Source organism: Mesoplodon mirus (assembly GCF_964341445.2).
Source record: "Mesoplodon mirus genome assembly, contig: HAP1_SCAFFOLD_34, whole genome shotgun sequence".
In the NCBI taxonomy this organism is placed as follows: domain Eukaryota; kingdom Metazoa; phylum Chordata; class Mammalia; order Artiodactyla; family Ziphiidae; genus Mesoplodon; species Mesoplodon mirus.
In genome coordinates, this window is record NW_028295813.1 from 1737289 (window position 1) to 1809377 (window position 72089).

Consider the following 72089-nt stretch of genomic DNA (forward strand, 5'->3'; position numbering starts at 1 on the left):
GGAGAATTGAGATGATATTGGCCATGGAGCATTGTGATGAATAGGCCGTGGAGCATTGGGCTGAAAATATTCATGGATTATTGTGATGAAAGGGTTCATGGAGCATTGTGATGACAAGGAAATGGAGCATGGTGATGACAAGGTCCTGGAGCATTGTGATGAGAAGACCATGGATACTTATGATGACAAGTCTCATGGAGCATTCTGATTAAATGGGGCATAGAGCATTGTGTTTACAAAGGTCTTGGAACGTTGTGATGACAAGGCATGGAGCATTGTGATGAGAAGGCCATGGAACTTTCTGATGACATGCGTCATGGAGCTTTGTGATGACAAGGGCAAGGAGCATTGTGATTACAGGGGCCTTCAGCATTGTGATGACAAGTGTCATGGAACTTTGTGATGACTAGGCCGTGGAACATTGTGATGGCAGGGGTCATGGTGCATTGTTATGACAGAGATTATGGAGCATTGTGATGAGAAGGGCATGGAACATTGGTCTGAAATGTTTCATGGATTATTGTGATGAGAGTGGGCATGGAGCATTGTGATGACAAGGGTACGGAACACTATGATACATGGGTCATGCAGGAATGTAATGACAAGGGCATGGAGCATTGCAATGAGAAGGGCATCAAGCATTGTGATGACAAGTGTCATGGAGCTTTGTGATGACAAGGGCATTGAGCAATGTTATGAGAGGGTTCATGGAGCATTGTGATGACAATGACATGGAGCATTGTGATGCCAAGTGTCATGGAGGTTTGTGATGACAAGTCATGGAGCATTTTGATGACAAGGGCATGGTGCATTGTGATGAGAAGTGCAGGGAGCATTTTGATGACCGGGCAATGCAGCAATTTGATGAAAAGTGTAATGGAATATTTTGATGGCAGGTGTTATAGATCATTGTGATTTCAGGGGACTTGGAGCTTTGGGATGAAATGGATCATGGAGCATTTTGATGACAGGGTTTATGGACCATTGTGATGTCAGTGGTCATGGAACATTGTGATACTAAGGGGATGTAGCAGTGTGATGACAGGGTCATGGAACATTGTGATTACAGGGGTGAGGGAGTATTGTGATGACTAGTGATGGAACACTGTGATATCTCTGGTGAGAGAGCATTTTGATGAGAAGTGCATGGAGCATTGTGATTACAAGGTTTATGGAGCATTGCAATGACAAGGTTGTGGACCGATGTGATGAAATGCGTGTGGCACATTGTGAAGACAATGGTCATGGAGCATTGTTCTCACAAAGACATGGAGCTTTGTGATGACAAGGGTCACTGTGAATTGTGATGAAAATTTCATGGAACATTGTGGTTACAAAGGTCACATAACCCTGTGATGACACGGGCATGGATCACTGTGATGACAAATGTTATGAAGCATTGTGATGACTGGAGTCACGGAGCATTGTGATGACAGTGGTCATGGAGCATTGTGATGACATGTGTCATGGAGCATTGTGCTGACAAGCGCATGGAGCATTGTGATGACAAGGGTCATGGAGCATTGTGCTGAGAAAGGCATAGAGAATTGTGATGACAAGGTTCAAAGAGCATTGTGATGAAAAGTTCATGGATCATTTTGGTTAAAAAGCTCACAGAGAGTGATGATGACGAGGGCATGGACCACTGTGGTGACAAAGGTCATGAAGCATTGTGATGACTGGAGTCACAGAGAATTGTGATGGCAGGGTTCATGGAGCATTTTGATAACAAGGGCATGGAGCATTGTGATGACCAGGGGAAGGAGCATTTGTCTAATAAGTTTCATGGATTATTGCGATGACAGATGGAATGGCGCATTGTGATGACAAGGGCATGGAGCAATGTGATGGCCAGGTCATGCAATATTGTGAAGACAGGTGTCAGGGAGCATTGTGATGACATATGTAATGGCCCATTGTGATGACAATGGCATGGAGCATTGGGATGCCAAGTGTCATGGAGGATTCTGATGGCAAAGGTAATGCAGCATTGTGATGACAATGGCTTGGAGCATTGTGATGACAAGGGTCAGTGAGCACTGTGCTGACAAGTGCATGGAGATATGTGATGAAAAGGGTCATGGGGCATTCTGATGACAAGATTGTGGAGTATTTTGATGACAATGGCATGGAGCATTGTGATGAAAACGGCATGGTGCATTGTGATGCAAAAGGCATGGAGCCTTTTCGTGACAGGCTTCAAGGAGCATTCTGATGACAAGTGTCAGGGAGCATTGTGATGACAAGTGTATTGAAAATTGTGATGACAAAGGTCATGGAGCATTGTGATGAAAAGGGCATGGAGTATTGTGATGACAGACATCATGGTGCGTTGTGATGACAAGTGTTATGGAACATTGTGATCACAAGTGTTTGGAGCATTGTGATGACAGTGATCATGGATCATTTTGATTTCAAGGAGCAGGGAGCATTGTGATGACAAGCGCATGAAACAATGTGATCCCAAGTTTCATGGAGGACTGTGATGACAATGGAAATGGAGTATTGTGATGACAAGCGCATAGAGCATTGTAATGACAATGTCATGTAGCATTTTGCAGACAAAGGCATGCAGCATTGTGATGACATGTGTCATGGAGCACTGTGATGACAAGCGTCACGGAACATTGTGAATACAGGGGTCATGGCACATTGGGATGACAAGGGCATGGTTCATTGTGATGACAAGGGTCATGGAGCACTGGGCTGAATATTTTCATGGAGTGTTGTGATGACAGGCTCATGGAGCATAGTGATGACTAGGGAATGGAGCATTGTGATGACAAGTGTCCCGGATCATTGTGTTGTCAGGTGTCATGGAGTGTTGTGATGATATTGGCCATGGAGCATTGTGAAGAATAGGCCGTGGAGCATTGGGCTGAAAATATTCATGGATTACTGTGATGACAGTGTTCATGGAGCATTGTGATGACAAGGAAATGGAGCATGGTGATGACAGGGTCCTGGAGCATTGTGATGAGAAGACCATGGATACTTATGATGACAAGTCTCATGGAGCATTCTGATGAAAAGGAGCATGGAGCATTGTGATTACTGGGGTCTTAGAGCATTGTGATGACTAGGGCATGGAACACTGTGATACATGGGTCATGGGTCATGGAACTTTGTGATGACATGTCATGGAGCAGTGTGATTACAAGGGCATGGAGCATTGTGATGACAGGGGAATGGAGCATTGGTCTGACAAGATTAATAGATTATTGTGATGACAATTGACATGGTGCATTGTGATGACAAGGTCATGGATCATTGTGAAGAGAAGGTCATGGAGTATTGTGAAGACAGGTGTCAGGGAGCATTGTGATGACATATGTCATGGTCCATTGCGATGACAATGGCTGGGAGTATTGTGATGCCAAATGTAATGGAGGATTGTGATGAACAATATAATGGAGCATTGTGATGACTAGGTCTTGGAGCATTATGATGACAATGGCCATTGAGAATTTTGATGACAAGGTGGTGCAGCATTGTGATGAAAATGTCCTGGAGCATTGTGATAAGAAAAGCATGTAGCCTTGTGAGGACAAATCTCCTGGAGCATACTGATGAAAAGGGGCATAGAGCACTGTGATTAGAGGGGTTTTCGCACATTGTGATGACAAGGGCATGGAGCATTGTGAGGAGAAGGCCAAGGAGCATTCTGATGACATGGGTCATTGAGCTTCGTGATGACAAGGGCATGGAGCACTGTGATTACAGGGGTCTTGGAGCACTGTGATGAAAAGGGCATGGATTATTGTGATGAAAAATGCATGGAGCCTTGTCATGACAGGATTCAAGGAGAATGCAGACAACAAGTGTCAGGGAACATTTTGATGACAAGTGTATTGAGCATTGTGATGAAAAAAGTCTAGGAGCATTGTGATGAGAAGACCATGGATAACTGTGATGACGAGCGTCATGGGGCATTTTGATGACAAGTGTTATGCAATATGGTGATCACAAGGGTTTGGAGCATTGTTATGACAAAGGTCATTGATCATTTTGATTTAATTGTGATGACAATAGCATGAAGCATTATGATGATGGGCATGGTGCATTGTGATGACAGGGTTCATGGAGCACTGAGATGAAAAGGGGCATGTAGCATTGTGTTTACACGGGTCTTGGTGAATTGTGATGACATGGGCATGGAGCATTGTGATGAGAAAGCCATATAACATTCTAATGACATGCGTCATGGATCTTTGTGATGACAAGTGCATGGAGCATTGTGATTACAGGTGTCTTCAGCATTGTGATGACAAGTGTCATGGAACCTTGTGATGATTAGGCTGTGGAACATTGTGATGGCAGGGGTCATGGTGCATTGCTATGACAGAGGTAATGGAGCATTGTGATGAGAAGGGCATGGAACACTGGTCTGAAATATTTCATGGATTATTGTGATGAGAGTGGGCATGGAGCATTGTGATGACAAGGGTACGGAACATTATGATACATGTGTCATGCAGGATTGTAATGACAAGCGCAAGGAGCATTGTGTTGAGAAATGCATCGAGCAATGTGATGACAAGTGTCATGGAGCTTTGTGATGACAAGGGCATTGAGCAATGTGATGAGAGGGTTCATGGAGCATTGTGATGACAATGACATGGAGCATTGTGATGCCAAGGGTCATGGAGCTTTGTGATGACAAGTCATGGAGCATTTTGATGACAAGGGCATGGTGCATTGTGATGAGAAGGGCAGGGAACATTTTGATGGCCGGGTCATGCAGCAATTTGATGAAAAGTGTAATGGAACATTTTGATGGCAGTGGTCATAGAACATTGTGATGTCAGGGGTCTTGGAGCTTTGGGATGAAAACGGTCATGGAGCATTTTGATGACAGGTGTATGGAACATTGTGATGTCAGGGGTCAAGGAACATTGTGTTGATAAGGTGATGAATCAGTGTGATGACAGTGTCATGGATCATTTTGATTACATGGTTGAGGGAGTATTGTGATGACTAGTGATGTAACACTGTGATATCTCTGGTAAGAGAGCATTTTGATGAGAAGTGCATGGAGCGTTGTGATTACAATGTTTATGGATCATTGCAATGACAAGGTTGTGGACCGTTGTGATGAAATGCACGTGGCACATTGTGATGACAATGATCATGGAGCATTGTTCTGACAAAGAAATGGAGCATTGTGATGAAAAATGTCACAGAGAATTGTGATGAAAAGTTCATGGAGCATTGTGGTTACAAAGGTCACAGAGCCTTGTGATCACGCGGGCATGGACCATTGTGATGCCAAACGTTATGAAGCATTGTGATGAATGGAGTCAAGGAGCATTGTGATGACAGGGGTCATGGAGCATTGTGAGGACAAGGGCATGGAGCATTGTGATGACCGGGGCATGGTGAATTGGTCTGACAAATTTCATGGATTATTGTGATGACAGTGGACATGTTGCATTGTGATGACAAGGGCAAGGATTATTGTGAAGACAGGTGTCAGGGAGCATTGTGATGACATATGTCATGTTCCATTGTGATGACAATGGCATGGAGAATTGTGATGCCAAAAGTAATGGAGGATTCTGGTGACAAATATAATGGAGCATTGTGATGACTAGGGCTTGGAGCATTATGATGACAAGGGCCATTGACAATTTTCATGACAAGGTCGTGAAGCAATGTGATGACAAGGTCCTGGAGCACTGTGATGACAAAACCATGGATCCTTGTGATGACAAGTCTCATTGAGCATACTGATGAAAAGGGGCATGGATCATTGTGATTACAGGGGTCTTGGAACATTGTGATGACAAAGGCATGGAGCATTGTGAGGAGAAGACCAAGGAGCATTCTGATGGCATGCGTCATTGAGATTTGTGATGACAAGGGCATGGAGCATTGTGATTACATGGGTCTTGGAGCATTGTGATGAAAACGGCATGGATCATTGTGATGAAAAAGGCATGGAGCCTTGTCATGACAGAGTTCAAGGAGCATACAGACAACAATTGTCAGGGAGAATTTGGATGACAAGTGTATTGAGCATGGTGATGACAATGGTCATGGAGCATTGTGATGAGAAGATCATGGATAATTGTAATGACGAGCATCATGGGGCATTGTGATGACAAGTGTTTTGGAATATTGTGATCACAAGGTTTGGGAGCATTGTTATGACAGAGGTCATGGAGCATTTTGATTTCATTGTGATGACAATAGCATGAAGCATTATGATGATGGGCATGGTGCATTGTGATGACAGTGTTCATGGGTCATTGAGATGAAAAGGGGCATAGAACATTGCAATAACAGGGTTCTTGGAGCATTGTGATGAGGAGGGACATGGAACCTTGTGAAGTCAAGGCCATGGAACATCGTGACGGCAGGGGTCATGGAGCATTGTTATGACAATGGTAATGGAGCATTGTGATGGCAAGGGCATGGAGCAATGTGATGAGACCGTTCATGGAGCATTGTGATGACACTGACATGGAGCATTGTGATGCCAAGAGTCATGGATCTGTGTGATGACAAAGGTCATGGAGCATTTTGATGGCAAGGGCATTGTGCATTGTGATGAGAAGGGCAGGGAGCATTTTGATGACAGGGTCATGGAACAATTTGATGAAATGGGTCATGGAACATTTTGAAGACAGGTGTTATGGAACATTGTGATGTCAGGGGTCATGGAGCATTTTGATGAAAAGGATCATGGAGCAGTTTGATGACAAGTGTTATGGAACATTTTGATGTCAGGGGTCATCGAACATTGTGATGATAAGTGCATGTATCATTGTGATGACTGGTGTCATGAAACATTGTGATGACAGGGGTGAGTGAGTATTGTGACAAATCGTGATGTAGAATTGTGATATCAGTGGTGAGAGACCATTTTGATGAGAAGTGCATGGAGCATTGTGATGACAATTTTATGGAGCACTGTGATGAAAAGTTTGTGGAGCACTGTGACGACAAGTGCATGGTGTATTGTGATGACATGTGTCATGGAGCATTGTGCTGAGACAGGCAAACAGCATTTTGATGGCAAGGGTCAAAGAGCATTGTAATGAAAATTTCATGGAGCACTGTGGTTAAAAAGGTCACAGAGACTGTTGATGACGAGGACATGGAAAATTGTGATGACAAAGTTCATGAAACATTGTGATGAATGGAGTCACGGAGCATTGTGATGACAGGGGTCATGGAGCATTGTGACAACAAGGGCATGGAGCATTGTGATCACAAGGGCATGGAACACTGTGATACATGGGTCATGGAGGATTGTAATGACAAGGGCATGGGGCATTGTGATGAGAAGGGCATCGAGCATTTTGATTACATTTGTCATGGAGGTTTGTGATGACAAGGGCATGAAGCAATGTGATGAGAGTGTTCATGGAGAATTGTGATGACAATGACATGGAGCACTGTGATGCCAGGAGTCATGGAGCTTTGTGATGACAAAGGTCATGGAGCAATTTCATGACAAGTGCATGGTGCATTGTGATGAGAAGGGCAGGGACTATTTTGATGCCAGTGTCATGCAGCAATTTGATGAAAATTGTATTGGAACATTTTGATGACAGGGGTTATAGAACATTGTGATGTCAGGGGTCATGGAACATTGTGATGATAAGGGGATGTAGCATTGTGATGACAGGGGTCATGGGACATTGTGATTACAGGGGTGACTGAGTATTGTGACGACTAGTGATGAAACACTGTGATATCTCTGGTGAGAGAGCATTTTGATGAGAAGTGTATGGAGCATTGTGATTACATGGTTTATGGAGCATTGCAATGACAAGTATCTGGACCGTTGTGATGAAAAGCGAATGGCACATTGTGATGACAAGGGTCATGGAACATTTTTCAGACAACCGCATGGAGCATTGTGATGACAATGGTCATGGAGAATTGTGATGAAAACGGCATGGGGCATTGTGATGAAAATGGCATGGAGCCTATTCGTGACAGGGTTCAAGGAGCATTCTGATGACAAGTGTCAGGGAGCATTGTGATGACAAGTGTATTGAGCATTGTGATGACAATGATCATGGAGCATTGTGATGAAAAGGGCATGGAAATTTGTGATGACAATCATCATGGAGCATTGTGATGACAAGTGTTATGGAACATTGGGATCACAAGGGTTTGGAGCATTGTGAAGACAGAGGTCATGGATCATTTTGATTTCAAGGAGCATTGAGCATTGTGATGACAAGGGCATGAAGCAATGTGATCCCAAGGTTCATGGAGGATTGTGATGACAATGGAAATGGAGTATTTTGATGACAAGCACATAGAGCATTGTAATGACAAGGTCATGTAGCATTTTGCTGACAAAGTCAGGGAGCATTGTGAATACAGGTGTCATGGAGCAGTGGTATGACAAGTGCATGGATCATTGTGATGACAAGGGTCATGGAGCAGTGGGCTGAAAATGTTCATGGAGTATTGTGATGACAGGGGTCATGGAGCATTGTGATGACAGATGACAAGGAGAATTTTGATTTCATTGTGCTGACAATAGCCGGAAGCATTATGATGATGGGCATGATGCATTGTGATGACAGGGTTCATGGAGCATGGAGATGAAAAGGGGCATGGAGCATTGTGATTACAGGGGTCTTGGAGCACTGTGATGACAAGGGTATGGAGCATTTAATGCGAAGGCCATAAACATTCTGATGACATGTGTCATGGTGCTTTGTGATGACAAGGGCATGGAGCATTGTGATTAGAGGGGTCTTGGAGCCTTGTGATGACAAGGCCATGGAACACCGTGATGGATGGGGTCATGGAGCACTGTTATGACAGGTGTAATGGAGCATTTTGATGAGAAGGGCATGGAGCATTTTGATTACAAGTTTTATGGAGCATTGCAATGAGAAACTTGTGGACCGTTGTGATGAAAAGTGCGTGGCACATTGTGATGAAAAGGGTCATGGAGCATTTTTCTGACAAAGGCATAGAGCATTGTGATGACAAGTGTCACGGAGCATTGTGATGAAATGTTCAATGAGCATTGTGGTTACAAAGGTCACAGAGCCTTGTGATGATGCGGGCATGGTGCATTGTGATGATAAACGTTATGAAGCATTGTGATGACTGGAGTCACGGAGCATTGTGATGACAGGGGTCATGGAGCATTGTGATGACAAGGGCATGGAGCATTGTGATGACAGGGGCATGGAGCATTCGTCTGACAACTTTCATAGATTATTGTGACGACAGTGGACATGGTGTATTGTGATGACAAGGGCATGGATCATTGTGATGAGAATGTCATGGAGTATTGTGAAGACAGGTGTCAGAGAGCATTGTGATGACATATGTCATGGTCCAATGCGATGACAATAGCAGGGAGCCTTGTGATGCCAAATGTAATGGAGGATTGTGATGACAAATATAATGGAGCACTGTGATGACTAGGCTTGGAGAATTATGATGACAAGGGCCATTGAGAATTTTCAGGACAAGTCGTGAAGCATTGTGATGACAATGTCCTAGAGCATTGTGATGAGAAAACCATGGAGCCTTGTGATGACATATCTCATGGAGCATACTGATCAAAATTGACAAGGACCATTGTGATTACAGGCGTCTTGGAACATTGTGATGACAAGGGCATGGAGCATTGTGAGGAGAAGGCCAGGAGCATTCTGTAGACATGCGTCATTGAGCTTTGTGATGACAAGGGCATGGAGCATTGTGATTACATGGGTCTTGGAGCTTTGTGATGAAAAGGGCATGGATAATTGTGATGAAAACGTCATGGAGCCTTGTCATGACAGGGTTCAAGGAGCATACAGACAACAAGTGTCAGGGAGCATTTTTATGACAAGTGTATTGAGCATTGTGATGACAAAGGTCATGGAGCATTGTGATGAGACGACCATGGATAACTGTGATGACGAGCGTCATGGATCATTGTGATGACAAGTGTTTGGGAATATTGAGATCACAAGCGTTTGGAGCATTGTTATGACAGAGGTCATGGAACATTTTGATTTCATTGTGATGACAATAGCATGAAGCATTATGATGATGGGCATGGTGCATTGAGATGACATGGTTCATGAATCATTGAGATGAAAAGGGGCATGGAGCATTGTGGTTACAGGGGTCTTGGAGCATTGTGATGAGAAGGTCATGGAGCATCGTGCTGAAAATATTCATGGATTATTTTGATGATAGGGGTCATGGAGCATTGTGATGACAAGGGAATGGAGCATGGTGATGACAAGGTCCTGGAGCATTGTGATGAGATGACCATGGAGATTGGTGATGACAAGTCTCATGGAGCATTCTGATGAAAAGGGGCATGGAGCATTGTGATTACAGGGGTCTTGGAGCATTGTGATGACAAGGGCATGGAGCATTGTTAGGAGAAGGCCATGGAACATTCTGATGACATGCGTCATGGAGCTTTGTTATGACAAGGGCATGGAGCATTGTGATTACAGGGGTCTTTGAGCATTGTGATGACATATATCATGGTCCATGGCGATGACAATGGCATGGAGCATTGGTCTAAAAAGTTTCATGGATTATTGTGACGACATTTGGAATGGCGCATTGTGATGACAAGGTCATGTAGCATTGTGATGACCAGCTAATGAAGTATTGTGAAGAGAGGTGTCAGGGAGCATTGTGATGACATGGGTCGCGGAGCATTGTGATGAAATGTTCATGGAGCATTGTGGATACAAAGGTAACAGAGCCTTGTGATGACGCAGGCATGGACCATTTTGATGACAAATATTATGAAGCACTGTGATGACTGGAGTCACAGAGCATTGTGATGACAGAGGTCATGGAGCATTGTGATGACAAGGTCCTGGAGCATTGTGAAGAGATGACCATGGAGACATGTGATGACAACTCTCATGGAGCATTCTGATGAAAAGGGACATGAAGCATTGTGATTACAGGGGTCTTGGAGCATTGTGATGACAAGGGCATGGAGAATTGTGAGGAGAAGGCCATGGAGCATTCTGATGACATGCGTCATGGAGCATTGTGCTGAGAAAAGCATAGAGCATTGTGATGACAGGGATTAAAGAGCATTGTGAAGAAAAGTTCATGGAGCATTGTGGTTAAAAAGGTCACAGAGACTGTTGATGAAGAGGGCATGGACAATTGTGATGACAAAGGTCATGAAGAATTGTGATGACTGGAGTCACGGAGCATTGTGATGACAGGGGTCATGGAACATTGTGATAACAAGGGCATGGGGCATTGTGATGACAAGGGCATGGAGCATTGTGATGACCAGGTGATGCCGTATTGTGAAGACAGTTGTCAGGGAGCATTGTGATGACATATATAATGGTCCATTGTGATGACAATGGCATGGAGCATTGTGATGCCTAGTGTCATCGAGGATTCTGATGACAAAGGTAATGGAGCATTGTGATGACAATGGCTTGGAGCATTGTGATGACAAGGGTCAGGGAGCATTGTGCTGACAAGTGCATGGAGAATTGTGATGACCAGGGTCATGGAGCATTCTGGTGACAAGCTTGTGGAGTATTTTGATGACAATGGCATGGAGCATTTTGATGACAATGGATTGGAGCATTGTGATGACAAGGGTCAGGGAGCATTTTGCTGACAAATGCATGGAGAATTGTGATGACCAGTGTCATGGAGCATTCTGGTGACAAGCTTGTGGAGTATTTTGATGATAATGGCATGGAGCATTTTGATGAAAACAGCATGGGACATTGTGATGAAAAAGGCATGGAGCCTTTTCGTGACAGGGTTCAAGGAGCATTCTGACAACAAATGTCAGGGAGCATTGTGATGACAATGTATTGAGAATTGTGATGACAAAGGTCATGGAACATTGTGATGAAAAGGGCATGGAGTATTGTGATGACAGGCATCATGGAGCGTTGTGATGACAAGTGCTATGGAACATTGTGATCACAAGATTTTGGAGCATTGTGATGACAGTGGTCATGGATCATTTTAATTTCAAGGATCATGGAACATTGTGATGACAGAGGCATGAAGCAATGTGATCCCAAGGTTCATGGAGGATTGTGATGACAATGGTAATGGAGTATTGTGATGACAAGCGCATAGAGCATTGTAATGACAAGGTCATGTAGTATTCTGCTGACAAAGTCATGGAGCATTGTGATCCAGGTGTCATGGAGCACTGTGATGACAAGCGTCACGGAGCATTGTGAATAAAGTGGTCATGGAGCATTGGGATGACAAGGGCATGGATCATTGTGATGACAAGGGTCATGGAGCATTGGGCTGAAAATATTCATGGAGTATTGTGATGACAGGGTTCATGGAGCATTGTGATGACTAGGGTATGGAGCATTGTAATGACAAGAGTCCCGGATCATTCTGTTGTCAGGTGTCATGGAGTGTTGTGATGACAGTGGTCATGGAGCATTGTGATGATATTTGTCATGGAGCATTGTGATGAGAAGGTCTTGGAGTATTTGCCTGAAAATGTTCATGGAGTATTGTGATGACAGTGGTCATGGAGCATTGTGATGACAAGTTAATGGAACATGGTGATGACAGTGGTCATGGAATATTTTGATTACAGGTGTGAGGGAGGATTGTGATGACTAGTGAGAGAACATGGTGATATCTAAGGTGAGAGAGCATTTGGATGAGAAGAGCATGGAGCATTGTGATTACAAGATTTATGGAGCATAGCAATGACAAGGTGGTGGATCATTGTGATGGAAAGCCCTTGGCACATTTTCATGACAAGGGTCATGGAGCATTGTTCTGACAAAGGCATGGAGCATTGTGATGACAAGTGTCACGGAGAGTTGTGATGAAAAGTTCATGGAGCATTGTTGTTACAAAGGTCACAGAGCCTTGTGATGACGCGGGCATGGACCATTATGATGAGAAATATTATGAAGCATTGTGATGACTGGAGTCACGGAGCATTGTGTTGACAGGGGTCATGGAGCATTGTGATGACAACGTCATGGAGCATTGTGAGGAGAAAGTCATGGAGAATTGTGAAGACAGGTGTGAGGGAGCATTGTGATGCCATATGTCATGTTCCATTTCGATGACAATGGCATGGTGCATTGTGATGCCACATGTAATGGAGGATTGTGATGACAAATATAATGGAGCATTGTGATGACTAGGGATTGGAGCATTATGATGACAAGGGCCATTGAGAATTTTCATGACAATGTCGTGAAGCATTGTGATGACAAGGTCCTGGAGCACTGTGATGAGAAAACCATGGAGCCTTGTGATGACAGGTCTCATGGAGCATACTGATGAAAAGGGGCATTGAGCATTCTGATTACAGGGGTCTTGGAACATTGTGATAGCAAGGGCATGGAGCATTGTGATGACAAGGGCATGGAACATTGGTCTAATAAGTTTCATGGATTATTGTGATGACAGTTGGAATGGCGCATTGTGATGACAGTGGTCATGGAGCATTGTGATGAGAAGGTCATGGAGCATTGGGTTGAAAATATTCATAGAGTATTGTGATGACAGGTGTCATGGAGCATTTTGATGACTAGGGAATGGAGCATGGTGATGACAAGGTCCTGGAGCATTGTGATGAGATGACGATGGAGACTTGTGATGACAAGTCTCATGGAGCATTCTGATGAAAAGGGGCATGGAGCATTGTGATTACAGGGGTCTTGGAGCATTGTGATGACAAGGGCATGGAGCATTGTGAGGAGAAGGCCATGGAACATTCTGATGGCATTCGTCATGGAGCTTTGTGATGACAAGTGCATGGAGCATTGTGATTACAGGGGTCTTGGAGCATTGTGATGACAAGGGTCATGGAGCCTTGTGATGACAAGGCCGTGGAACATTTTGATGGCAGGGGTCATGGAGCATTGTTATGACAGAGGTAATGGAGCATTGTGATGAGAAGGGCATTGAGGATTGGTCTGAAATATTTCATGGATTACTGTGATGAGAGTGGGCATGGAGCACTGTGATGACATGGGCACGGTACACTGTGATACATGGGTCATGGAGGATTGTAATGACAAGGGCATGGAGCATTGTGATGAGAAGGGCATCGAGCATTGTGATGACAAGTTTCATGGAGCATTTGATGACAAGGGCATGGAGCAATGTGATGAGATGGTTCATGGATCATTGTGATGAGAATGACATGGAGCATTGTGATGCCAAGGGTCATGGAGCTTTGTGATGACAAAGTCATGGAGCATTTTGATGACAAGTGTGTGGTGCACTGTGATGAGAATGGCAGGGTGCATTTTGATGACAGGGTCATGCAGCAATTTGATGAAAAATGTAATGGAACAGTTTGATGACATGCGTTATAGAACACTGTGTTGCCAGGGATCATGGAGCTTTGGGATGAAAAGGGTCATGGAGCATTTTGATGACAGGTGTTATGGAACATTGTGATGTCAGGGGTCAAGGAAAATTGTGCTGAAAAGGGGATGCAGCATTGTGATGACAGCGGTCATGGAACATTGTGATAACAGGGTTGAGCGAGGATTGTGATGACTAGTGATGGAACATTTTGATATCACATGTGAGAGAGCATTTGGATGAGAAGTGCATGGAGCATTGTGATTACAAAGTTTATGGAGCATAGCGATGACAAGGTTGTGGATCATTTTGATGAAAAGCGCGTGGCACATTGTGATGACAAGGGTCATGGAGCATTGTTCTGACAAAGGCATGGAGCATTGGGATGACAAGTGTCTCAGACATTGTGATAAAAAGTTCATGGAGCATTGTGGGTACAAAGGACACAGAGCCTTGTGATGATGCGGGCATGGACTGTTGTGATGACAAACGTTAAGAAGCATTGTGATGACTGCAGTCACGGAACATTGTGATGACTGGGGACATTGAGCATTGTGATAACAAGGGCATGGAGCATTGTGATGACAGGGGAATAGAGCATTGGTCTGACAAGTTTCCTAGATTATTTTGATGACAGTGGACATGGTGCATGGTGATGACAAGGGCATGGGGCATTGTGATGAGAAGGTCATGGATTATTTTGAAGACAGGTGTCAGGGAGCATTGTGATGACATATGTCATAGTCCATTGCGATGACAATGGCAGGGAGCATTGTGATGCCAAATGTAATGGAGGATTGTGATGACAAATATAATGGAGCATTTTGATGACTAGGGCTTGGAGCATTATGATGACAAAACCATGGAGCCATGAGATGACAAGTCTCATGGAGCATACTGATGAAAAAGGGCATGGAGCATTGTGATTACAGGGGTCTTGAGCATTGTGATGACAAGTGTCATGGAACCTTGTGATGACTAGGCCGTGGAACATTGTGATGGCAGTGGTCATGTTGCATTGTTATGACAGAGTTAATGGAGCATTGTTATGAGAAGGTCATGGAACATTGGTCTGAAATGTTTCATGGATTATTGTGATGAGATTGGGCATGGAGCATTCTGATGACAAGGGTACGGAACACTATGATACATGGGTCATGCCGGATTGTAATGAAAAGAGCATGGAGCATTTTGATGGGAATGGCATCGAGCATTGTGATGACAAGTGTCATGGAGAAGTGTGATGACAAGGGCATGGAGCCATATGATGAGGCTGTTCATGTAGCATTGCGATGACAATGACATGGGGCATTGTGATGCCAATGGTCATGGAGCTTTGTGATGACAAGTCATGGAGCATTTTGATGACAAGGGCATGGTGCATTGTGATGAGAAGGGCAGGGAGCATTTTGATGGCCGGGTCATGCAGCAATTTGATGAAAAGTGTAATGGAACATTTTGATGGCAGTGGTCATAGAACATTGTGATGTCAGGGGTCTTGGAGCTTTGGGATGAAAAGGGTCATGGAGCATTTTGATGACAGGTGTATGGAACATTGTGATGTCAGGGGTCAAGGAACATTGTGATGATAAGGCGATGAAGCAGTGTGATGACAGTGTCATGGATCATTTTGATTACATGGTTGAGGGAGTATTGTGATGACTAGTGATGTAAGCACTGTGATATCTCTGGTGAGAGAGCATTTTGATGAGAAGTGCATGGAGCGTTGTGATTACAATGTTTATGGATCATTGCAATGACAAGGTTGTGGACCGTTGTGATGAAATGCGTGTGGCACATTGTGATGACAATGGTCATGGAGCATTGTTCTGACAAAGACAAGGAGCATTGTGATGACAAGTGTCACAGAGAATTGTAATGAAAATTTCATGGAGCATTGTGGTTACAAAGGTCACAGAGCCTTGTGATGACGCGGGCATGGACCATTTTGATGACAAACGTTATGAAGCATTGTGATGATTGGAGTCACGGAGCATTGTGATGACATGGGTCATGGAGCATTGTGATGACATGTGTCATGGAGCATTGTGCGGAGAAAAGCATAGAGCATTGTGATGACAAGGGTCAAAGAGCATTGTGATGAAAAGTTCATGGAGCATTGTGGTTAAAAAGGTCACAGAGACTGTTGATGAAGAGGGCATGGACCATTGTGAGGACAAAGGTCATGAAGCATTGTCATGACTGGAGTCATGGAGCATTGTGATGACAGGGATCATGGAGCATTGTGATGACAATGGCATGGAGCATTGTGATGAGAAGGGCATGGAACATTGGTCTAATAAGTTTCATGGATTATTGCGATGACATTTGGAATGGCAAATTGTGATGACAAGGGCATGGAGCATTGTGAGGACCAGGTCATGCGTTATTGTGAAGACAGGTGTCAGGGAGCATTGTGATGATATATGTAAAGGCCCATTTTGATGACAATGGCATGGAGCATTTTGATGCCAATTGTCATGGAGGATTCTGATGACAAAGGTAATGGAGCTTTGTGATGACAATGGCTGGAGCATTGTGATGACAAGTGTCAGGGAGCATTTTGCTGACAAGTGCATGGAGAATTGTGATGACAAGGGTCATGGAGCATTCTGATGACAAGCTTGTGGAGTATTTTGATGACAATGGCATGGAGCATTGTGATGAAAACGGCATGGGTCATTGTGATGAAAAAGGCATGGAGCCTTTTCGTGACAGGGTTCAAGGAGCATTCTGATGACAAGTGTCAGGGAGCATTTTGATGACATGTATATTGAGAATTGTGATGACAAAGCTCATGGAGCATTGTGATGAAAACGGCATGGAATATTGTGATGACAGGCGTCATGAAGCGTTGTGATGACAAGTGTTATGGAACATTGTGATCACAAGGGTTTGGAGCACTGTGATGACAGAGGTCATGGATCATTTTGATTTCAAGGAGCATGGAGCATTGTGATGACAAGGACATGAAACAATGTGATCCCAAGGTTCATGGAGGATTGTGATGACAATGGAAATGGAGTATTGTGATGACAAGTGCACAGATCATTGTAATGACAAGGTCATGTAGCATTTTGCTGAAAAAGGCAGGGAGCAATGTGATGACATGTGTCATGGAGCACTGTGATGACAAGCGTCACGGAGCATTGTGAATACAGGGGTCATGGAGCATTGGGATGACAAGGGCATGGATCATTTTGATGACAAGTGTCATGGAGCACTGGGCTGAAAATGTTCATGGAGTGTTGTGATGTCAGGGGTCATGGATCATTGTGATGAATAGGGCATGGAGCATTGTGATGAGAAGGCCATGGAGGATTCTGATGACATGCGTCTTGGAGATTTGTGATGACAAGGGCATGGAGCATTGTGATTACATGGATCTTGGAGCATTGTGATGAAATGGGCATGGATCATTGTGATGAAAATGGCATGAAGCCTTGTCATGACAGGATTCAAGGAGCATACTGACGTCAAGTGTCAGGGAGCATAGTGGTGACAATTGTATTGAGCATTGTGATGACAAAAGTCATGGAGCATTGTGATGAGAAGACCATGGATAATTGTGATGATGTGCGTCATGGGGTGTTGTGATGATAAATGTTATGGAACATTGTGATCACAAGGGTTTAGAGCATTATGATGACAAAGGTCATGGAGAATATTGATTTCATTGTGATGACAATAGCCTGAAGCATTATGATGATGGGCATGGTGCATTGTGATGACAGGGTTCATGGAGCATTGAGATGAAAAGGGGCATGGAGCATTGTGATTACAAGGGTCTTGGAGCATTGTAATGACAAGGGCATGGAGCATTGTGATGAGAAGGCCATGGAACATTCTGATGACATGCGTCATGGAGCTTTGTGATGACAAGGGCATGGAGCATGGTGATTTCAGGGGTCTTGAGCATTGTGATGACAAATGTCATGGAACCTTGTGATGACTAGGCCGTGGAAAATTGTGATGGCAGGGGTGATGGAGCATTGTTATGACAGGTGTAATGGAGCATTTTGATGAGAAGGGCATGGAACATTGGTCTGAAATGTTTCATGGATTATTGTGATGAGAAGGGCATTGAGCATTGTGATGACAATGACATGGAGCATTGTGATGCCGAGGGTCATTGAGCTTTGTGATGACAACTCATGGAGCATTTTTATGATAAGGGTGTGGTGCATTGTGATGAGAAAGGCAGGGAGCATTTTGATGACCGAGTCATGCAGCAATTTGATAAAAAGTGTAATGGAATATTTTCATGGCAGGGGTTATAGAACATTGTGATGTCAGGGGTCTTGGAGCTTTGGGATGAAAAGGGTCATGGAGCATTTTGATGACAGGAGTTATGGAACACTGTGATGTCAGGGGTCATGCAACATTGTGATGATAATGGGATGTACCAGTGTGATGACAGGGTCATGGAACATTGTGATTACAGGGGTGAGGCAGTATTGTGATGACTAGTGATGGAACATTGTGATATCTCTGGTGATAGAGCATTTTGATGAGAAGTGCATGGAACATTTTGATTACAAGTTTTATGGAGCATTGCAATGATAAAGTTGTGGACCGTTGTGATGAAATGCATGTGGCACATTTTGATGACAATGTTCATGGAGCATTGTTTTGACAAAGACATGGATCACTGTGATGACAAGGGTCACAGAGAATTGTGATGAAAAGTTCATGGAGCATTGTGGTTACAAATGTCACAGAGCCTTGTGATGACGTGGGCATGGACCTTTGTGATGACAAACGTTATGAAGCATTGAGATGACTGGCGTCACGGAGCATTGTGATGACAGGTGTCATGGAACATTGTGATGACAAGGGCATGGAGCCTTGTGCTGACAGCGGCAAGGAACATTGGTCTGACAAGTTTCATAGTTTATTGTGATGACAGTGGGCATGGTGCATTGTGATGACAAGGGCATGGAGCATTGTGATGAGAAGGTTATGGAGTATTGTGAAGACTGGTGTCAGGGAGCATTGTGATGACATATGTCATGGTCCATTGCGATGACAATGGCATGGAGCATTGTGATGCCAAATGTAATGGAGGATTGTGATGACAAATATAATGGAGCATTGTGATGGTTAGGGCTTGGAGTATTATGATGACAAGGGCCACTGAAAATTTTCATGACATGGTCGTCAAGCATTGTGATGACAAGTTCCTGGAACACTGTGATGACAAAACCATTGAGCCTTGTGATGACAAGTCTCATAGAGCATACTGATGTAAAGGGGCATGGAACATTTTGATTACAGGGGTCTTGAAACATTGTGATGACAAGGGCATTGAGCATTGTGAAGAGAGACCAAGGAGCATTCTGATGGCATGCGTCATTGAGCTTTGTGATGACAAGGGCATGGAGCATTGTTATTATATGCGTCTTGGAGCATTGTGATGAAAATTGCATGGATCATTGTGATGAAAAAAGCATGGAGATTTGTCATGAAAGGGTTCAAGGAGCATACAGACAACAAGTGTCAGGGAGCATTTTGATGACAAGTGTATTGAGCATTGTGATGACAAGGGCATGGAGCATTGTGATGAGAAGGCCATGGAACATTCTGATGACATGCGTCATGGAGCATTGTGATGACAAGGGAATGGAGCATTGTGATTTCAGGGGTCTTGAGCATTGTGATGACCAGTGTCATGGAACCTTGTGATGACTAGGCCGTGGAACATTGTGATGGCAAGGGTCATGGTGCACTTTTATGACAGGTGTAATGGAGCATTTTGATGAGAAGTGCATGGAACATTGCTCTGAAATGTTTCATGGATTATTGTGATGAGATTGGGCATGAAGCATTGTGATGACAACGGCACGGAACACTGTGATACATGGGTCATGCAGGATTGTAATGACAAGGGCATGGAGCATTGTGATGAGAAGGGCATCGAGCATTGTGATGACAAGTCTCATGGAGTATACTGATGAAAAGGGGAATGGAGCATTGTGATTACCGGGGTCTTGGAACATTGTGAAGACAAGGGCATTGAGCATTGTGAGGAGAAGTCCAAAGAGCATTCTGATGGCATGCGTCATTGAGCTTTGTGATGACAAGTGCATGGAGCATTGTGATTACTTGGGTCTTGGAGCATTGTGATGAAAAGGGCATGGATCATTGTGATGAAAAAGGCATGGAGCCTTGTCATGACAGGGTTCAAGTAGCATACAGATAAGAAGGGTCAAGGAGCATTTTGATGACATGTGTATTGAGCATTGTGGTGAAAAAGGTCATGGAGCTTTGTGATGAGAAGACCATTGAAAATTGTGATGATGAGCATCATGGGGCATTGTGATGACAAGTGTTATGGAATATTGTGATCACAAGCGTTTGGAGTATTGTTATGACAGAGGTCACGGAACATTTTGATTTCATTGTGATGACAATAGCATGAAGCATTATGATGATGGGCATGGTGAATTGTGATGACTGCGTTCATGGATCATTGAGATGAAAAGGGGCATAGATCATTGTGATTAAAGGGTTCTTGGAGCATTGTGATGAGAAGGGTCATGGAGCTTTTTGATGACAAGGCCATGGAACATCTTGATGGCAGGGGTCATGGAGCATTGTTATGACAGTGGTAATGGAGCATTGTGATGTCAAGGGCATGGAGCATTGTGATGAGAAGGCCATGGAGCATTCTGATGACATGTGCCATGGAGCTTTGTGAAGACAACGGCATAGAGCAATGTGATGCCAAGGGTCATGGATCTTTTTGATGAGAATGGTCATGGAGCATTTTGATGGCAAGTGCATTGTGCAGTGTGATGAGAAGGGCACGGAGCATTCTGATGACAGGGTCATGGAGCGATTTGATGAAAAATGTCATGGAACATTTTGATGACAGGTGTTATGGAACATTGTGATGTCAGGGGTCATCGAACATTGTGATGATAAGTGCATGTAGCATTGTGTTGACAGGAGTCATGGAACATTGTGGTGACAGGGTTGAGGAAGTACTGTGACAAATAGTGATGTAGCATTGTGATATCAGTGGTGAGAGAGCATTTTGATGAGAAGTGCATGGAGCATTCTGATGACATATTTTAAGGAGCATTGTAATGACAAGCACATGGTTCACTGTGATGACATGTGTCATGTAGCATTTTGCTGACAAAGGCATGCAGCATTGTGATGACATGTGTCATGGAACACTGTGATGACAAGCGTCACGGAGCATTGTGAATACAGGGGTCATGGAGCATTGGGATGACAAGGGCATGGATCATTGTGATGAGAAGTGTCATGGAGCACTGGGCTGAAAATTTTCATGGAGTGTTGTGATGACAGGGGTCATGGAGCATCGTGATGACTAGGGAATGGAGCATTGTGATGAGAAGAGTAACGGATCATTGTGTTGTCAGGTGTCATGGATTGTTGTGATGACAGTGGTCATGGAGCATTGTGATGATATTGGCCATGGAGCATTGTGATGAATACGTCGTGGAGCATTGGGCTGAAAATATTCATGGATTATTGTGATGACAGGGGTCATGGAGTATTGTGATGACAAGGGAATGGAGCATGGTGATGACAAGGTCCTGGAACATTGTTATGTGAAGACCATGGAGACTTGTGATGATAAGTCTCATGGAGCATTCTGATGAAAAGGGGCATGTAGCATTGTGATTACAGGGGTCTTGGAGCATTGTGATGACTAGGGCATGGAGCATTGTGATGAGAAAGCCATGGAGCATTCTGATGACATGCGTCATGGAGTTTCTTGATGACACCGGCATGGAGCCTTGTGATTACAGGGGTCTTGGAACATTGTGATGACAAGGTCATGGAGCATTGTGCCGAGAAGACCAAGGAGAATTCTGATGGCATGCGTCATTCAGCTTTGTGATGACAAGGGCATGGAGCATTGAGATTACATGGGCCTTGGAGCTTTGTGATGAAAAGGACATGGACCATTGTGATAAAAAAGGCATGGAGCCTTGTCATGAAAGGACTCAAGGAGCATACAGACAACAAGTGTCAGGGAGCATTTTGATGACAAGGGCATGGTGCATTGTGATGAGAAGGGCAGGGAGCATTTTGATGACCGTGTCATGCAGCAATTTGATAAAAAGTGTAATGGAACATTTTGATGGCAGTGGTTATAGAACATTGTGATGTCAGGGGTCTTGGATCTTTGGGATGAAAAGGGTCATGGAGCATTTTGATGACAGGGGTTATGGAACATTGTGATGATAAGGGGATGTAGCATTGTGATGACAGGGTCATGGAACATTGTGATTACAGGGGTGAGGGAGTATTTTGATGACTAACGATGGAACATTTTGATATCACTGGTGAGAGAGCATTTTGATGAGAAGTGCATGGACCATTGTGATTACAAGGTTTATGGAGCATTTCAATGACAAGGTTGTGGACTGTTGTGAGGAAAATCGCATGGCACATTGTGATGACAATGGTCATGGAGCATTGTTCTGACAAAGACATGGAGCATTGTGATGACCAGAGTCACAGAGAATTGTGATGAAAAGTTCATGGAGCATTGTGGTTACAAAGGTCACGGAGCCTTGTGATGACACGGGCATGGACCATTTTGATGACAAACGTTATGAAGCATTTTGATGACTGGAGTCATGGAGCATTGTGATGACAGGGGTCATGGAGAATTGTGATGACATGTGTCATGGAGCATTGTGCTGACAAGCGCATGGAGCATTGTGATGACAAGGGTCATGGAGCATTGTGCTGAGAAATGCATAGAGCATTGTGATGACCAAGGTCAAAGAGCATTGTGATGAAAAGTTCATGGATCATTTTGGTTAAAAAGCTCACAGAGACTGATGATGACGAGGGCATGGACCATTGTGGTGACAAAGGTCATGAAGCATTGTGATGACTGGAGTCAGAGAGCATTGTGATGGCAGGGGTCATGGAGCATTCTGATAACAAGGGCATGGAGCATTGTGATGACCAGGGCATGGAGCATTGGTCTAATATGTTTCATGGATTATTGCGATGACAGTTGGAATGGCGCATTGTGATGAAAATGGCATGGAGCATTGTGATGGGCAGGTCAGGCAGTATTGTGAAGACAGGTGTCAGGGAGCATTGTGATGACATATGTAATGGCCCAATGTGATGACAATGGCATGGAGCATTGGGATGCCAAGTGTCATGGAGGATTCTGATTACAAAGGTAATGGAGCATTGTGATGACAATGGCTGGGAGTATTGTGATGCCAAATATAATGGAGGATTGTAATGACAAATATAATGGAGCACTGTGGTGACTAGGGCTTGAAGCATTATGATGACAATGGCCATTGAGAAATTTCATGACAAAGTCGTGAAGCATTGTGATGACAAGGTCCTGGAGCACTGTAATAAGAAAACCATGGAGCCTTGTGATGACAAGTCTCCTGGAGCATACTGATGAAAAGGGGCATGGAGCATTGTTATTACAGGGGTCTTGGCACATTGTGATGACAAGGGCATGGAGCATTGTGAGGAGAAGGCCAAGGAGCATTCTGATGGCGCGTCATTGAGCTTTGTGATGACAAGGGCATGGAGCACTCTGATTACAGGGGTCTTGGAGCCTTGTGATGAAAAGGGCATGGATAATTGTGATGAAAAATGCATGGAGCCTTGTCATGACAGGATTCAAGGAGCATGCAGACAACAAGTGTCAGGGAACATTTTGATGACAAGTGTACTGAGCTCTGTGATGACAAAAGTCATGGAGCATTGTGATGAGAAGTCCATGGATCACTGTGATGACGAGCGTCATGGGGCTTTGTGATGACAAGTGATATGGAATATTGTGATCACAAGGGTTTGGAGCATTGTTATGACAGGGGTCATGGATCATTTTGATTTCAAAATTTCATGGAGCATTTTGATGACAAGTGCATGAAGCAATGTGAACCCAAGATTCATGGAGGATTGTGATGACAATGGTAATAGAGTATTGTGATGACAAGCGCATAGAGCATTGTAATGACAAGGCCATGTTAAATTTTGGTGACAAAGGCATGGAGCATTGTGATGACAGGGGTCATGGAGCACTGTGATGACAAGCGTCACGGATCATTGTGAATACAGGGGTCATGGAGCATTGGGATGACAAGGGCATGGATCATTGTGATGGCAAGGTTCATGGAGCATTGAAATGAAAAGGGGCATGGAGCATTGTGATTACAAGGGTCTTGGAGCATTGTGATGACAAGGGCATGGAGCATTGTGATGAGAAGGCCATGTAACATTCTGATGACATGCGTCATGGAGCTCTGTGATGACAAGGGCATGGATCATTGTGATTTCAGTGGTCTTGAGCATTGTGATGACAAGTGTCATGGAACATTGTGATGACTAGGCCGTGGAACATTGTGATGGCAGGGGTCATGGTGCATTGTTATGACAGGTGTAATGGAGCAGTTTGATGAGAAGGGCATGGAATATTGGTCTGAAATGTTTCATGGATTATTGTGATGAGAGTGGGCATGAAGCATTGTGAGGACAAGGGCACGGAACACTATGATACATGGGTCATGGGGGATTGTAATGACAAGGGCATGGAGCATTGTGATGAGAAGGGCATCGAACATTATGATGACAAGTGTCATGGAGCCTTCTGATGACAAGGGCATTGAGTAATATAATGAGTGGTTTCATGGAGCATTGTGATGACAATGACATGGAGCATTTTGATGCCAAGGGTCATGGAGCTTTGTGATGACAAGTCATGGAGCATTTTGATGACAAGGGCATGGTGCATTGTGATGAGAAGGGCAGGGAGCATTTTGATGACCGGGTCATGCAGCAATTTGATGAAAAGTATAATGGAACATTTTGATGGCAGGGGTTATAGAACATTGTGATGTCAGGGGTCTTGGAGCTTTGGGACGAAAAGGGTCATGGAGCATTTTGATGACAGGGGTTATGGAACATTGTGATGTCCGCGTTCATGGAACATTTTGATGATAAGGGAATGTAGCAGTGTGATGACAGGGTCATGGATCATTGTGATTACAGGGGTGAGGGAGCATTGTGATGACTATTGACTGAACACTGTGATATCTCTGGTGAGAGAGCATTTTGACGAGAAGTGCATGGAGCATTGTGATTACAAGTTTTATGTAGCATTGCAATGACAAGGTTGTGGACTTTTGTGATGAAATGTGCGTTGCATATTGTGAAGACAATGGTCATGAAGCATTGTTCTGAGAAAGACATGGAGCATTGTGATGACAAGGGTCAAAGACAATTGTGATGAAAAGTTCATGGAGCATTGTGGTTACAAAGGTCACAGAGACTTGTGATGACACGGGCATGGAACATTGTGATGACAAACGTTATGTAATATTGTGATGACTGGAGTCACGGAGCATTGAGATGACAGGGGTCATGGAGCATTGTGATGACATGTGTCATGGAGCATTGTGCTGACAATCGCATGGAGCATTGTGATGACAAGGGTCATGGAGCATTGTGCTGAGAAAGGCATAGAGCATTGTGATGACAAGGGTCAAAGAGCATTGTGAGGAAAAGTTCATGGAGCATTTTGGTTAAAAAGCTCACAGAGACTGATGATGACGAGGGCATGGACCATTGTGATGACAAAGGTCATGAAGCATTGTGATGACTGGACTCACAGAGCATTGTAATGGCAGGGGTCATGGAGCATTGTGATAACAAGGGCATGGAGCATTGTGATGATGAGTGCATGGAGCATTGGTCTAATAAGTTTCATGGATTATTGCGATGACAGTTGGAATGGCGCATTGTGATGACAAGTGCCACTGAAAATTTTCATGACAATGTCGAGAAGCATTGTGATGACAAGGTCCTGGAGCATTGTGAAGACAAATCCATGGAGCCTTGTGATGAAAAGTCTCATGGAGCATACTGATGAAAAGGGGCATGGAGCATTGTGATTACAGTTGTCTTGGAACATTGTGATAACAAGGGCATGGAGCATTGTGAGGAGAAGACCAAGGAGCACTTTGATGGCATGCATCCTTGAGCTTTGTGATGACAAGGGCATGGAGCATTTTGATTATATGGGTCTTGGAGCATTGTGATGAAAAGGGCATGGATCATTGTGATGAAAAAGGCATGGAGGCTTGTCATGACAGGGTTCAAGGAGCATACAGACAACAAGTGTCAGGGATCATTTTGATGACAACAGTATTGAGCATTGTGATGACAAGTGTCCTGGAGCATTTTGCTGAGAAAGGCATAGAGCATTGTGATGACAAGGGTCAAAGAGCATTGTGATGAAAAGTTCATGGAGCATTTTGATGACAATGAAATGTAGCATTGTGATGACAGGGGTCATGGATCTTTGTGATGACAAAGGTCATGGAGCATTCTGATGGCACGGGCATTGTGCATTGTGATGAGAAGGGCAGGGAGCTTTTTGTTGACAGGGTCATGGAGCAATTTGATGAAAAATGTCATGGAACATTTTGATGATAGGTTTATGGAACACTGTGATGTCAGGTGTCATGGAGCATTTTGATGAAAAGGGTCATGGAGCATTTTGATGACACGTGTTAGGGAACACTGTGATGGCAGGGGTCATCGAACATTGTGATTATAAGTGCATGTAGCATTGTGATGACAGGAGTCATGGAACATTGTGATGACAGGGGTGAGGGGTATTGTGACCAATAGTTATGTAGCATTGGGATATCAGTGGTGAGAGAGCATTTTGATGAGAAGTGCATGGAGAACAGTGATGAGAAGTTTTATGCAGCATGGTGATGAGAAGTTTGTGGAGCACTGTGATGACAAGTGCATGGTGCATTGAGATGACATGTGTCATGAAGCACTGTGCTAACAAGCGCATGGAGCATTGTGATGACAAGGGTCATGGAGCATTGTGCTGAGAAAGGCATAGAGCATTGTGATGTCTCGGGTCAAAGAGCATTGTGATGAAAACTTCATGGAGCATTGTCGTTAAAAAGGTCACAGAGACTGTTGATGACGAGCACATGGACAATTTTGATGACAAAGTTCATGAAGCATTGTGATGACTGGAGTCACGGAGCATTGTGATGACAGGGCTCATGGAGCATTGTGATAACAAGGGCATGGAGCATTGTGATGACAAGGGCATGAAGCATTGGTCTAATAAGTTTCAAGGATTCTTGCGATGACATTTGGAATGGCGCATTGTGATGACAAGGGCATAGAGCATTGTGATGACCAGGTCATGCAGTATTGTGAAGACAGGTGTCAGGGAGCATTGTGATGACATATATAATGGCCCATTGTGATGACAATGGAATGGAGCATTGTGATGCCAAGTATCATGGAGGATTCTGATGACAAAGGTAATGGAGCATTTTGATGACAATGGCTTGGAGTATTGTGATGACAAGGGTCATGGACTTTTGGGCTGAAAATTTTCATGGAGTATTGTGATGACAGGTGTCATGGAGCATTGTGATTACTAGGGAATGGAACACTGTGATGACAAGAGTCCCGAATCATTGTGTTGTCAGGTGTCATGGAGTGTTGTGATGACTGTGGTCATGGAGCATTGTGATGATATTGGCCAATGAGCATTGTGATGAAAAGACCTTGGGTAATTGTGATGTCGAGCATCATGGAGCACTGTAATGACATGGGGCATGAAGCATTGTGATGACAGGTGTCAGGGAGCATTGTGATTACAGGGGTCATGGAGCATTGTGATGACAAGGGCATGGAGCTTTGTGATGACATGTGCATGGAGCATTGTGATGACAAGTGCATGGAGCATTGCAATGTCAAGAGGATGGAGAATTGTGATGACAAGAGCATGTAACATTTTGATGAGAAGTGTCATGTAGCATTGTGATGACAAGGACGTGGAGAATTGTGATGACAAGGGACATAAAGCATTTTGATAACCAGGGCATGGTGCATTGTGATGACAGGGGACATGGAGCATTATTATGAGAACGGCCATGGTGCATTCTGACATAAGATATCACTTATGAAAGGAATGTAAACATGGCTACATATGAACTGATTTAGGGAAGAGAAAAGAGTCTCAGATTTAGAAAACAATCTAACGCTTGCTTAAGGGGAAAGAGAGGTGGGGAGATGCACAAAACATAAGATTGATATTAGCACAGGTACCGTTCCATAATCCAAAAACAGAAGAGACAAGCCCTACTCCATCCTCAGTGAACGGAACTCAACATCCCTATTCCCCGCAGAGAAATATATCTGACTAGTAAGAATTTTAAAACCTATGTATTGATATGTCTCCGTAAGGGAACCAAGTGTGTCTACAACGACATAAACATGGCAGTGAGAATCAGCTCAAACCCACTATAAAAATGAATTTCAAAACAAAACATAAAAACAGTAAAATTCTTGCAAAATACCTTCAGGGGTTCTGATGAAACCTGGAATGACTCTATCTACAATGACAGCTGAATGTGGCATAAGGCTGGTCACTTGGGACTGAGAGGATTGGTGAGATTGGGTGAAAAAATGCAGACCCTTTAAAGCAATAATGCGTACCACCCATTCCATGGTTCCCAACTCTCCAGGTAGATGGGAATATCACTACAGTTATAACGTGTATGGGAACCTAGAGAATGGAAACCATCTGATGGTGAAAGGTTTCTAAAACTCTACTTGTACTCCAGTTTGACATTCCAACTACTTTACTATCAATCTCCCAACTTGGAAAGTCAGCCCCTATAACCTCCTTGTTCGCACAGTTGGCAAATTGTGCACAGGATATAAGGGAAGAGAGAGAACCAATGAGAGAGTAGCTGTAGGCATTTGGACGGCCACATGTCTCTCTAATTTCCCGTCACAAAGAGGAATTAACCAAAGTCTCAACTTGCCCCCCAGAACCAGTATAAATCCAGAAGCAAAACTGTTGATTTGCGGTCCGCTCACAAAAACGCGAGCTGAAAAATGGAGCTCAGGGCCACAGCATTTCACTAACCTGCAGAGTTATAAAGGACTACTCGCTGCCAAAAATCTATTGAGGGAAAGCCATGAGGCGGAAGGGAAAATGAGGAAGAATGGCATGAAACAGATTTCAAGAGGTACTTTGGAATCGCCTTTAAACACAGGAAAAGCATTACAACTTCGAAAATTATGGAAATGGCCATAAAGGGCATATGGGTTTTCACGTGAATATATTCAGGAGAAAACACATATGCCCTTTTTGGACAAGCAAGCAAGAGGGCAATGCAAATCGGCCCTACAAAGAAGTATCACTTCCCACCGGTCAAAAGGGACATCCACAAAAAGGGTAAAAACCAGAAAGGCAAGACAGGCCCTGGAGAACAGGGAGCCTTGTTATGCTGATGGGCGGGATGCAAATTGCCAACTGCCTCTCTGGAGGAGTGCATTGTGTTCCCTAAAACAAGTAAACAACAGAGCTACAGAGCCAAGGGCACTTCAAGTCTAGGGAATATACCTTGGGAAAACTGAAAATAAATAAGACAGATCGACAACAAAATTCAGGGCTGCACTGCTTACAAAAACCTCAACTTGCGTACACCTTAAATATCCCAGGAAAGACAAAAATGGTTCAAGAAATTGTGGTACTTATGTACGATGGAATATCCCTCAGCCATGAAATCAATGTCATAAGGCCAGTAGCAGCAAAATGAGTGGATTCAGGTACGATAATTCTAAGTGAAATAAGTCACACAGAAAAAGAAACTTATCATAAGATATCACTTATGAAGATCCTGTAAACATGGCTACACATGAACTGAGTTAGGAAAGAGAAGAGAGACTCACATTTAAAAAACACGCTTATGCCTGCTTAAGGGGGAAGGAGAGGTGGGGTGATGCATAAAACCAGAGTTTGATATTAGTACAGGTACCTTTCCAAAAACCAAATATGGAATAGACAAGACCTACACCTTCCTCAGTGAAAGGGACTCAACACCGCATATTCACCACAGAGTATTATATTTTACTAGTATGAATCTTAAAACCTATGTATTGATATGTCTCCGTAAGGGAATCAAGTGTGTCTAGACTGGCATAGACATGACAGTGAGAATCAGCTCAAACGCACTATAAAAAGGAATTTGAAAAACAATGAAAAAAGGAAATTCTTTACAATTCCTTCAGGGTCCCTGATGAAACATGGAATGACCCTATCTACAATGACAGCTGGATGTGGCATAAGGCTGGTCACATGGGACTGAGAGGATTGGTGAGATTGGGTTTGCAAATGCAAACCCTTTAAATCAATAATGCATGGCACCCATTCCATGGGTCCCATGTCTCCAGGTTGAAGGGAATATTACTACAGCTATAACATGTATGGGAAACATAGAGAATGGACAAACTGTGAATACAAAAGTTCTCTAAAATTCAACGAATAGTTCCCCTCCTGGTGCTCTAGTTTGTCTTTCGAAATATTTTTCTATCAATCTCCCAAACTGGAAAGACAGCACCATTAACCTCCTGTTTCGCACAGGTTGCCAATTTGGCAGAGGATGAAAGGGAAGAGGGAGAACCAATGAGAGAGTAGCTGATAGGCATTTGGATGTGCACATGTCACTCTAATTGCCCAGGAGGAAGAAGAATTAACCAAAGTCTCAGCCACCCACCGGGAACCAGTATATGTCCTGAACCAAAATTTTGGACTTGCGTTCAGCTAACAAAAAATGAGTTAAAAATGGAGCTCAGGGGCACAGCAATTCACAATCTGGCAGAGTAATAAAGGACACCTAATATCCAAAAATCTGTTGAGGGAAGGCAACGAGGCAGACATGAAAGTGAGGCAAAATAGCAGAAACAGATTTCAAGAGGTACGTTGGAATCGCCTTTAAAGCACAGGAAGAAGGACACAACTTCGACAATGATGCACTTGGCCAAAAAGGGCGTGCGCGTTTTCTCCTGAATATATTCAGGAGACAACGCGTACGCCGTTTTTGGCCAAGCAAGCAAGCAGGCAATGCAAATCTGCACTACAAAGAAGTATCAATTCCCACCAGTCAAAAGGGACATGCACAAAATGGGTAAAAACCAGAAAGGCAAGACATGCCCTGTAGGACAGGGAGCCTTTTTATGCTGATGGGCGGGATGTAAATTGCCAACTGCCTCTCTGGAGGAGTGCATTGTGTTCCCTAAAACAAGTAAACAACAGAGCTACAGAGCCAAGTGCACTTCCAGTCTAGGGAATATACCTTGGGAAAACTGAAAATCAATAAGACAGAGCTATCCCAAAATTTAGGGCTGCACAGCTTACAAGAACATCATCTTGGGTACATTTTAAATATCCCAGGGAAGATATAAATGGTTGAAAAAATTGTGGTACTTACGTACGATGGAACATCCCTCAGCCATGAAATCAATGTCATAAGACAAGTAGCAGCAAAATGAGTGGATTCAGGTACGATGATTCTAAGTGAAATAAGTCACACAGAAAAAGAAACTTATCATAAGATATCACTTATGATGATCCTGTAAACATGGCTACACATGAACTGAGTTATTAAAGATAACACAGTCTCACATTTAGAAAACACTCTTATGTCTGCTTAAGGGGGAAGGAGAGGTGGGGTGATGCATAAAACCAGAGTTTGATATAAGCACAGGTACCGTTCCAAAAACCAACTATGGAATAGATAAGACCTACACCTTCCTCAGTGAAATGAACTCAAAACACCATATTTCCCGCAGAGGAATATATCTGACTAGTAAGTATCTTAAAACCTATGTATTGATATGTCTCTGTAAGGGAATCAAGGGTGTCTAGACTGGCATAAACATGGCAGCGAGAATCAGCTCAAACCCACTATAAACAGGAATTTGAAAAACAAACAAACAAAAAAAGGTAAATTCTTTACACTTCCTACAGGGTCTCTGTTGAAACCTGCAATGACCCTAACTACAACGACAGCTGGATGTGGCATAAGGCTGGACACATGGGACTGAGAGGATTGGTGAGATTGGGTGATCAAATGCAGACCCTTTAAAGCAATAATGCATGGCTCCCATTCCATGGGTCCCAACTCTCCAGGTTGAAGGGAATATTACTACAGCTATAACATGTACTGAAAACCTAGATAATGGACACACTGTGAATACGAAAGGTCTCTAAAACAAAACGAATAGACCCTCTCGTGGTGCTACGCTTAGACTTTCCAAATGCTTTACTAACATTCTCCCAGCTGGACGAGACAGCACATTTAAAATCCTGGTTCGCACAGGTTGCCAATTTGGCAGAGGATGAAAGAGAAAAGGGAGAACCTATGAGAGAGCAGCTGTTAGGCATTTGGACGGGCACATATCACTCTTATATCCCGGGAGGAAGAAGAATTAACCAAAGTCTCAGCCACCCACTGGGAACCAGTATAGGTCCTGAACCAAAATATGGGACTGGCGTTCAGCTCACAAAAAACGAGTTAAAAAAAGGAATATAGGGCAGAGCAATTCACAAATAGGCAGAGTAATAAAAGACAACTATCATCCAAAAATCTGTTGAGGGAAGGAAACGAGACGAACTTGAAAGTGATGCAGAATAGCAGGAAACAGATTTCAAGAGGTACGTTGGAATCGCCTTTAAAGGACAGGAAGAGGGGCACAACTTCGACAATGATGCACTTGACCAAAAAGTACGTATGCGTTTTCTCCTGAGTATATTCAGGAGAATATGCATACGCTCTTTTTGGCCAAACAAGAAAGCGGACAATGTAAGTATGCACTACAAAGAAGTATCACTTCCCACCGGTCCAAAGGGACATCCAGAAAAAGGGTAAAAACCAGAAATTCAGGACAGGACCTGGAGAACATGGAGCCATGTTATGCTGATGGGCGGTATGTAAATTGCCAACTGCCTCTCTGGAGGAGGGCATTGTGTTCCCTAAAAGAAGTAAAGAACAGATCTACAGAGAAAAGGACACTTCCAGTCTAGGGAATATACCTTGGGAAAACTGAAAATCAATAAGACAGACCAACTCAAAATTTACGGCTGCACTGCTTACAAGAACCTCAACTTGGGTACACCTTAAATATCCCAGGATATATAAAAATGGTTCAAAAAATTGTGGTAATTACGTACGTTGGAATATCCATCAGCCATGAAATCAATGTCATAAGACCAGCAGCCGCAAAATGAGTGGATTCAGGTACGATGATTCTAAGTGAAATAAGTCACACAGAAAAAGAAACGTATCATAAGATATCACTTACGAAGATCCTGTAAACATGCCTACACATGAACTGAGTTAGGATAGAGAACAGAGTCTCACATTTAGAAAACACTCTTATGTCTGCTTAAGGGGGAAGGAGAGGTGGGGTGATGCATAAAACCAGAGTTTGATATAAGAACAGGTACCGTTCAAAAACCAACTATGGAATAGACAAGACCTACACCTTCCTCAGTGAAAGAGACTCAAAACCCCATATTTCTCACAGAGGAATATATCTGAGTAGTAAGAATCTTAAAACCTATGTATTGATATGTCTCTGTAAGGGAATCAAGTGTTTCTAGACTGGCATAATCATGGCAGCGAGAATCAGCTCAAACCCACTATAAAAAGGAATTTCAAAAAAAAAACAAAAAAAACAGGGAAATCCTTTACAATTCCTTCAGGGTCTCTGATGAATCCTGGAATGACCCTACCTACAACGACAGCTGGATGTGGCATAAGGCTGGACACATGGGACTGAGAGGATTGCTGAGATTGGGTGAGCAAATGCAGACCCTTTATAACAATAATGCAAGGCACCCATTCCATGGGTCCCTACTCTCCAGCTTGAAGGGAATATTACTACAGCTATAACATGTACGGGAAACGTAGAGAATGGACACACTGTGAATATGAAAGGTCTCTAAAACTCAACGAATAGTCCCTCTCCTGGTGCTCCGTTTCGAATTTCCAACTGCTTTACTATCAATCTCCCAACCCGGAGAGACAGCAACTTTTACCTCCTGTTTCGCACAGGTTGCCAATTTTGCAGAGGATGAATGGGAAGGGTGAGAACCAAGGAGAGTGTAGCTGTTAGGCATTTGGACGGCATATGTCACTCTTATTTCCCGGGAGGAAGAAGAATTGAAAAAAGTCTCAGCCACCCACCGGGAACCAGTATAGGCCCTGAACCAAAATATTGGACTTCCGTATAGCTCAGTAAAACCCAGTTAAAAAACGGATCTCAGGGGCACAGCAATTCACAAACTGGCAGAGTAATAAAGGACAACTATCGTCCAAAAATCTGTTGAGGGAAGGCAACGAGGCGGACTTGAAAGAGAGGCAGAATAGCAGGAAACAGATTTCAAGAGGTACATTGGAATCACCTTTAAAGCACAGGAAGACGGGCACAACTTCGACAATGATGCACTTGGCCAAAAAGGGCGTATGCGTTTTCTCCTGAATATATTAAGGAGAAAACGCATACGACATTTTTGGCCAAGCAAGCAAGTGGGCAATGCAAATCTGCACTACAAAAAAGTATCACTTCCCACTGGTCAAAAGGGACATCCACAAAATGGGTAAACACCAGAAAGGCAAGACAGGCCTTGGAGAACAGGGAACCTTGTTATGCTGATGGGGCAGAAGTATATTGCCAACTGCCTCTCTGGAGGCGTGCATTGTGTTCCCTGAAACAAGTAAACAACAGAGCTACAGAGCCAAGTGCACTTCCAGTCTAGGGAATATACCTTGGGAAAACTGAAAATCAATAAGACAGAGCCACCCCAAAATTTACGGCTGCACTGCTTACAAGAACCTGAACTTGGGTACACCTTAAATATCCCAGGAAAGATAAAAATGGTTCAAAAAATTGTGCTACTTACGTACGATGGAATATCCCTCAGCCATGAAATCAATGTCATAAGACCAGTAGCAGCAAAATGAGTGGATTCAGGTACGATGATTCTAAGTGAAATAAGTCACACAGAAAAAGAAACTTATCATAAGATATCACTTATGAAGATCCTGTAAATATGGCTACACATGAACTTAGTTACGAAAGAGAAGAGAGTCTCACATTTAGAAAACACTCTTATGCCTGCTTAAGGGGGAAGGAGAGGTGGGGTGATGCATAAAACCAGAGTTTGATATAAGCACTGGTACCGTTCCAAAAACCAACTATGGAATACACAAGACCTACACCTTTCTCAGTGAAAGGGACTCAAAATCCCGTATTTCCCACAGAGGAATATATCTGACTAGTAAGAATCATAAAACCTATATATTGATATGTCTCCATAAGGGAATCAAGTGTTTCTAGACTGGCATAAACATGGCAGCGAGAATCAGCTCAAACCCACTATAAAAAGGAATTTCAAAAACAAAACAAAAAAACAGGGAAATTCTTTACAATTCCTTCAGGGTCTCTGATGAAACCTGGAATGTCCCTATCTACAACGACAGCTGGATGTGGCATAAGTCTGGACACATGGGACTGAGAGGATTGGTGAGATTGGGTGAGCAAATGCAGACCCTTTAAAGCAATAATGCATGGCACCCATTCCATGGGTCCCAACTCTCCAGGTTGAAGGGAATATTACTACAGCTATAACATGTACGGGAAACCTAGAGAATGGACACACTGTGAATACGAATGGTCTCTAAAACTCAACGAATACTCCCCCTCCTGGTGCTCCGGTTTGACTTTCCAACTGCTTTAGTATCAATCTCCCAAACTAGAGAGACAGCACCTTTAACCTCCTGTTTCACACAGGTTGCCAATTTGGCAGAGGATGAATGGGAAGAAGGAGAACCAATGAGAGTGTAGCTGTTAGGCATTTGGATGGGCATATGTCACTCTTATTTCCCTGTAGGAAGAAGAATTAACCAAAGTCTCAGCCACCCACCAAAAACCAGTATAGGTCCTGAACGAAAATATTGGACTTGCGTTCAGCATACAAAAAAACGAGTTAAATAATGAAGCTCAGGGGCACAGCAATTCACCAAATGGCAGAGTAATAAAGGGCAACTATCGTCCATCAATCTGTAGAGGGGAGGCAATGAGGAGGACTTGAAAGCGAGGCAGAATAGCAGGAGACAGATTTCAAGAGGTACGTTGGAATCGCATTTAAAGCACAGGAAGAGGGGCACAACTTCGACAATGAGGCACTTGGCCAAAAAGGGTGTATGTGTTTTGTCCTTATTATAATCAGGAGAAAACACATACACCCATTTTGGCAAAGCAAGCAAGCGGGCAATGCAAATCTGCACTACAAAGAAGTATCACTTCCCACCGGTCAAAAGGGACATCCACAAAATGTGTAAAATTCACAAAGGCAGGACAGGCCCTTGAGAATAAGGAACCTTGTTATGCTGATGGGTGGGATGTAAATTGCCAACTGCCTCTCTGGAGAAGTGCATTGTGTTCCATAAACAAGTAAACAACAGAGATACAGAGCCAAGGACACTTCCAGTCTAGGGAATATACCTTGGGAAAACTGAAAATCAATAAGACAGAGCCACCCCAAAATTTAGGGCTGCACTGCTTACAAAAACCTCAACTTGGGTACACCTTGATGATCCCAGGAAAGATAAAAATGGTTAAAAAAATTGTGGTACTTACGTATGATGGAATATCCCTCAGCCATGAAATGAATGTCATAAGACCAGTAGCAGCAAAATGAATGGATTCAACTACGATGATTCTAAGTGAAATAAGTCACACAGAAAAAGAAACTTATCATAAGATATCACTTATGAAGATCCTGTAAACATGGCTATACAAGAACTGAGATAGGAAAGAGAACAGAGTCTCACATTTAGAAACCACACTTATGCCTGCTTAAGGGGGAAGGAGAGGTGGGGTGATGCATAAATCCAGAGTTTGATATAAGCACAGGTACCGTTCCAAAAACCAAGTATGGAATAGACAAGACCTACACCTTCCTCAGTGAAAGGGACTCAAAATCCCTTATATCCCGCAGAGGAATATATCTGACTAGAAAGAATCTTAAAACCTATGTATTGATATGTCTCCGTAAGGAAATGAAATGTGTCTAGACCGGCATAAATATGGCAGCGAGAATCAGCTCAAACCCACTATAAAAAGAATTTCAAAAACAAAACAATAAAACAGGGAAATTCTTTACAATTCCTTCAGTGTCTCTGTTGAAACCTGGAATGACCCTATCTACAATGATAGCTGGATGTGGCATAAGGCTGGACACATGGGAATGAGAGGATTGGTGAGACTGGGTGAGCAAATGCACACCCTTTAAAGCAATAATGCATGGCACCCATTCCATGGGTCCCAACTCTCCAGGTTGAAGGGAATATTACTACATCTATATCATGTATGGGAAACCTAGAGAATGGACATACTGTGAATACGAAAAGTCTCTAAAACTCAAAGAATAGTGCCTCTCCTGTTGCTCCAGTTTGACTTTCCAACTGCTTTACTATCAACCTCCCAACTTGGAGAGACAGCACCTTTACACTCTTGGTGCGCTCAGGTTGCCAATTTGGCAAAGGAAAAAAGGGAAGAGGGAGAACCAATGAGAGAGTAGCTGTTAGGCATTTGGACGGGCATCTGTCACTCTTATTTCCTGGGAGGAAGATGAATTAACCAAAGTCTAAGCCACCCACCGGGAATCAGTATAGGTCCTGAACCAAAATATTGGACTTGCGTTCAGCTCACAAAAAACGAGTTAAAAAATGGAGCAATGGGGCAGAGCAATTCACAAACTGGCAGAGTAATAAAGGCCAACTATCATCCAAAAATCTGTTGAGGGAAGGCAACGAGGTGGACTTGAAAGTGAGGCAGAATAGCAGGAAACAGATTTCAAGAGATACATTGGAATCGCCTTTAAAGCACAGGAAGAGGGGCACAACTTCGACAATGATGCACTTGGCCAAAAAGGGCGTATGCATTTTGTCCTTAATATATTCAGGAGAAAAAGCATACGCCCATTTGGCCAAGCAAGAAAGCGGGCAATGCAAAACAGCCCTACAAAGAAGTACCACTTCCCACCAGTCAAAAGGGACATCCACAAAATATGTAAAACCAGAAAGGCAAGACAGGCCCTGGAGAAAAGGGAGCCTTGTTATCCTGATGGGCGGGATGTAAATTTAAAACTGCCTCTCTGGAGGAGTGCATTGTGTTCCCTAAAACAAGTAAACAATAGAGCTACAGAGCCAAGGGCACTTCGAGTCTAGGGAATATACCTTGGGAAAACTGAATATCTATAAGACAGAGCCACCCCCAAATTTAGGGCTGCACTGCTTACAAGAACCTCAACTTGGATTCACCTTAAGTATCCCAGGAAAGATAAAAATTGTTCAAAAATTTGTGGTTCTTACGTATGATGCAATATCCCTCAGCCATGAAATCAATGACATAAGACCAGTAGCAGCAAAATGAGTGGATTCAGGTACGATGATTGTAAGTGAAATAAGTCACACAGAAAAAGAATCGTATCATAAGCTATCACTTATGAAGATCCTGTAAACTTGGCTACACATGAACTGAGTTAGGAAAGAGAACAGAGTCTCACATTTAGAAAATACTCTTATGCCTGCTTAAGGGGGAAGGAGTGGTGGGGTGATGCATAAAACCAGAGGTTGATAGAAGCACAGGTACCGTTCCAAAAACCAACTATGGAATAGACAAGACCAACACCTTCCTCAGTGAAAGGGACTCAAAACCCCATATTTCCCGCCGAGGAATATATCTGACTAGTAAGAATCTTAAAACCTATGTATTGATATGTCTCTGTAAGGGAATCAAGTGTGTCTAGACTGGCATAAACATGGTAGTGAGAATCAGCTCAAATCCACTATAAAAAGGAATTTCAAAAACAAATCAAAAAACACAGGGAAATTCTTTACAATTCCTTCAGAGTATCTGATGAAACCTGGAATGACCCTATCTACAACGACAGCTGGATGTGGCATAAGGCTGGACAAATGGGACTGAGAGGATTGGTGAGATTGGGTGAGCAAACGCACACCCTTTAAAGCAATAATGCATGGCACCCATTACATGGGTCCCAACACTCCAGGTTGAAGGGAATATTACTAGAGCTATAAAATGTATGGGAAACCTAGAGAATGGACACAGTGTTAATACGAAAGGTTTCTAAAACTCAACGAATAGTCCCACCGCTTGTGCTCCAGTTTGACATTCCAACTGCTTTACTATCAATCTCCCAACTTGGAGAGACACCACCTTTAACCTCCTGATTCGCACAGGTTGCCAATTTGGCAAAGGATGAAAGGGAAGAGGGAGATTCAATGAGAGAGTAGCTGTTAGGTATTTGGACGTGAATATGTCACTCTTATTTCCTGGGAGGAAGAAGAATTGACCAAAGTCTCAGCCACCCACCGGGAATCAGTATAGGTCCTGAACCAAAATATTGGACTTGCGTTCAGCTCAGAAAAAATGAGTTAAAAAATGAAGCTCATGGGCACAGCAATTCACAAACTGGCAGAGTACTAAAGGGCAACATTCGTCCAAAAATCTGTTGAGGGGAGGCAACGAGGCGGACTTGAATGCGAGGCAGAATAGCATGAAACAGATTTCAAGAGGTACATTGGAATCGCCTTTAAAGCACAGGAAGAGGGGCACAACTTCAACAATGATGCACTTGGCCAAAAAGGGCGTATGCGTTTTCTCCTGAATATATTCAGGAGAAAACGCATACGCCCTTTTTGGCCAAGCAAGCAAGCAGGCAATGCAAATCTGCACTGCAAAGAAGTATCACTTCCCACCGGTCATTAGGGGCATCCAAAAAATGTGTAAAAACCAGAAAGGCAAGACACGCCCTGGAGAAAAGGCAGCCATGTTATGCTGATGGCCGGGATGTAAATTGCCAACTGCCTCTCTGGAGGAGTGCATTGTGTTCCCTAAAGCAAGTAAAGTACAGAGCTACAGAGCCAAGGACACTTCCAGTCTAGGGAATATACTTTGGGAAAACTGAAAATCAATAAGACAGAGCCACCCCAAAATTTAGGGATGCACTGCTTACAAGAACCTCAACTTGGGTACACCTTAAATATCCCGGGAAATATGAAAATGGTTGAAAATATTGTGGTACTTACGTTCGATGAAATATCCCTCGGCCATGAAATCAATGTCATAAGACCAGTAGCAGCAAAATGAGTGGATTAAGGTACCGTGATTCTAAGTGAAATAAGTCACACAGAGAAAGAAACTTATCATAAGATATCACTTATGAAGATCCTGTAAACATGGCTACATATAAACTGAGTTATGAAAGAGAACAGAGTCTCTCATTTACGAAACATTCTTATGCCAGGTTAAGGGGGAAGGAGAGGTGGGGGTATGCATAAAACCAGAGTTTGATATAAGCACCGGTAGCGTTCCAAAAACTAACTATGGAATAGACAAGACCTACACCTTCCTCAATGAAAGGGACTCAAAACCCCATATTTCCCGCAGAGGAATATATCTGACTAGTAAGAATCTTAAAACCTATGTATTGATATGTCTCCATAAGGAAATCAAGTGTGTCTAGGCTGGCATAAACATGGCAGCCAGAATCAGCTCAAACCCTGTATAAATAGGAATTTCTAAAACAAAACAAAAAAACAGGGAAATTCTGCACAATTCCCTCAGGGTCTCTGATGAAACCTGGAATGACCCTATCTACAATGACAGCTGGATGTGGCATAAGGCTGGACACATGTGACTGAGAGGATTGGTGAGATTCGGTGAGCAATAGCAGACCCTTTAAAGCAATAATGCATGGCACCCATTCCATGGGTCACAACTCTCCAGGTTGAAGGGAATATTACTATAGCTATAACATGTATGGGAAACCTAGAGAATGGACACACTGTAAATACGAAAGGTTTCTAAAACTCAACAAATATTCCCTCTCCTTGTGCGCCAGTTTTACTTTCCAACTGCTTTACTATCAATCTGCCAACTTGGAGAGACAGCACCTTTAACCTCCTGGTTCTCCCAGATTGCCAGTTAGGCAAAGGATGAAAGGGAAGAGGGAGAACCAGTGAGAGAGTCGCTGTTAGGCATTTCGACGGGCACATGCCACTCTTATTTCCCGGGAGGAGAAGAATTAACCAAAGTCTCAGCCACCCACCAAAAACCACTATAGGTCCAGAACCAAAATATTGGTCTTGCGTTCAGCTCACAAAAAACGAGTTAAAAAATGGAGCTCATGGGCACAGCAATTCACAAACTGGCAGAGTAATAAAGGGCAACTATCGTCCAAAAATCTGTTGAGGGAAGGCAACTAGGCGGACTTGAAAGCCAGGCAGAATAGCAGGAAACAGATTTCAAGAGGTACGTTGGAATCGCCTTTAAAGCACAGGAAGAGGGACACAACTTCGACTATGATGCACTTGGCCAAAAAGGGCCTATGTGTTTTCTCCTGAATATATTCAGGAGAAAACGCATAGGCCCTTTTTGGCCAAGCAAGCAAGCGGGCAATGCAAAACTGCACTACAAAGAAGTACCACTTCCCACGAGTCAAAAGGGGCATCCACAAAATGGGTAAAAACCAGAAAGGCAAGACAGGCCCTGGAGAACAAGGAGCCTTGTTATGCTGATGGGCGTGATGAAAATTGCCAACTGCCTCTCTGGAAGAGTGCATTGTGTTCCCTAAAACAAGTAAACAACAGAGCTACAGAGCCAAGGGCACTTTGAGTCTACGGAATATACCTTGGGAAAACTGAAAATCAATAAGACAGAGCCACCCCAAAATTTAGGGGTGCACTGCTTACAAGTACCTCAAATTGGGTACACCATAAATATCCCTGGAAATATAAAAATGGTTCAAAAAATTGTGGTACTTACGTACGATGGAATATCCCTTAGCCATGAAATCAATGTCATAAGACCAGTAGCAGCAAAATGAGTGGATTCAGGTAGGATGATTCTAAGTGAAATAAGTCACAACGAAAAAGAAACTTATCATAAGATATCACTTATGAAGATCCTATAAACATGGCTACACATGAAATGAGTTAGGAAAGAAAACAGAGTCTCACATTTAGAAAACACTCTTATGCCTGCTTAAGGGGGAAGGAGAGGTGGGGTGATGCATAAAACCAGAGTTTGATATAAGCACAGGTACCGTTCCAAAAACCCACTATGGTATAGACAAGACCTACACCTTCCTCAGTGAAACGGACTCAAAACCCCATATCTCCCGCAGAGGAATATATCTGACTATTAAGAATCTTAAAACCTGTGTATTGACATGTCTCTGTAAGGGAATCAAGTGTGTCTAGACTGGCATAATCATGGCAGCGAGAATCAGCTGAAACCCACTATAAAAAGGAATTTCAAAAACAAACCAAAAAAAACAGGGAAATTATTTACAATTCCTTCAGGGTCTCTGATGAAATCTGGAATGACTCTATCTACAACGATAGCTGGATGTGGCATAAGGCTGGACACATGGGACTGAGAGGATTGGTGAGATTGGGTGAGCAAATGCCGACCCTTTAAAGCAATAATGCATGGCACCCATGGAATTGGTCCCAACTCTCCAGGTTGAAGGGAATATTACGGCAGCTATAACAGGTATGGGAAACCAAGAGAATGGACACACTGTGAATAAGAAAGGTTTCTAAAACTCAACGAATTGTCCCTCTCCTGGTGCTCCAGTTTGACTTGGAAACTGCTTTACTATCTTTCTCCCAACTTGGAGAGACAGCACCTTTAACCTCCTGGTACGCACAGGTTGCCAATTTGGCATAGGATGAAAAGGAAGAGGGAGAACCAATGAGAGAGTAGCTATTAGGCATTAGGACGGGCACATGTCCCTCTTATTTCCCTGGAGGAAGAAGAATTAACCAAAGTCTCAGCCACCTACCTCGAACCACTATGGGTCCTGAACCAAAATATTGGACTTGCGTTCAGCTCACAAAAAAACAAGTTAAAAAATGGAGCTCAGGGGCACAGCAATTCACAAACTGGCAGCGTAATAAAGGGCAACTATCTTCCAACAATCTGTTGAGGGAAAGCAACTAGGCGGACTTGAAAGCGAGGCAGAATAGCAGGAAACAGATTTCAAGAGGTACATTGGAATCGCTTTTAAAGCACAGGAAGAGGAGCACAAATTCGACAATGATGCACATGGCCAAAAAGGCCATATGCGTTTTCCCATGAATATATTCAGGGGAAAACGCATACGCACTTTTGGCCAAGCAAGCAAGTGAGCAATGCAAGTCTGCACTACAAAGAAGTATCACTTCCCACCGGTCACAAGGGACATCCACAAAATGGTTAAAAACCAGAAAGGCAAGACAGGCCCTGGAGAACAGGGAGCCTTGTTATGCTGACGGCCAGGATGTAAATTGCCAACTGCCTCTCTGGAGGAGTGCATTGTGTTCCCTAAAACAAGTAAACAACAGAGCTACAGAGCCAAGTACACTCCCAGTCTATGGAATATACCTTGGGAAACCTGAAAATGAATAAAACAGAGCCACCCCAAAATTTAGGGCTGCACTGCTACAAGAACCTCAACTTGGGTACACCTTAAGAATCACAGGAAAGGTAAAAATTGTTCAAAAACTTGTGGTACTTGCGTACGATGGAATATCCCTCAGCCATGAAATCAATGTCATAAGACCAGTAGCAGCAAAATGAGTGGATTCAGGTACGATGATTCTAAGTGAAATAAGTCACACAGAAAAAGAAACTTATCATAAGATATCACTTATGAATATCCTGTAAACATGGCTACACATGAACTGAGTTAGGAAAGAGAACAGAGTGTCACATTTAGAAAACACTCTTATGCCTGCTTAAGGGGGAAGGAGATGTGGGGTGATGCATAAAACCAGAGTTTGATATAAGCACATGTACCCTTCCAAAACCAACTATGGAATAGACAAGACTTACACCTTCCTCAGTGAAAGGGACTCAAAACCCCATATTTCCCGCAGAGGAATATATCTGACTAGTAATAATCTTAAAACCTATGTATTGATATGTCTCCGTAATGGAATCAAGGGTTTCTAGACTGGCATAAACATGGCAGAGAGAATTAGCTCAAACACACTATAAAAATAATTTCAAAAAAAAAAAAAAAGAGGGACATTCTTTACAATTCCTTCAGAGTCTCTGATGAATCCTGGAATGACCCTCTCTACAACGACAGATGGATGTGCCATAAGGCTGGACACATGGGACTGAGAGGATTGGTGAGATTGGGTGAGCACATGCAGACCCTTTAAAGCAATAATTCATGGCACCCATTCCAGGGATCCCAACTCTCCAGGTTGAAGGGAATATTACTACAGCTATAACATGTATGGGACACCTATAGAATGGATACACTGTGAATACCAAAAGTCTCTAAAACTCAACGAATAGTCCCTCTCCTGGTGCTCTGGTTTGACTTTCCAACTGCTTTACTATCAATCTCTAAACCTGGAGAGACAGCACCTTTAACCTCCTGTTTTACACAGGTTGCCAATTTCGCAGTGGATGAATGGGAAGAGGGGGAACCAATGAGAGAGTAGCTGTTAGGTATTTGGACGGGCATATGTCACTGTTATTTCCCGTGAGGAAGAAGAATTAACCAAAGTCTCAGCCACCCACTGGGAACCAGTATAGGTCCTGAACCAAAATATTGGACTTGCGTTCAGCTCACATAAAACGAGTTAAAAAATAGAGCTATAGGGCAGAGCAATTCACAAACTGGCAGAGAAATAAAGGGCAAATATCGTCCAAAAATCTGTTGAGGGAAGGCAACGAGATGGACTTGAAAGCGAGGCAGAATAGCAGGAAACAGATTTCAAGAAGTACGTTGGAATAACATGTAAAGCACAGGAAGAGGGACACAATTTCTACAATGATGCATTTGGCCAAAAAGGGCATATGCATTTTCTCCTGAATATATACAGGAGAAAACGCATACGCCCTTTTTTGCCAAGCAAGCAAGCGGGCAATGCAAATCTGCACTAAAAAGAAGTATCACTTCCCACCGGTCAAAAGGGACATCCACAAAATGCGTAAAAACCAGAAAGGCAAGACAGGCCCTGGAGAACAGGGAGCCTTGTTATGCTGACGGCCGTGATGTAAATTGTCAACTTCCTCTCTGGAGGAGTGCATTGTGTTCCCTAAAACAAGTAAACAACAGAGCTACAGAGCCCAGGGCACTTCCAGTCTAGGGAATATACCTTGGGAAAACTGAAAATCAATAAGACAGAGCCACCCCAAAATTTAGGGCTGCACTGCTTACAAGAACCTCAACTTGGGTACACCTTAAATATCCCAGGAAATATAAAAATGGTTCAAAAAATTGTGGTACTTACGTACGATGGAATATCCCTCAGCCATGAAATAAATGTCATAAGACCAGTAGCAGCAAAATGAGTGGATTCAGGTACGATGATTCTAAGTGAAATAAGTCAGACAGGAAAAGAAACATATCATAAGATATTACTTTTGAAGATCCTGTAACATGGCTACACATGAACTGATATAGGAAAGAGAACAGAGTCTCACATTTAGAAAACACTCTTCTGCCTGCTTAAGGGGGAAGGAGAGGTGAGGTGATGCATAAAACCAGAGTTTGATATAAGCACAGGCACCGTTCCAAAAACCAACTATAGATTAGACAAGCCCTACACCTTCCTCAGTGAAAGGGACTCAAAACCACATATCTCCCGCAGAGGAATATATCTGACTACTAAGAATCTTAAATTCTATGTATTGATATGTCTCCGTAAGGGAATCAAGTGTGTCTAGACTGGCATAAACATGGCAGCGAGAATCAGCTCAAACCCACAATAAAAATGAATTTCAAAACAAAACAAAAAAACAAGGAAATTCTTTACAATTCCTTCAGGGTCTCTGATGATACCTGGAATGACCCTATCTACAACGACAGCTGGATGTGGCATAAGGTTGGACACATGAGACTGAGAGAATTCGTGAGATTGGGTGAGCAAATACAGACCTTGTAAAGCAATAATGCATGGCACCCATTCCATGGGTCCCAACTCTCCAGGTTGAAGGTAATATTACTCTAGCTATAACATGTATGGGAAACCTAGAGAATGGACACACTGTGAATACGAAAGGTTTCTAAAACTCAACGAATAGTCCCACTCCTGTTGTTCCGGTTTGACTTTCCAACTGCTTTAATATCAATCTGCCAACTTGTAGAGACAGCCCCTTTAACCTCCTGGTTCGCACAGGTTGTGAATTTGGCAGAGGATGAAAGGGAAAATTGAGACTCAATGAAAGAGTAGCTGTTAGACATTTGGACGGGCACATGACACTCTAATTTCCCGGCAGGAAGAAGAATTAACCAAAGTCACAGCATCCCACCTAGAACCAGTATAGATCCTGAACCAAAAGTTTTGACTTGCGGTCAGCTCACAAAAAACGAGTTGAAAAATGGATATCAGTGGCACAGCAATTCACAAACTGGCAGAGTAATAAAGGACAACTATCGTCCTAAAATCTGTTGAGGGAAGGCAAAGAGGCGTATTTGGAAATGAGGCAGAATAGCAGGAAAGAGATTTCAAGAGGTACATAGGAATCGACTTTAAAGCACAGGAACAGGGGCACAACTTCAAAAATGATGCACTTGGCCACAAAGGGCGTATGTGTTTTCTCCTGAATATATTCAGGAGAAAACGCATACGCCCTTTATGGCCAAGTAATGAAGCGGGCAATGCAAATCGGTACTACAACGAAGTATGACTTCCCACCGGTCAAAAGGGACATCCACAAAATGGGTAAAAACCAGAATGGCAAGACAGGATCTGGAGAACAGGGAGCATTGTTATGCTGACGAGCGGGATGTAAATTGCCAACTGCCTCTCTGGAGGAGTGCATTGTGTTCCCTAAAACAAGTAAACAACAGAGCTACAGAGCCAAGGGCACTTCCAGTCTAGGGAATATACCTTGAGAAAACTGAATATCAGTAAGACAGAGCCACCCCAATATTTAGGGCTGCACTGCATACAAGAACCTCAACTTGGGTACACCTTAAATATCCCAGGAAAGACAAAAATGGTTCAAGAAATTGTGGTACTTACATACGATGGAATATCCCTCAGCCATGAAATCAATATCTTAAGGCCAGTAGCAGCAAAATGAGTGGATACAGGTACAATGATTCTAAGTGAAATTATTCACAGAGAAAAAGAAACATCATAAGATATCACTTATGCATGTCCTGTAAACATGGCTACACATGAACTGAGTTAGGAAACAGAACATAGTTTCACATTTAGAAAACACTTTTATGCCTGCTTAAGGGGGAAGGATAGGTGGGGCGATGAATAAAACCAGAGATTGATTTTAGTACAGGTACCACTCCAAAAACCAAATATGGAATAGACAAGACCTAAACATTCCTCAGTGAAAGGGTCTCAACACCCCATATTCCCCGCAGAGGAATATATCTTACAAGTAAGAATCTTAAAACCTATGTATTGATATGTCTCTGTAAGGGAATCAAGTGTGTCTAGACTGGCATATAACATGGCAGCGAGAATCAGCTCAAAACCACAATATAAAGAATTTCAAAAACAAAACCAAAGAAACAGGGAAATTGTTTACAATTCCTTCAGGGTCTCTGATGAATCCTGGAATGACCCTATAAACAACGACAGCTGGATGTGGCCTAAGGCTGGACACTTGGGACTGAGAAGATTGGTGAGATTGGGTGAGCAGATGCAGACCCTTTAAAGGAATAATGTGTCGCACCCATTCCATGGTTCCCAACTTTCCAGGTTGAAGGGAATATTACTACAGCTATAACATGTACGTGAAACCAAGAGAATGGACACACTGTGAATACGAAAGGTCTCTAAATCTCAGCTAATATTCCCTCTCCTGGTGCTCCGGTTTGACTTTCCATCTGCTTTACTATCAATCTCCCAACTTGCAGAAACACCCCCTTAACCTCTTGGTTCGCACACGTTGCCAATTTGGCAGAGGAAGAAAGGGAAGAGGGAGAACCAAATAGAGACTAGCTGTTACGCATTTGGACGGGCACATGTCACTCTAATTTCCCGGGAGGAAGAAGTATTAACCAAAGTATCAGCCATGCGCCTGGAACCAGTAGAAATCCTGAACCAAAATTTTGGACTTGCGGTCAGCTCACAAAAACGATTTGATAAATGGAGTTCAGGGGCACAAAAATTCACAAACTGGCACAGTAATAAAGGCCAACTATCATCCAAAAATCTGTTGAGGGAAGGCAACGAGGCATAATTGAAAGCAAGGCAGCATACCAGGAAACAGATTTCAATAGGAACGTTGGAATCGCCTTTAAAACCCAGGAAGAGGGGCACAACTTCGACTATGATGCACTTGGCCATAAAAGGGCGTATGCGTTTTCACCTGAATATATTCAGGAGAAAACGCATACGCCCTTTTTTGGCCAAGCAAGCAAGCGGTCAATGCAAATCTGCACTAAAAAGAAGTATCACTTCCTACTGGTCAAAAGGAACTTCTGCAAAATGTGTAAAATCCAGAAAGGCAAGACAGGACCTGGAGAACAGGGAGCCTTGTTATGCTGATGGGCGTGATGTAAATTGCCAACTTCCTTTCAGGAGGAATGCATTGTGTTCCCTAAAACAAGTAAATAACATAGCTACAGAGCCAAGGGCACTTCAATTCTAGGGATTATACCTTGGGAAAACTGAAAATCAATAAGACAGAGCCACCCCAAAATATAGGGCTGCACTGCTTACAAGAACCTCAACTTGGCTACACCTTTAATATCCCACGAAAGACAAAAATGGTTTTAAAATTTGGTACTTATGTACGTTGGAATACCAGTCAGCCATGAAATCAATGTCATAAGGCCAGTAGCAGCAAAATGAGTGGATTCAGGTACGATGATTCTAAGTGAATAAGTCACACTGAAAAAGAAACTTATCATAAGATATCACTTATGAAGGTCCTGTAAACATGGCTACACATGAACTGAGTTAGGAAAGATAACAGAGTAATAAATCTTATCATAACATATCACTTATAGCGGGAATGTACACATGACTACACATGAACTGAATGACAAACACAACAGAGTCACACATTTAGAAAACAACTTTTGCCTGCTTAAGGGGAAAGCCGAGGTGGGGTGGTGCATAAAACCACAGTATTAAATTAGCACAGATACCGTTATATAAACCATGTATGTAATAGACAACACCTACTCCCGGCAAAATGAACTGGACTCAACACCCCCTATTCACTGCAGAGTAATATGTCTGACTCTAAGTATTTTAAAACATATGTATTCTCATGTCTCCATAAAGGAGTCATGTGTGTGTATAACGGCATGAACACAGCACTGAAATTCAGTTAAACCCACTTATAAAAATAAATTTCAAAAGCAAAATGCAAAAACTGATAGAAAGTCTTAAAAATTATGTTCAGGGCCTGTGATGAAAGCCAGATTGAAAACCTTTACACCCACAGCTGGATGAGACATAAGACTGGACACTTGGGGCTTACAAGATTTCTGAGTTTGTGTGAACAAAAGAACACCACTTAGAGCAATACTGTGTGCTACCCATTCTAGTGGTCCCAACTCTCCAGGTTTAAGGGAATCTTCCTACAGTTAAAACATGCATGGGAAACCCAGTGGATGGTACACTGTGTAATTGGGAAAGTTTTCTAAAAGGTACCTCATTTTTCCTTTTGTCGTGCTCGGCTTTGCCATTCCATCTGCATTACTCAAAATCTCCCCACTTGGTGTGTCAGAGCCTTTAACCTCCCGTTATGCACAGTTTGCAAATTGTGCAGAGGATGAACAGGAAGAGGGGAAATAAATGAGAAATTAGCTGTAGGTGTTTGGATGGGCACATTTCACTCTAGTTTCCCATCAGGAAAATGAATTAACCAAAGGCTCAGCCTGAAGCCCCGGAAACAGACTAGGGCCTAAAGCCATCCTGCGGTAGTGCAGCCAGCTCACAAAGAGGTGAGTTGAAAAATGGAAAGCAGGGGCACAGCAATTCACAAACTGGCAGAGTTATAAAGGACAACTATCATCCAGAAATATATTGAGGAAAGGCAGTGAAGAGGATTTGAATGCAAGGCAGAATTGAAGGAAACAGATTTCAAGAGGTAGATTGGAGTCGTCTTTAAAGCACATGAAAAGCGACAGAATTTCGACAATGTTGCCCTTGGCTGAAAAGGGAGTATGTGTATTTTCTTGAATATATTCGGGAAAAAATGCATATGACCTTTTTGGCCAAGCAAGGCATCAGGCATTGCAAATCCACACTACAGAGAAGTGTCCCTCACCTCCAGTCAAAAGGGCCATCCACAAATAGTGTAAAAACCACAAATGCAGGACAGGCCATGGAGAAAAGGGAGCCTGGTTACGCAGATGGACAGGATGTAAATTGCCAACAGCCTCTCTGGAGAACTGTATGTTGTTTTCTAAAACAGAGCTACAGAGCATAGCACACTTCCACTCATGGGCGTGTATTTTGGGAAAACTAAAAATCCACCACACACAGCCAGCCCAAAGTTTAGGGCTGCTCTGTTTACAAGAACCTCGACTTCGGTACACTTTATATATCCAAGGAAAGGAAAAAAGAAATGGATATAGATGTTGTGGTACTTATTTACAATGGAATGTCACTCAGACATCAATGTCATAAGGCCAATAGCAGCATAATGAGTGGCTTTAGGTACGATGATGCTAAGTGAAATGAGCCACAAAGAAAAAGAGACTTATTGTAATATATCACTTATAGAGGGAATGTAAACATGACTACACATGAACTGAATTTCAAAAGAGAACAGAGTTACACATTTAGAAAACACACTTATGCCTCCTTAAGGGCAAAGGTGACGTGGGGTGATGTGTAAAAGCAGAGTTTGAAATTAGCACAGATCCCATTCCATATACCAAATATGTAATAGATAAGACCTACTCCTTTCTCAATGAACTGGACACATAACACCCTATTCACTGAAGAGGAATATATCTGACTGGTAATAACCTTGAAACCTATGTATTTATATGTCTGCATAATGGAATCAAGTGTATGTAGATTGGCATAAACACAGATCAATGGAACAGGACAGAAAGCCCAGAGATAAACCTACATACCTATGGCTATCTCATCTATGACAAAGGAGCTAAGGATATACAATGGAGAAAAGACAGTCTCTTCAGTAATTGGTGCTGGAAAAACTGGACCCCTACCATAAAATAATGAAATTAGAACACTCCATAACACCATACACAAAAATAAACTCTAAATTGATTAGAGATCTAAATATAACACCAGACACTATAAAACACTTTGAGGAAACCACAGGCAGAACACTCTATGACATAAATCACAGAAAGATCCTTTTGGACCCACCTCCCAGAGAAATGGAAATAAAAACAGAAATCAACAAATGGGACCTAATGAAACTTAAAAGCTTTTACACAGTACAGGAAAACATAAACAAGATGCAAAAACAACCCTCAGAATGGGAGAAAATATTTTCAAATGAAGCAATTGACAAAGGATTAATCTCCTAACTTTGCAAGCACCGCATGTAGCTCAATATCACAAAAACAAAGAACCCAATCCAAAAACGGGCAGAAGACCTAAATAGACATTTCTCGAAAGAAGATATACAGATTACCAAGAAACACATGAAAGGATGCTGAACATCACTAATCATTAGAGAAATGCAAATCAAAACTACCCTGAGGTATCACCTCACAGCAGTCAGAGTGGCAATCATCAAAAAAATCTACAAAACAATAAATGCTGGAGAGGCCTTTATTGGAGAAAAGGGAACACACTTGCACTGTGGGTGGGAATGTAAATTGATATGGGCACTAGGGAGAACAGTACAGAGGTTCCTTTAAATAACTCACAATAGAAGTACCATAGGACACAACAATCCAACTACTGGGCATTTGCCTTGTGAAAACCATAATTCAAGAAGAGTTATGTACAAAAATGTTCATTGCAGCTCTATTTACAATAGTCAGGACATGGAAGCAACCTAAGTGTCCATCGACAGATGAATGGATAAAGAAGATCTGGCACATATATACAATGGAATATTACTCAGCCATAAAAGGAAGCAAAACTGAGTTATTTGTACTGAGGTGGATGGACTTAGAATCTGTCCTACACAGTGAAGTAAGTCAGAAAGGGAAAAAGAAATACTGTATGTTAACAGAGATATACGGAATCTAATGAAGAAAAAAAAAAGATTTTGAAGAACCTAGTGGCAGGACAGGATTAAGGACACAGACATAGAGAAAGGACTTGAGGACACCGGAAGTGGGATGGGTAAGCTGGGACGAAGTGAGAGAGTGGCATGGACATAAGTACATTACCAAATGTAACACCGATAGCTACTGGGAAGCAGCCACATAGAACAGGGAGATCAGCTCGGTGCTTTGTGACCACATAAAGGGGTGGGATATGGAGTGCGGGAGGGAGATGCAAGAGGGAGTGGATCTGGTGATATTTGTATATGTATAGCTGATTCACTTTGTTATACAGCAGAAACGAACACTCCATTGTAAATCAATTATACTCCAATAAACGTGTAAAAGAAAAAAAAAAAAGAAAGCCCAAGGATAAACCTACACACATATGGTCAACTAATCTATGAGAAAGGAGGCAAGACTATACAATGGAGATAAGACAGTCTCTTCAATCATTGGTGCTGGGAAATATGGACAGCTACATGTAAAAGAATGAAATTAGAAAACTCCCCAACACCATACATAAAAATATATTCAAAATGGATTAGAGACCTTAATGTAAGACCGGACAGTATAAATCTCTGAGAGGAAAATTTATGAAGGATACTCTGACGTAAATCACAGCAAGATCTTTTTTGATCCACCTCCTATAGTAATGACATAAAAAAGAAAACTAAACAGATGGGACCTAATGAAACGTAAAAGCTTTTGCAAAGCAAAGGAAACTACAAACAAGACGAAAAGACAACCCTCAGAATGGCAGAAAATATTTGCAAACGAATCAATGGACAAATGATTAATCTCCAATATATATAAACAGCTCATGCAGCTCAATATTAATAAAACAAACAACCCAATACAAAAATGGAAGATCTAAATAGACATTTCTTCCAAGAAGACATAGAGATGGCCAGTACACACATGAAAATCTCCTCAACATCACTAATTATTAGAGAAATGGAAATCGAAACTACAATGAGGTATCACGTCACACCTGTTAGAATGGGCATCATCAGAAAATCTACAAACAACAAATGCTGGAGAGGGTGTGGAGAAAAGGAACCTTCTTCCACTATTGTTGGGAATGTAAATAGATGCAGTCTCTATGGAGAACAGTATGGAGGTTCTTTAAAAAACTAAAAATAGAATTACCATATAATCCAGCAATCCCACTACTGGGCATATACCCAGAGAAAACCATAAATCAAAAACACACATTCACCACAATGTTCACTGCAGCACTATTTACAATAGACAGGTAATGAAAGCAACCTAAGTGCCCACAGACAGACGAATGGATAAAGACGTGGTACATATATACAACGAAATATTACTCAGCCATACATATGAATGAAATTGGGTCATTTGTAGAGACCTTGATGGATCTAGAGACTGTCATACAGAGTGAAGTAAGTCAGAAAGAGAAAAACAAATATTGTATATTAATGCATATATGTGGAACCTAGAAAAATGGTACAGATGAACCAGTTTGCAGGGCAGAGATAGAGACAGATGTAGAGAACAAACATATGGACACCAAGGAGGGAACACCATGTGAGGGTGGTGGTGGGATGAATTGGGAGACTGGGATTCACATGTGCACACTTATATGTATAAAATACATATCCAATAAGAACCTGGTGTATAAAAGTAATAAATTTAAAAAAATTAAAATAAATAAATAACATTTAATAAAATAAAACAGAAAAAAAGTTTTTCCCTTCACATAGATGTCTTTATATTAATGCATTATTTCCATGTTTATATCTCCAAATTAAAAAAAAAGAGGAATAAATAAAATCTAACTTGAACCAAAGAGAAAAAAAGAAAACAAAAAACAGAACTCACCACTTATACAGAGGAAAATCGTATCAGGGCACTTGCTCCAGTGGTAAAAAATTCTTAAGTTGGTCAGAGGTGGGAAATCGTCGCCCATGCACTCAGCAGCGCTCCCCCCCACAAGGAGCATCCTCATTGCAAAGCTGGGTGACTGTGTCGAGGCATCTGTGAGTAAATGTGAGCTGAGCCCCAGTCCTGCTGCAGCTGAACTCTTCCCACCCTTTCCAGGTAAAACACCTGAATATGTACAAGCACTTGCAAGCCTACAGGAAGGGCTGTGGAGCCACACCAGCGAGAGCACGCAGGCCGACTTGGTGCCTGCAGGCCAGCCAGGATGGTCCTGGCCCCAGATGCTCTTCTGGAAGCTTTCCATTTCCCTGCCTGAGATACCCCTCCTGCCATGGCCCCCAATGCTTTTTTACTTCCTCACCTCTGCCTGGGGAGAAATTCCAGCGGCAGGTATGTGTGACACATCCTCTTATTTAGCAGGTGGCAGCCTGGCAACTCCTGGAGAAAATCCAGCAGAGCCTCACTCACACTGGGCCACCCACAAAGCCACGGCCCCTCAATCCCTCCCACCACCCCAGCCCCGACACTGCTGACGGGGCAGAGAATATGGCGTCAGGCACAGCTACAGGGGCTCTTGCTGACTGGAGAGGTTTTTATATTGACCTCAACCCAGGCACACCTGTGGGGGGGTGCTGGCAGGCAGTGTCAGGCTGCCCAAATCAGCCAATCATCACACCTCAGGGGCTCACAGTTGCAGAAAATGAACCTTGCTAAACGGGTCAGTCCCAAGGAACAGGTGTGGGCTCTTGAGAGTCAGGATAGACAAGGGGCTGCAGCTGCGGCTTGTTTTCTTATCATTTTATCTGGTCCATGAGTGGAAAACAACTTTAAGAAGACGCTATCCTAATGAGAGGAACGCAGGAGTCAGGGAGAGGAGTGATGGTGGGTGGAGACAGAGGCCTGGTGCCCTGGCTGCAGTGGAAGTGTCTGGAAGACCAGGCAGAGAGAGGCTGCACAGAGTGATAGCCAGGGTCACAGACCTGTCAGAGCTGCTGTTTGTTAGTTCAAGTTCTGCTCTGAGGTGTTCTGTGTCAGCTGTGAGCGACAGGTGAGCTGGGGGTTCTCTTCAAGGTGGGCTATGTGCACAGTTCCTGTGTGTCCAGTCCTGCTGGGGTACCTGCCCAGGGGAGTTCCGTATCCTGGGAAGGGCCTGACTATGAGAGCCCCATGGGCTGCTGGGTAGCTGCACAGGTGAGCTCCATACCCTGGGAGGGACTTGAACACGAGAGCCTCGTGTGCTGTGGGGTGCGGGATGCAGCCCAGGTGAGCTCCATATCCTGGGATTGGCCTGACCACGAGAGCCCCATGGGCTGCTGGAGACCTGGTAAAGGATATCAGGACAGTCAGTGAAGCCACCGAGGATATACATCCAGTAGCTCCTATTTACTACACCCTGCTGGAAATTCTACCATCCACCAGGCCATGGCATTCTGTATTACACTTCAATGATGCCTTCTTCTGTGTTCCATTCATCTCAGAGTCACAAGAATTTTTGGCTTGTGAGTGGCAGGACACAACATGCAACACAAGCAAAAATGCTGGGCCGTCCTGCCCCAATGGTTCAAAAATCCCCACACCATCACTGAGGAAATGTCCTCTAAAGACCTAAACGTTCTACCTCTGTAAAAGGGAACCCTCCTTCAATATGCAGATGACATTCTGATCGCCAGGCCTACTAAAGACGCCTCTGAACTACCTAGTCAAGAAAGGATAGAAGGTGTCCAAGAAAAAGGCTCAAATATCCCAGGCTCAGGTGACATGCCTGGGCTTCATTCTCACAGATATTCAGAGAAACGCATCCCAGGATAGGGAAGAAGCCATTTGCAGCCTTACCTCTTCTAAAAGTAGAAGACAGCTTAGGGGTTCCTGGGGAGGCCAAGGTTTTCTGCATCTGGATACCTAACTACAGTCTAATAGCTGGGCCTCTACATGAAACACTGACACGAAAAGATGATGATCCTTTTGAATAGAATCCAGAAGCAGGCTTTCAAGAATGGAAAGTGCAGTCAATTCAGATCCTTGCCCGGGAACTCGCTACTTTAGCTAACCCCTTGGCCTTTACATACCCGGTCAAAGGTTAATCGCCCTTGGAGCCTTAGTGCTAAAACTGGGACCACTTGAAATGGAGCAACACAAGAATGCCCTTCAGGTATGATAAACTATGGTCACCAAGGGCTTTGCCCACCGACTCATCAGGCCAGGATACTGGGGTATCTAAAAAGCTGGAAATCAGCAGCCCACAAGGCCAGCTCCCTCCTAAGGGAAAAGGACACCACGTCGTGATCCTAACCACCCATCATGTCCTGAAGTTGCAGGGGTCGCTCTGTGGACACACTGATCTCGAGTGAGGAGGCCCTCCAACTCCTACCTCCAGAGAGACAAATGGGGGCAACGGGCCCCCAAGATGACTCGTGTGACCATCACTTGACCTGGAGTTTCTCTCAGAAAACAACAAGACTGTGCCCCGAAAGAGCAGACTACTGCTTGCAGGACTTACTGCACCCAGAGGGGAGCTAATAAGCTTGGCGGGGGAAACGTATATCACGCTTTCACCATAGAAAACCCTACAGACACCACGGTGATGGTGGCCAATATGACCGGCTGGACTGCTGGCTACTTCTAAAGGCCGTTGACTCAGTGGACGTCATGGTCCTGGATCACCACTGACCCTCGACGGTCTGGGAGTTGCACGGGCAGGGCTCTGACACATGGTGCTGTTTGTACATTAATTCAGGGACCTAATTAAAGAAAGCACAGACTACTGGTCAGAGCATCTAGGCTGGCAAAAAACGTCAGCCTAAGGTCACCGAACAAATGTGGGGTGGGTTGAAACCTGCCACCTCAGCATCTCTGCGCATCTCTTTCCTGGACCTTTAAAGGTCATTAGAATCTATAACACTTCCAATGCTGGTGCTCAGGCAGACGAGAAGTGAGGCAGGAGGCTTTGGGACAATCAACCTCACATGGAGGCTGGTGGGGAGACGTTTTTTCCCCTCGCCCCAGGTATCAGGGCTCCCACCACAGCATGAAGCAGTTACAAAAGAGGAGTCCGCACCCTCAACATCCCAAGAATGAGGAACGGAACAAAAAGCAGAGGAGGTGTTCGTCTCTGGCAAAGTTCATTAAAAATTCCTGGGAGAAAAAAAAGAGAATCTGGGAAATAAAATAAATTCTAAGCTGTTTTTCCTTTGTGCTTTGTCTAATTTCACGTGCTCCTAGGGTTCCGCATGCAGAGGTCCCACACCCGGCACTTCAGACCCGAATTCCTAGTGCAGAATGGCTGGGTCGACACCTCAGCTAGCGGAGTCCCATGCAGACTCCACGGCATAGAGCCTGAGCTGCAGCCAACCCAGCCCTCGAGAGCTCCATCCCCTAACTCCCACTGATGCTGCCGGGATCCCTACACAGCATCCCAGCCCACAGCCCGTGGGGGATTTCACGCTCTCACATCTCCATTCGGTTTTCAAAATAATGTTTCCTTTGCTTCTGAACCAAACTCAGTCTTGATCTGTTGGCTCCAATGACACTGGGCACGGGGACTCCTGTTGGGGTCCCCTCTGCATGATCAGTAACAGAAATTGAGAACATTGTAACTTCATTGAACAGATGTGTGAGCCAAACTGTAGTTAACATAGAGCAGTGTATAATGCTCGGGTAAAATAAGATTTTTCTAAGACTTAACTTTGATATTTCCATCACTTTACTATAAGCAAGTTCATTGAAGATGTCTGTCTTATTTGTCAGGTCAACATTAGAGAAATGAAGTGATTTATTTCCATGGATGTACATCGAATACTCTTGGCTGAGGCTTCAATCTTGTTTTGAATGCTTTTCCATTGAAAAGGATACCTCTCTTTCAGCTCCCCCATTTCTGAGAAGCATAAAAACTTATAATTTATTATTACCAAAGGGGAAAGGTAGGAGAAGGGATAAATTAACAGTTTGGGATTAACACATACACACTGCTATGTATAAAATAGATCATCAACAAGGAACTACTGTATAGCACAGGGAACTACACTGAATATTTTGCAATAGCCTATAAGGGGAAATAATCTGAAAAAGAATCGATATTTTTATTGACATCATCTATCATTGACAGATAAAATGTAACCTAAGCAAGGCCGATGGTGAGCGCTTCTGAACCTGAAGATTTCAATCATCTAAAGTTTGGGCTCTGCCTATTTCCCAAGGCCCTTAATGGACATACGTGTAGCTGTAGCTTAAAAATTCCCCAGTTTGGGGTTCGGGGAGGCACTGATTTGGAAAATTCCCTGGTGTTCTCCTTCCATGCACGGGACCCTTCCTACAGCTAAAACATGCCTGTCACACCTAGAGGATGGTACACCGTTTGATCGGAAAGAGTTTGGAAAAGGCACCTCATCTCCTCATCGCCTGGTGCTCGTGTTCACCCCTCCAGCATCTTTCCTAACAATCTCCTCACTTGGGGATATCAGCACCGTCAACATCCTGTTGCACACAGTTTGGAATTTGTCCAGAGGATGAAGTGGAAGGATGAGAAAAATTTAGAGACAAGTCTTAGGTGTTCGGACAGGCACATGCCACTCTAATTTCCAATCCGGAAGACAAATTCATCAAAGGCTAGAATTGCCCATGGAAAGAGAATAGGGCTAGAGGAAATCCCGCTGTTTTGTGTCCAGTTTCCAAAAACACAAGTTGAAAAATGGAACTCAGGGGCACTAAAATTCATGAAACTGCAGAGTTGAAAATATCTATTGTTGAAAAATATCCTGAGGTAAGTCCCAGAAAAGGAGTTGTAAGCAAGGGAGAGTGGCAGGAAAGAGATTTGAAGAGGTAGAAAGGACTCCGCATTAAAGAACAAGAAAAGGGGCTGAATATCGCCAATGATGCACTTGGCCCAAAAGGGCGTATGCATATTTTTTCTGAATATATTAAAGTAAAGGCCATTCGCACTTTTTATCCAACCAAACAGGTGGGCACTGGAAATCAATATTACAAAATGTATCACTTCACATCAGTCAGAAGGGTCATCCACATAATGTGTAAACACCAGAAATGCAGGACAGTGTGAGGAGAAAAGGGAGCCCTGTGAGGCTGATAGTGGAAATGTAATTTGCCAACGGCCACTCTGGAGAAGTGTATTGTGTTTGCTAAAACATCTGATAACTGAGCTACAGAGCATAGGGCACTTGCACTCATGGGTGTATACCTTGGGAAAAACAAAAATGACAGAAAACAGGCACCCCAACGTTTACCACCTCTCTGTTAAAAAGGGCCTCCACTTGGATATAACCTAAATGTCCCTGGAAGGATAAAATGGATAAAAGAGATGGGGTACTTATGTAGAGTGGAATATTACTCATCCAGAAATCAATGAAATAAGGCCAGTTGGAACAACTCTGGAGGAGTTACATACGATCATTCTAAGTGACACATGTCAGAAAGAAAAAGACACATATCATAAGATGTCACTTAAAGGTGGAATCAAAAATGGCTACACATGAAATAAACTACAAAACAGAAACATAGTCAAATATGTAGAAAATAGACATAAGGCTGCTAAATGGGAAAGGTGGGGAATGGTGAGGTATTATCCAGGAGGTTGAAATTAGCAAAGATACCATACCAAGTACCGAATTGAATAACTGGCAAGGCCTACACGGTACCTCAAAGAACTGCACTCAGTCCACTCAAGTCACTGGAAAATAATACATATGACTCGTAAGCATCTGAGAAAGAATTTATTGTTGTCTCACAGTACATGAATCAAGTGGATGTACAGCAGCAAAAAACAGAGCTTTGAAAATCAGCTGTAACCAATATAAAAATAAATTTAAATATATTTATAAAAACAGTGAGACAGACAAAAATTCTTACAACTTTTGTTGAAGGGCTACGATGTAACATGGATTGAACACATGTAGACCCACAGCAGGATGATATATAAGGCTGGAAGCTATGCACGCTAAGAGATGTTAGAGAGGCTGGGTGAGGAAATGCAGACCTTGTAAAGTAATACTGCCTGGTACCCATTCCATGGGTCCCAAATCGGCAGGTTCAAGGGAATCTTCTGACAGGGAAAACATGCCTGGGAAACCGAGATGAATGTACACCGTGTGCTCAGGAGAGGTGTCTAAAATGCACCTCATTTTTGATCTCCTGGTGCTGGGGTTCGCCATTCCAGCCACATTACTAACAATCTCCCCACTTGGAGAATCAGCACCTTTAACCTCCTGTATCACACAGTTTGCAATTTTTGCAGAGGATAAATGGGAAGAGGAGGAACCAGTGAGAGATTAGCTGTAGGAGTTTTGACAGGCACATGTCACTCTAATTTCCCATTAGGAACAAGAATTAACCAAAGGCTCAGCCTGCCTCCCCAGGATCAGAATAGGGCCGGAATCAATCCAATGGTTTGGCGGTCAGCTCACAAAAAAAGCGAGTTGCAAAATGGAGCTCAGGAGCAGACAATTCAAAGACCTGCAAAGATATAAATGATAACCAACGTCCAAAAATATATTCAGGTAAGGCAACGAAGAGGTTCTGAATGAGAGGCAGAATTGCAGGAAACATTTTTCAAAAGGTAGATTGTACTCACACTTAAAACATATGAAAAGCAGCAGAATTTCTAAAATGATGCAGTTGGGCAAAAGGGTGTATGCGTTTTTTTCGTGAATATCTTCAGGAAAAAATCACATACAGAGTTTAGGCCAACCAAGCAAGAGGGAAATGCAAATCCGCACAATAAAGAAGTCTCAATTTCCACTGCTCAGAAAGGCCATCCAAAAAATGTGTACAAATCAAAAATGCAGGAGAGGCCATGGAAAACAGGGAGACTAGTCACGCTGATGGGTGGGGTATAAATATCCAAGAGCTACTCTGAAGAAGTGTATGCTGTTTCCTAAAACATCTAAAATACAAAGCCCCCGAGCAAAGGGGACTTCAACTCATGGACATATAACTTGGGAAGACTAAATATCAACAAGACACAGGCACCCCAAAATTTAGGGCTGCTCTGCATACAAGAACCTCAACTTCGGTACACCTAAAGTATCCCAGGAAAAAGATAAATGCATAAAGAAATTGTGGTAATTTTGTACAACGGAATATCACTCAGACGTGAAATCAATGTCATAAGGCCAGTAGCAGCATAATGAGAGGATTTAGGTATGATGATTCTAAGGGAAATTAGTCACACAGAAAAAGAATCTTATCATAAGATATCACTTACAGAGGGAATGTCAACATCACAACACATGAACTGAATTAGGAAAGAGAGCAGCGTCTCACATTTAGAAAACACTCTTATGCCTCCTTAAGGGGAAAGGAGAGGTGGAGTGATGCATAAAACCAGAGTTTGATATTAGCACAGGTACCATTCCATAAACCAAATACAGAATAGACAAGACCTACACCTTCCTCAGTGAACGGGACTCAAAACCCCTATTCCCCACAGAGGAATATATCTGATTAGTAAGAATCTTAAAACCTATGTATTGATATTCCTCTGTAAGGGAATCAAGTGTGTCTAGACCGACATAAACACGTCAGTGAAAATCAGCTCAACCCCATTATAAAAATTAATTTCAAAAACAAAACAAAAAAACAGCGAAATTCTTATACAATTCCTTCAGGGGTTCTGATGAAACCTAGAATGACCCTATCTGCAAAGACAGCTAGATGAGACATAAGGCTGGACACTTGGGACTGAGAGGACTGGTGAGATTGGGAGAGAAAATGCAGACCCTTTAAAGTAGTAATGCATGCCACCATTCCATGGGTCCCAAATTTCCAGGTAGAAGGGAATATCACTACAGTTATAACATGTATGGGAAACCTAGAGAATGGACACCCTGTGATGGCGAAAGGTTTCTGAAAGTCTCCTACATTTTCCTCTCCTTGTGCTACAGTTTGGCATTCCAACTACTTTACTATCAATCTCCCAACTTAGGAGAGTCATCCCCTATAAACTCCTGGTTCGCACAGTTTGCTAATTGTGCAGAGGATGAAAGGGAAGAGGGAGAACCAATCAGAGAGTAGATGTAGGCATTTGGACGGACACATGTCACTCTAAATTCCCGTCAGGAAGAAGAATTAACCAAAGCCTCAGCCACCCACAGGGAACCAGTATAGCCACCCCTGGAACCAGTATAGGTCCTGAAGCAAAATTGTGGATTTGCGGTCAGCTCCCAATAATGGGATTTGAAAATTGGAGCTCAGGGGCAAAGCAAATCAAAAACCTGCAGAGTTATAAAGGACTACTCTCTTCCAAAAATCTGTTGAGGGAAGGCAACAAAGCGGACTTGAAAATGAGGCGGAATTGCACAAAACATATATCAAGAGGTAAATTGGAATCGCCTTTAAAGCACAGGAAAGGCATCACAACTTCGAGAATGATGCACTTGACCAAAAGCAGCGTATGACTTTTCTCCTGAATATATTCAGGAGAAATGGCATAGGCCCTTTTTGGCCAATCAAGCAAGTGCACAATGCAAATCCACACTACAAAGAATTGTCGCTTGCCACTGGTCAAAAAGGGCATCCGAAAATCTGTAAAAACCAGAAAGGCAAGATAGAGATGACAAGGGCATAAAGCAATATGATCCAAAGGGTCATGGAGGATTGTGATGACAAGCACATGGGGCATTGTGATGACAAGATTATGTATCATTTTGCTGACAAAGGCATTGTGATGACAAGGTTCATGGAGCACTGTGATGACAAGCGTCATGGAGCATTGTGATTAAAGGGTTCATGGAGCATTGGGATGACAAGGGCATGGAGCATTTTGATGACAAGAGTCCCGGATCATTGTGTTGTCAGGGTTCATGGAGCGTTGTGATGACAGTGGTCATGGGGCATTGTGATGACAGAGGTCATGGAGCATTGTGATGAGAACATCATCGAGCATTGGGCTGAAAATGTTCATGGAGTATTGTGATGACAGGGGTCAAGGAGCAATTTGATGAAAAGTGTCATGGAACATTTTGATGACAGTGGTTATGAAACATTGTGATGTCAGGAGTCATGGAACATTTTCATGACGGTGTTGTGGACCATTGTGATGACAGGGGATTGGGTGTATTGTGATGACAAGTGAGGGAACATTTTGATATCATTCGTGAGAGAGCATTTTGATAATAAATGCATGGAGCATTGTGATGACAAGTTTTATGGAGCATTGTGATGACAAGGTTTTGGAGCATTGTTATGACAAGCACATGGCGCATTGTGATGACATGGGTCATGGTGCCATGTTCTGACAAAGGCATGGAGCATTGTGATGAGAATGGTCAACGAGCATTGTGATGAAAATTTCATGGAACATTTTGGTGACAAAGGTCACAGAGCCTTGTGATGACGAGGGCATGGACCATTGTGATGACAAATGTCATGAAGCATTGTGATGACTGGAGTCACGGAGCATTGTGATGACAGGGGACATAGAGCATTGTGATGAAAAGGCAATGAGCATTGTGATGACAGGTGCATGGAGCATTGGCCTGACATGTTTCATGGATTATTGTGATGACAGTGGGCATGGTTCAGTCTGATGACAAAGGCATGGAGCATTGTGATGAGAAGGTCATGGAGTATTTTGAAGACAGGTCTCAGGAAGCATTGTGATGACATATGTCATGGTCCATTGCGATGACAATGGAATCGAACATTGTGATGCCAAGTGTCATGGAGGATTGTGATGACAAATGTAATGGAGCATTTTGATGACAAGGGCTTGGAGCATTGTGATGACAAGGGACATGAAGCATTGTGATGACAAGGGCATGGAGCATTGTGATGACAAGGGCCATTGAGAATTTTGATGACAAGTTCATGAAGCATTGTGATGAGAAGCACATGGAGCTTCCTATGACAGGGGTCATGGAGCATTGCAATGACAAGTGCATAGAGAATTGTGATGACAAATCATGTAACACAGTGATGAGAACTGTCATGGAGCATAGTGATGCCAAGAACGAGGAGAATTGTGATGACAGGGGACATGGAGCATTGTGATGACCAGGGCAAGGAGCATTGTGATGGCAAGACCGTGGAGCATTGTGATGAGATGACCATGGATAATTGTGATGACGAGCATCATGGAGCACTGTAATGACAAGGGGAATGGAGCATTGTGATGACAGTGGCCATGGAGCATTGTGATGACAAGGGTCATGGAGCATTTGATGACAAGGGCGTAGAGCATTGTGATGAGATGACCATGGATAATTGTGAGGACGAGCGTCATGGAGCACAGTAATGACAAGGGGTATGGAGCATTGTGATGACAGTGGCCATGGAGCATTGTGATGACAAGTGTCATGGAGCATTCTGATGACAAGCTTGTGGAGTACTGTGACGACAATGGCATGGAGCATTATGATGAAAAGGGCAGGGAGCATTGTGATGAAAAAGGCATGAAGCCATTTCATGACAGGTTTCAAGGAGCATTCTGACGACAAGTGTCAGGGAACATTGTGATGACAAGTGTATTGAGAATGGTGATGAAAAAGATCATGGAGCATTTTGACGAAAAGGGCATGGAGTATTGTGATGACAGGCATCATGGAGCGTTGTGATGACAAGTGTTATGGAACATTGTGATCACTATGTTTTGGAGCATTGTGATGATAGAAGTCATGGATCATTGTGTTTTCAAGGAGCATGGAGCATTGGGATGACAAGGGCATGAAGCAATGTGATCCCAAGGTTCCTGGAGGATTGTGATGACAATGGTAAGGGAGTATTGTGATGACAAGCAAATGGAGCATTTTGATGACAAGGTCATGTAGCATTTTGCTGACACAGGCATGGAGCATTGTGATGATAAGGGTCATAGAGCACTGTGATGAGAAGCATCATGGATCATTGTGATTACAGGGGTCATGGAGCATTGGGATGGCAAAGGCATGGATCATTGTGATGACAAGTGTCATGGAGCATTGGGCTGAAAATGTTCATGGAGCATTGTGATGACTAGGGAATGGAGCTTTGTGATGACAAGAGTCCCGGATCACTGTGTTGTTAGGGGTCATGGAGCGTTGTGATGACAGTGGTCATGGAGCATTGTGATGATAGGGATCATGAAGCATTGTGATGAGAAGTTCCTGGAGAATTGGCGTGAAAATGTTCAGGAAGTATTGTGAGGACAGTGGTCATGGAGCATTGTGATGACAAGGGAATGGAGCACTCTGATGAAAAGTTCCTGGAGCATTGTGATGAGAAGACCATGGAGCCTTGTAATAACATGTCTCATGGAGCATTCTGATGAAAAGGGGCATGGAGTATTGTGATTACAGGGGTCTTGCGGCATTGTGATGACAAGTGCATGGAGCATTGTGATTACTGGTGTCTTGGAGCATTGTGATGAAATTGGCATGGATCATTGTTATGAAAATGTTATGGAGCCTTGTCATGACAGGGTTCCAGGAGCATACTGATGACAAGTGTCAGGGAGAATTGTGATGACAAGTGTATAGAGCACTGTGATGATAAAGGTCATGGAGCACTGTGATGAGAAGACCATGGATAATTGTGATGATGGGCGTCATGGGACGTTGTGATGATAAGTGTTATGGAAAATTGTGATCAGAAGGATTTGGAGCATTGTGATGAGATAGATCATCGAATATTTTGATATCATTGTGATGACAATAGCCTGAAGCATTATGATGATGGGCAAGGTGCATTTTGATGACAGGGTTCATGGAGCATTGAGATGCAAAGGGGCATGGAGCATTGTGATTAGAGGGTTCATGGAGCATTGTGATGACAATGGCATGGAGCATTGAGATGCCAAGGGTCATGGATCCTTCTGATGACAAAGGTCATGGAGCATTTTGATGACAAGGGCGTGGTACATTGTGATGAGAAGGGCAGGGAGCATTGTGATGACAGGGTTATAGAGCAATCTGATGAAAAAAGTCATGGAATATTTTGATGACAGTTGTTATGGAACATTGTGATGTCAGGGCTCATTGAGCATTTTGAGGAAAAGTGTTATGGAGCATTTTGATTACAGGGGTTATGGAACATTGTGATGTCAGTGGTCATCGAACTTTGTGATGATATGTGCATGTAGCATTGCAAAGACAGAAGTCACGGAACATTGTGATGACATGGGTGAGGGAGTATTGTGATGAATAGTGATGTAACATTTTGATATCAGTGTTGAGAGAGCATTTTGATGAGAAGTGCATGGAGAATTGTGATGACAAATTTTATAGAGCATTGTGGTGACAAGATTGTGGAGCACTGTGATGAAAAGTGCAGGGTGCACTGTGATGAAATGGGTCATGGAGCATTGTGCTGACAAGCGCATGGAGCATTGTGATGACAAGGGTCATGGAGCATTGTGCTGAGAAAGGCATAGAGCATTGTTATGACAAGGGTCAAAGAGCATTGTGATGAAAAGTTCATGTAGCATTGTGGTTAAATATGACACAGAGACTGTTGATGACGAGGGCATGGACCATTGTGATGACAAAGGTCATGAAGCATTGTGATGAATGGAGGCATGGAGCATTGTGATGACAGGGGTCATGGACCATTGTGATAACAAGGGCATGGAGCATTGTGATGACAAGGGAATGGAGCATGAGTCTAATATGTTACATGGATTATTGTGATGACAGTTTGAAAGGTGCATTGTGATGAAAAGGGCATGGAGCATTGTGAAGACCAGGTCATGCAGTATTGTGAAGACAGGTGTCAGGGAGCATTGTGATGACATATGTAATGGCCCATAGTGATGACAATGGCATGGAGCATTGTGATGCCAAGTGTGATGGAGGATTCTGATGACAAAGGTAATGGAGCATTGTGATGAAAATGGCTTGCAGCATTGTGATTACAAGGGTCATGGAGCATTGTGCTGACAAGTGCATGGAGAATTGTGATGAAAAGGGACATGGAGTATTTTGATGACAAGCTTGTGGAGTATTTTGATGACAATGGCATGGAGCATTGTAATGAAAAAGGAATGGGGCATTGTGTTGACAAGTGTATTGAGAATTGTGATTACAAAAGTCATGGAGCATTGTGATGAAAAGGGCATGGAGTATTGTGATGACAGGCATCATGGAGCGTTGTGATGACAACTGTTATGGAACATTGTGATCACAAGTGTTTTGAAAATTGTGATGACAGAGGTCATGGATCATTTTGATTTCAAGGAGCATGAAACATTGTGATGACAAGGGCATGAAGCAATGTGATCCCAAAGTTCATGGAGGACAGTGATGACAATGGTAATGGAGTATTGTGTTGACAAGAGAATAGAGCATCGCAATGACAAGGTCAGGTAGCATTTTGCTGACAAAGGCATGGAGCATTGTGATGACTGGTGTCATGGAGCACTGTGATGACAAGCGTCACGGAGCATTGTGAATACAGGGGTCATGGAGCATTGGGATGACAAGGGCATGGATTCTTGTGATGACAGTGGTCATGGAGCATTGGACTGAAAATGTTCATGGAGTATTGTGATGACAGGGGTCATGGAGCATTTTGATGAGAAGGTCATGGAGCATTGGGCTGAAAATGTTCATGGAGTATTGTGATGACAGTGATCATGGAGCATTTTGGTGATAAGTTCCTAGAGCACTTTGATAAGAAGACAATTGAGACTTCTGATGACAAGTCTCATGGAGCAGTCTGATGAAAAGGGACATGGAGCATTGTGATTACAGGGGTCTTGGAGCACTGTAATGACAAGGGCATGGAGCATTTTGATGAGAAGGCCATGGAGCATTCTGATGACATGCGTCATTGAGCTTTGTGATGACAAGGGCATGGAGCATTGTGATTACATGGGTCTTGGAGCATTGTGATTAAATGGGCATGGATCATTGTGATGAAAAAGGCATGGAGACGTGTCATGACAGGGTTAATGGAGCATACTGATGACAAGTGTCACGGAGCATTGTGATGACAAGTGTATTGAGCATTGTGATGACAAAGTTCATGGAGCATTGTGATGAGAAGACCATGGATAATTGTGATGATGAGCGTCATGGGGTGTTGTGATGATAAGTTTTATGGAACATTGTGATCACCAGGGATTGGAGCATTGTGATGACAGAGGTCATGGAGCATTTTGATTTTACTGTGCTGGCAATAGCCTGAAGCATTATGATGATGGGCATGGTCCATTGTGATGACAGGGTTCATGGAGCATTGAGATGAAAAGACGCATGGAGCATTTTGATTAAAAGGTTCTTGGAGCATTGTGATGACAAGTGAATGGAGCATTGTGATGACAGGGCCATGGATCATTCTGATGACATGCGTCATGTAGCTTTTTGATGACAAGGGCATGGAGCATTTTGATTAGAGGGGTCGTGGAGCATTGTGATGACAAGTGTCATGGAGCCTTGTGATGACAAGGCCGTGGAACATTGTGATGGCAGGTGTCATGGAGCATAGTTTTGACAGAGGTAAAGGAGCATTGTGATGAGAAGGGCATGGAGCATTGGTCTGAAATGTTTCATGGATTACTGTGATGAGAGTGGGCATAGAGCATTGTGATGATAAGGGCAGGGAACACTGTGATACATGGGTCATGGAGGATTGTAATGACAAGGTCATGGGGCATTGTGATGAGAAAGGCATCGAGCATTGTGATGACAAGTGTCATGGAGCTTTGTGATGACAAGGGCATGGAGCAATGTGATGAGAGGGTTCATGGAGCATTGTGATGACAATGACATGGAGCATTGTGATGACAAGTGTACTGAGCATTGTGATGACAAATGTCATGGAGCACTCTGATGAAAACAGCATGGAATTTTGTGATGACAGGCATCATGGAGCATTGTGATGACAAGTGTTATGGAACATTGGGATCACAAGGGTTTGGAGCATTGTGATGAGAGAGGACATGGATCATTTTGATTTCAAGGAGCATGGAGCATTGTGATGACAAGGGCATGGAGCAACGTGATGAGAGTGTTCATGGAGCATTGTGATGACAATGACATGGAGCATTGTGATGCCAAGGGTCATGGATCTTTGTGATGACAAAGGCCATGGAGCATTTTGATGACAAGGGCGTTGTGCATTGTGATGAGAAGGGCAGGGAGCATTGTGATGACAGAGGTCATGGAGCATTTTGATTTCATTGTGATGACAATAGCATGAAGCATTATGATGATGGGCATGGTGCATTGTGATGACAGGGTTCATGGATCATTGAGATGAAAAATGGGCATGGAGCATTGTGATTACAAGGGTCTTCGAGCATTGTGATGAGAAGGGTCATGGAGCCTTGTGATGACAAGGCCACGGAACATCGTGATGGCAGGGGTCATGGAGCATTGTTATGACAGGGGTACAGGAGAATTGTGACGGCAAGGACATGGAGCATTGTGATGAGAAGGCCATGGAGCATTCTGATGACATGTGTCATGGACCTTGGTGATGACAAGAGCATGGAGCAACGTGATGAGAGTGTTCATGGAGCATTGTGATGACAATGACATGGAGCATTGTGATGCCAAGGGTCATGGATATTTGTGATGACAAAGGTCATGGAGCATTTTGATGACAAGGGCGTTGTGCATTGTGATGAGAAGGGCAGGGAGCATTGTGATGACAGGGTCATGGAGCAATTTGTTGAAAACTGTCATGGAATATTTTGATGACATGTGTTATGGAACATTGTGATGTCAGGGCTCATGGAGCATTATGATGAAAAGGGCCATGGAGCATTTTGATGACAGGAGTTATGGAGCATTGTGATGTCAGGGGTCATCGAACATTGTGATGATAAGTGCATGTAGCATTGTGATGACAGGGTTCATGGAACATTGTGATAACAGGGGTGAGGGAGTATTGTGACGAATAGTCATGTAACATTGTGATATCTGTGGTGAGAGAGCATTTTGATGAGAAGTGCATGGAGCATTGTGATGATAAGGTTTATGGAGCATTGTGATGACAAGCATGTGGAGCACTGTGATGACAAGCGCATGGTGCATTATGATGACATGTGTCATGGAGCATCGTGCTGACAAGCGTATGGAGCATTGTGATGAGAAGGATCACGGAGCTTTGCGCTGAGAAAGGCATAGAGCATTGTGATGACAAGGATCAAAGAGCATTGTGATGAAAAGTTTATGGAGCATTGTGATTACAAGGGTCAAGGAGCATTGTGATGACAAGGGCATGGAGCATTGGTCTAATAAGTTTCATGGATTATTGCGATGACTGTTTGAATGGTGCAATGTGGTGACAACGGCATGGAGCATTGTGATGACCAGGTCATGCAGTATTTTGAAGAGAGGTGTCAGGGAACATTGTGATGACATATGTAATGGCCCATTGTGATGACAATGGCATGGAGCATTGTGATGCCAGGTGTCATGGAGGATTCTGATGACAAAGGTAATGGTGCATTGTGATGACAGTGGCTTGGAGCATTGAGATGACAAGGGTCAGGGAGCATTGTGCTGACAAGTGCATGGAGAATTGTGATGGCAAGGGTCATGGAACATTCTCATGATAAGCTTGTGGAGTATTTTGCTGACAGTGGCGTGGAGCATTGTGATGAAAACGGCATGGGGCATTGTGTTGAAAATGGCATGGAACCTTTTCGTGACAGGGTTCAAGGAGCATTCTGATGACAAGTTTCAGGGAGCATTGTGATGACAAGTGTATTGAGAATTGTGATGACAAAGGTGATGGAGCATTTTGATGAAAAGTGCATGGAGTATTGTGATGACAGGCATCATGGAGCGTTGGGATGACAAGTGTTATGGAACATTGTGATCACAAGGGTTTGGAGCATTGTGATCACAGAGGTCATGGATCATTTTGATTTCAAGGAGCATGGAGCATTGTGATGAAAAGGGCATGTAGCAATGTGATCCCAAGATTCATGGAGGATTGTGATGACAATGGTAATGGAGTATTGTGATGACAAGCGCATAGAGCATGGTAATGACAAAGTCATGTAGCATTTTGCTGACAAAGACATGGAACATTGTGATGACATGTGTCATGGAGCATTGTGATGACAAGCGTCACGGAGCATTGTGAATACAGGAGTCATGGAGCATTGGGATGACAAGGGCATGGAGCATTTTGATGACAGGTGTCATGGAGCACTGTGATGACAAGCGTCACGGAGCATTGTTTATACAGGGGTCATGGAGCATTGGGATGACAAGGGCATGGATCATTGTGATGACAAGTGTCATGGCGCATTGGGCTGAAAATGTTCATGGAGTATTTTGATGACAGGGGTCATGGAGAATTGTGATGACAGAGGTCATGGAGGATTTTTATTTCACTGTGGTGACAATAGCCGGAAGCATTATGATGAAGGGTATGATGCATTGTGATGACAGGGTTCATGGAGCATTGAGATGAAAAGGGGCATGGAGCATTGTGATTACAGGGGTCTTGGAGCACTGTAATGACAAGGGCATGGAGCACTTTGATGAGAAGGCCATGGAGCATTCTGATGACATGCGTCATTGAGCTTTGTGGTGACAAGGGCATGGAGCATTGTGATTACATGGGTCTTGGAGCATTGTGATTAAATGGGCATGGATCATTGTGATGAAAAAGGCATGGAGACGTGTCATGACAGGGTTAATGGAGCATACTGATGACAAGTGTCACGGAGCATTGTGATGACAAGTGTATTGAGCATTGTGATGACAAAGTTCATGGAGCATTGTGATGAGAAGACCATGGATAATTGTGATGATGAGCGTCATGGGGTGTTGTGATGATAAGTTTTATGGAACATTGTGATCACCAGGGATTGGAGCATTGTGATGACAGAGGTCATGGAGCATTTTGATTT